Genomic DNA, 69,462 nt, shown 5'->3' with positions numbered 1-69,462 from the left:
AAATATTTACAAATAAATATCTAAATAATTAAAAATTTTAATTTTAACTTTTATTTTAGTTTTAAATAAATATCTCTACTGCACTAAAACCAAGTCTGAATTACAATGATACTGATATAATAATAGTTAGTAATATTTTTTTCATCACACTTTATAAATTAGTAAAGTTTATTGAAAATCATAACTTTTTGTGTGGTTTATTATTTAAGAAATATTTTTGAATTTAAAATTTGTAGTAATTTATAATAAATAAAAGAGTTTGAGTTGAAAATAGTATGGGAATGTGAGGTAATAGTATATAGGGTATGGTTTTGAATTAGTTGTTAGAACATGCATGAGGAAAAATTAGTAGAACCTGATGGATGGTATGAATTGGATGTTTGTTCAGAAATCGACATTCTTGGTATTGATGTGATATCTCTATCCCTTCGAATCAGTTATCAATCATGTCTCTGCCTTCAGCTACACTTGTAAACATTATATATTTATGTCTCTATTTTTAGGAATCAAATTAAATCTACAATCTTTTCATTCTTTATTGTATAAGAATTCATTTATATATATATATGAGAAAGTGCTCATATGTATTTGTTTATATCTTAAATTTTGATGTATTTTAATTTTTAAATTTTAAAAATAATAGATAATTTCTTTTTAACATGATAATGATAATTTTTTAAAATTTGTTAGATAATATTGTAGCTAACATTTGAATTAAATTTGTCAAAATAGACCGTTCAAATATTAAAATATCATCTTAAAACATATTTGATATGTAATTTTTTTTAACATAGTTGAATTAGAAAGACAATATATATTATTTTTAAAGTTTAGGATCAACTTTGTATCAAAATTTAGAATCAAAGTATATTTTAATTTGAAAAAATTCTTTTAACAATTAATTTTTGACAAAACTTATGTGGTAACTTGTGATTGGTTCGTTTTACATATTTTTTTTAAACATAAATCTAAACAGATCAATAAAGTGATGACATGTGTCTTGTTGTGAAAAAGTTATTAAAAATAGTTGTTTTTAATTTTATTTCAAAATTTACACCCCTAAGAAAATATTAAATTATGACAATTTTTAATGACTAAAAATAATTAAATAATAATTTATAAACTAAAATTTATTAATAATTGAAATATTTTTCATCATAAATAAAAATATATATAATTGGTCTTTATAATTAAAATATTTTATAATATGAATTGATCTCAAAATTGATCATTAATATTATTTAGCAAAATTTACTATCGAAGAAATTAATATCTAAATAAGTTTTTAATATATTTTCAGTACTAAAAATGATTATTATATAAAAGAATTCTTATAATATTAAAAATTAAAAATATATTTATTCCTTAAATCACTAGTAGAGAAAGGGGTTTTTATAACAGTCTATATTATGACGGACAAAACTTATCTGTTATAATAGAGATATATTATAACATAGTTTGATAAATCAGTTATAATATGAAAAGCGGTGGCAAATTTGTAAATAAATTTAAGAGATATTATAACGTATTTTAGTAAATGAGTTATAACTTGGCAACTGCAGAGATATATTATAACGGAGTTTTGGAAATCCGTTATAATATTTCTCTAATTTTTCACATTTCCCTCTCACATGTTTAGTTTCATCACGTTGGCTCTGAGTTTCGATCTTCTCTCCTCTACTCCAAACTCTTGCATATTTTTTTTCCATCTCAGTCGATCTTCTCTCCTCTACTCCAAACTCTTGCATATTTTTCGTTCCATCTCAGTCTCGCTTCTCTCGTCCGTGCTCCGAGGACAGTCCTCCCTCTGCTGCTTCTGAGACTGCCTACGCTGTCTCTGTCAAAATCTCCAAAGTGTGACCAAGTAGGTTTTATGATTCATAGTTCACATAGTACTCTTTGCTTTTTCCTAATTTGTTACATTTTTCTTCTATTAATTTCACTAATTTCTCCTAAATTCATGGGGATTGTGTTTGGATTGACGGGGAAACTGTTGTTCGTCGGGGCGAATTCGAGAAGTTGTTGTTCGTAAGAGGCGATCGTGGAAGAAGGTGGAAGAAGGCGAATCGAGAAGCTCTGTGCTCACAGTGTTAACAACAGAGGCTTGCTTGTGGATTCCTCCTCTCGTTGCTCTTTCTCAAAACGACTCTGTTCGAGCTAAGCACAAGGTATGTTTATTTGATATTAGGGTTGCTTTTTTTTTTTTAATTTTCCTTCATTTTTAATATTCTTTTTGTTAATGTTGATATTAACATTTAGGGTTTAGTTTATGCCGTGTTAGTTCTTCCACCTTGAATAAAATCGTCGAGTTCTGAATTGGACCTTGATCGGCCAAACATTGAGGATTACCTACCCTCTGGATCCAGTGTTCAACATGAACGGCATGGGAAGCTCCGCCTGTATGTGCCTCTGCTGTTTTCTTTTTCATTTTCATGTCTTGCTTTTACTGTTGTTTAGATGCTCAATGATGAGGGCACTGAAAATGGAGTAGTCTTCCGTTTGCATGATCTAATTGACGAATGGAGATTAAGTTCTCCTGATTTGAAGTTGTCACTTTAAGCAGCAGATGGAGCTGGAACGTAATTGAGTTCGCCACCCTCCAAAAGCGCTTCAGTGAGTGAATAGTTATAATCCAAAGTCTCATCCTCATATATATCCCACCACTTCTTCACTAACATCTTTATATCTTCTCTCTGCATATTCTCCTCTTTCCCACTGTACCTCCAAGGCTTTGATCCCTGTCACACCAATGCAACAAAATTAAATAAACATTATATCACTATTCTACATTCCACTTTCATTTCATTCAGAATTCAACCCTCACCGCAGCACAGTAGTGAACCACTTTAACTTTTTCAAGCTCAACATTCTCAAGGTGACGCCATAACATGGCCAGCACAAGATTGTACACGTTAGGAATTGGCCTATACTTGTCCTTGAAGTACATGTTCAGAAAATCCTGCAACACAATAAACAAAATCATAACTATATTATTTCTGTCATCTCTTAGTTTCATACTAACATGTTTGTTGTATCAGCAATTAGGAAGATCATCCCAAGGAAAACATGTTGTGGTTTAGAGAAATTAAAATACATTGAATTTTCTCAAACTCCAAAATGAACGAAGAGAATATCTTACATAAACGGTGTCTATTTATTGTTAGTTTTGGATGTGCCCAGAGTTTAACTATTTTTATAGTATACTAATTATCTTCAGCGCCAAGGTAAAGTTAACAACATGGATCTCCCAAGGTATATTCATCTGTGTTATGTTTGCCCTGAAGGTGATGAACCTGATTGGTGATGTTAAAGGAAAGGTTGCAGTAATGGTGGATGATATGATCGACACTGCTGGTATGTCAATTTCCATGCCGTATTTCAAATTTGCAAAGAAATATTGCTTTTTTCTGTGTTTCTTTATTGCATATGGTGGTTACTTCTGGGTTAAAAGAGTCTATTTAAACAAAATATTTAGCTAGATTTTTTAATTAAAATTTTATACACATTTAAGTACTAGATCGTTTATTGATATGTGTGTATTCTCTGTAATGCTACTTTATGGCTCTAACATCCTGCTTTTCTATTTTGCTTAGTGTGTTTTCATGGACTGGCTACATTTTAAGATTGAAGTCATATTATCTTAGTGAACATTTTATGAACAGATTCCAATGTTTTTTAGCATATTTTGGTGTTTCTAAGTATTTTCATTTGCTTAACTTTGAGGAAATGCTGAATCTAGTTATAGAGGCCAGAAATTGGTTAAACAATAACTTTAATACATGATTTTACTACTGTGATTGATGGGGAAGAATTCAGTCGTATTTAGTCCATCTTGCCTGGGAGGATGGCTGATTGCTGTTTAAAAAATTTCAGCTTGCATTTCCCTCAGGAGTATTTGTGTTTCTCCTTAAGGTCTTTCTAGGTTATAATATCATTAATTTGTTTCATCTCTTTCTTTTGGCCCTTTATTAATTTTAGCATGAGAAGTGCCATAGATACTTTGATACAGCAACAAAAGCTAATTTTGTTGATTAGCTTGTGTAATATGTTATACATTTTCTAAGATGTACCTTCCCCATCATAATCTGTCAAAAGGAAACTCAAGATTTGGTAATCTCTACATACATGTAAATTATAACTCAGGTTCTACACACCGACTTCTAAGATGCAATTATTTGCATATTAAATATACCAAGAATCTCGTTCCCATAGATTTTCTTTAAGTGCCCAATAAAATAACGTTCCAATAAATATTAAGCTAAATTAGTTACCCTAGTGTTACAACTCATAAATTATTATTATCTTTTACAGACTTAAATAATATTATATATTTATATCAGCAGCATCTATGTATGACTCATGATAGTTTACCATCCTAACATGCAACAATTATATATTATATCAGTATTTTACCAAGTACATAATGTAGTTAGAAAATATATGCTTTCTCGTTATGATTTTCTTTTCTTATTTCCAAGTGTTTGCAGGGGTATTAATTGTGAATTTCAGTCAGCTGGATAGTTAGCAATCTGATCCGTCCTTACCCTGCCCATTCTGCATATCCTCAGCATTCATTGCTTTTTCATTCTTCATGACTTTTGCTCAGTGTTCAATTTCCAACATGTTTCAACATAGAAACCATGATGATTTCGCAACTGTGGCAGGTGTTGTGGTACTTCTTGACAGTTTTTATTCACGATTTATGTTGAATTTTTATCTCATCAGCAAAGTTGATGCACACCATCATTCCTAAATTGTCTTCATGCCAGGAGTCTTCAAATGTTTAAATCAAGTATTTATGTGNTGTTTTGTGTTTAACATTCTTGTTTCTCAGGGTTTGCTTTCATTTACATGGAAGATGAACGAGATGCTGAGTATGCAATCAGAAGGCTTGATAGAACTGAATTTGGTAGAAAGGGACGCCGGATTCGTGTTGAGTGGACTAAGGTAGGTAGTAAATNGCACTGAGACCCAAATGATAGTTATTATACTATCTTGTGTACATGCTTTTTATCATACTATAAATCAATACTAACTTTGCCTAGTCTNGCTAGTTGACACATGCTTGTTTATTCAAAGGAACTTGTGCTTTTAGTTGCTGCTTATTTTGTAATTCTGGTTTATTGTCCAAAATTTAAGTTTTTAACGTTCACTATATTTTTATTTTGATTTGTAGCAAGAACGTGACAGTAGAAGGTCAGGTGGTGATTCCAGAAAACCTTCATCTAATTCAAGGCCATCCAAAACTTTGTTTGTTATTAATTNTGATCNAGTTCACGCCAGGACAAAGGATCTGGAGAGACATTTTGACCCTTATGGGAAAATNTTAAATATAAGGATCAGAAGGAATTTTGCTTTTATTCAGTATGAATCACAGGAGGATGCTACTAGAGCTTTGGAGGCGACCAACCTGAGGTTGTAATTGCCTTCTCAATTGTTGACTAGTTTTCGTGTTTCCCCATTCCCCGAACTTTTACCCCTTTGAAATACTCTGAATTCAGTAACATGAATAAAGAAGGTAAGGGGGAAGGGGATATATTTTTTAATTATTAGTTTAGACCTCTTTTTGATTGTTTATTGCTTGATTTGCAGCAAGTTTATGGACCGTGTTATCACGGTGGAGTATGCCATAAGAGATNATGATGACAGAGATAGAAGGAACGGATACAGTCCTGAAAGAAGAGCTCATGACTCGCCTGATGGGAGATATGGTCGTGGTAGATCGCCCAGTCCATATCGTAGAGGTAGGGGTAGCCCAGATTATGGTCATGGATCAAATCCATCTTCTCGACCAGAAACAAAAGGAAGCCCCAAGTATGAACGAGCTGAAAGTCCGATAAATNGGAGATATGATAGGTTTGATCTAATTTACTTGTTTTGTTTTCTTAAAATAGTTTTTGGAGCTATTTCGTTATGTTCTGACTTTTTTACTGTTCCTGCANCCGGTCTCCACCACCCNGAGAAAGGTCANGTTCTTGAGGAAAAGCTGTAGACTGTGAAATTNTTGTTAGAACCTTAAATTGGTAAAGACATTCTAGATGTTATTAAATGTGTTGCATGTCAAATTATGAATTAAGTAAAGACATTCTACTTAATTATGAATTTTTCTTCTGCTTAAATTGGTTAGAACCTTAATAATTTCAATAATTTATTAGCTACCAAACATTCAGTTTTTACTATTCAAATTCCCATTGCTGGACTTCTAGTTTGCGTATATCAAAGAAAGAAAAAGATAGTAAATTATAAGGGCAAGATGGGAATTGATAACGTAGTAAATCATGTACTGAAATTAGCATATTATAACGTACAAATTAATTTACGTCATAATATGTTTAATATATTATAACGTATTTTAGAAACTACGTTATAATATGTAACATATTATAACGTATTTTAGAAACTACGTTATAATATGTAACATATTATAACGTATTTCAGAAACTACGTTATAATATGTTCAATATATTATTATAATACACTGGACCTATTATGATAGGTAACAGGAAGTCCGTCATAATACACTGGACCTATTATGATGGACTTTTCTGTCCGTCATAAAATGCACAGACTTATTATAACACCCAGAACTATAACGCCAGGTTATCCGTTATAATAAGTCAATTTTACCCGTCATAAAAAGCTATTTTTCTACTAGTGAATTAATAACCAACTTTACATTTATGAAGAACAATAAAAGATATACTATATATTGACCAGCTAAAGGATGTGTATGCTCCACAATCTTCATTTTTTTATCTAAAAACAGAGACGTTTTTCTTAAAAAAATTAATGTTAACTATTATATGACTCGATTTTTATATTTAATAGATGATTATATATATATATATATATATATATATATATATATATATATATATATATATATATAGGTAGATATATCTCTATGTGTGTGTGATTAAGGTATATATGCGTGGATATCTGTTTATGCATGAAATTTATGAGTTGAATAGATTTCTTTGTTTAAAACTATATATAGTTGATGTTTTATTTATGATTTTCTTTTAAACAAGTTAGAAATTTTCTATTTCTGTCTGAGTTTTTTTTTTTTTTTAGAATAGGATTGGACTGAATTTCAAATTAAGAATTTGAAAATGTGATTTATTAAAAATGATGGTTATAATAATTGCTTTAAACTTTTGGAATTATTATGAGTAGACGGTGTCTTTGAAGTTATTATATGAATTTGAGTTTAGAATAACAATTATGAAATATTATAATACTATTGTAGTTTTGAAACTTTAATTTTAGGATTACTTGTCGATTTAATTTTTTTTTAAAATAAAATAGCTTAATTAATAGAGAAATGGTTTCGAAAAGTCTTTATGTTTTGCAATTTTGGGCAAAACAATTGTATGAAAATGTTTACCATTTTTTTCAAAAATATTAAATAAAAATTTGCAGTTTTTACCAAAACAATATTGCTAGTTAAGTAGTAATATTTTTGTTAAGTATTTGTAATTGACAGGTCTTGAAATATCATACTACATTACATTATATTATTGGGTGTGCTAAAGAAAATTATATTCTTATTATATTATTCATGACATTAAAAAGAAGATGAACAATTTAACTTATGTCTGCATAAATGTAAGCACAAATCCGTAACAACTTACTTCTGTAATAAACAACGATAGGCCTAGTAAAAATATATCTATTTTTACCTTTTTTATATTATAATAAATACTTTTTTTTTTCATTAAAACAAGTACATCTTTCGTTTTAGATTAGCATTTGACTTTTTATTAAAAAATACGATATTCCAATTTTCATGTTTAGTCTCTCAAGCTTATTTTCCTTTCTTCTTCTCATCACTTATCTGAAAGCTTAAAAGTAAATTATTACCCGACAATGTTTATATTCTAACTGTTAAATAGATTATAATAATTATATAATCTCACTAAATTTTTGTGAAATGTTTCACCCAACACTTTCAATAATTTCATCATGCATCTCCAAAATTTTTTAAAATATCTATAGTGTCCTCTATTAAGATGTGATTAATTTTTAAAAATATAAGAATCTTTTGACCAAATTCTTTAATTCAGATTCTCAATCTCCATTAAAATATGTTGTTTTTAGAAATTCAAGATATATAGTTATTTTTTAATGAAATATTAGGATTTTATAAATATATAAATATTTGAATTAATTAAATTAATTATGAATTATATAAATTTGTTTGTAAACATTTAATATTTATTTTAAATTATTTCAATGAATTAATAATACTTAACACTACCTAAAAGAATATTTTAAATTCTTCATATAATTTTAAAATAAATTAATTAATTTTAAATAAATTTAACTTTTTCGTAAATTAAATTAATTCATACAAATTACTTAATTAAATATTTAAAAATAATCTAATAAAACATTTTAAAATAATCTAATAAACATTTACAAATAATATAATTAAAAGAAAAAGGTATCAATGAGAATCCGAGGAAAACAAACATCAAATCTTGATATTCGATTAAAGAAGAATCGAATTTCGAAATCTGATGTTTTTTTTTTTTATTCCCATATTCGATAATGTTTTTTCATAATAATAACTTTTATATGCCTTTCATTTATGAACATTAAGCATACGTTTTATTAGTTTCATTTGTTATTAAATTTTTCAATTTTTCAGCACAAATCAAATTAACAATGCTAACTTTAATATATAATAATAAGGTCATGAGTGATAATAATAACAATCAATAATAGTTATTATAATAATGTTCACCAAACCTTATTAATCAAAAGGGTAAATCTGAAATTTGAAGGTACAAGGTGAAATCTTTGGAGGCATAGATGAAACACCCATTTTTCTTCGGGTTGTTTCTTCTTGTGGCCCAACATAAAATAAAAGAAAATATAACTTCTGGGCCCATAAAAATACTAAGAATATAAATTAGTTTGTCCAACTAGATATTAATAAAAAACAAAATATATGCTGACGAATAACTAGGCAAATAGTGATTAAAACTGGGTACATACTTGATCATATCAAGAAAGGGATTATTGTATATTTTCAACAACTGTTACTTGTTAATTTGATATTTCTCATATTGTAAATATTGATATTTAAAAATATTATTTTTTATTTAATACTCTGTGTACAAAGTAAAATTAAAAAGATTTGTAAAAGAAACCGTAGCAAAATATAGCAAAGTAAATTGTAAATATTGATCTTTAAAACAAATTAAATATATTATTTTTTATTTAATACTCTGTATATAAAGTAGAATTATAAATTTTAAATAATTTAAATAATATATTTATTATATCTCCTTCAATTATTTTCAAAACATAATAAAAAACTATAATTAGAAAAACATATATTATCCTAAAATTAAAAAAAAATAGATAAAAAAGAACCATTTTTTTTTGTTAAAAAACACATTATGCAGAGATAGGAGTATTTCATACATAAAGGGTTCTGACCAAAAGGGAAAAATCGTAAAGCATAGGTAAACACTAGTGCATCCATTAATTAATTGGAAGATTAGAACTTATGGCCTTAACGTATTTAAGTGCACTTCCCCACGCAACACTGTACCCATTAACTCATTGGGAGGGTGGTTCAATTAAACTAAAAATGAACATATTTTTATTTCACCAATTTATATATACTACATTTCCTTTAAAACTATTGATATTTAAAACCAACGTAAACATATCATAGAATAACATTTAATAAATGTAAAATATTTATAGTGATATAAGATGATAAAGTCTTAGTTTGTTTGTCTTTAAATGGTAAACCGATATATTAAATTGGGACGTGATGGGTAAAATTACCTTATGGTTCCACTTGGCAAGAGAAATTTCTCATATCTAATTTTAACTTATAACTTATTTTATGTTGTCATTGTTTTATATATATGTATATATATCTTAATACTAATAAGAATTAGAATTTTAAAACAATCAAATAGTACTAAAAGAAGAAAGAATAGGCAAGAGAAGCCAAATCCTTTTATAAAATACATAAGTTTTGATTTTGAACATTTGGATGCATCTTTTTGGCTCATTCACCTCAAATGAATATTCTTTGATACTAAGTTTTTTAAGCTTTAGGTTTCTTCCATAGTTATATTAATCCTCAATTTCACCACAATTCTATCTTCATTTTATTGTGGTGGAAATAGCCCTGTTATTTGGTCTGTACCAGTTTAGAAACATGGAAGATAGCATGTTGAAAACTATGGCATGGTGCTTTGCCTTGCTAATTTTCTATGTCTTGATTAGCTTTGTGAACACTATGTGGTGGAGACCCAGAAAAATTGAGAAATTGTTGAGGAAGCAAGGGATTAGAGGAACTTCATACAGGTTTTTTACTGGTGACACTTTAGACATGAAAGACTGTACCCAAAAGGCATTATCAAAAACTATCTCCCTTGACCATCAGATCATCCCTCGAGTCCTCCCTTTTATGCACCAAATCGTTCAGCAACATGGTAAATTAGTTTTACCATCATAATCACTTTTAAAAAAGCACTTGTAACAAGTTTCTTTTACTGGGATTAAGTTAGTTTTATTGCTTTTATAGGGAATGATTAATCAAAGTAATGTTATTTATGTGTAGGAAAAATTTCACTGTGTTGGTTTGGAAGAAGACCAAGACTCATAATAGCAGATGCAGAGCTCACACGATTGATTTTAACAAACACGAAAGGGCACTTTGTGAAGCCACCACGTAACCCTCTCATCAATCTTCTATCGCGAGGATTGTCTTCGTTAGAAGGCGAAAGTTGGAGCAAACGCAGAAGGTTGGTAGCATCAGCTTTCCACCTTGAGAAATTGAAGGTAACTTTTTATTTCCCAAACACTTTTCTTTTCTACTCCTTTCTGTCTTCAACACCATAAATGATAGCTTTTTTTGTCGATTATCCTATTCCAACAATGATCAAAATAGTTCAATCTTATACAGTAACAGTAAATGTTAAGCAGCAATCTTGCAAGTGCTGATATAGTTTTGAGTTATATTATAGGCAATGATGCCAGCATTTTCAATCAGCTGTAACAACATGATCGAGCGATGGGAGAAATTAGTAGAAGCTAGTGGATGGTATGAATTGAATGTTTGTTCAGAATTAGAAATTCTTACTGCTGATGTGATAGCTCGAACAGCCTTTGGAAGTAACTATCAAGAGGGAAAGAAAATTTTTGAACTGCAAAAGAAGCAAGCAGTCTTGGTCAATGAAGCCCTGAACAACATCTATATCCCAGGTTACAGGTACAACACATAAACCATTATGTTTATTTATGGAAACTTAAAGCCTGATCAACGATCAGAAGCTAACATTATTCATGGTGAGTCTTTCAAAGCTAATCTTATTCTAAAATCCATGAACTACAAATATAATGAACTGTTTTTCCTTTTTTTTTAATAGGTTCCATTGTGAAAGTGACCTTTTGGTTTTAAAATACAAATTTGAAATGTAAACTGGAATAAAATGAACTTGAAAGTCTGAAGACAAATACTAACATCATAAAGATTTTTGGTTGATTTATACTCACTTCACCTTTTATGATTGCACGAACCTAGATTTTTATCAACCACAAAGAACAAGCGCAGGTACAACCTAGATATCCAAATCAAAGCTATGTTAATAGATATGATACAGAAGAGAGAGCAGGCAATGAAAGAGAATAAAGTGAAAGAGCATGATTTGTTAAGTTCACTGCTACAGTATAAGGAAGAAAGTGATTCTTTCACAACAGATGATGTGATTGAAGAATGCAAGTTGTTTTACTTTGCCGGCCAAGTGACCACGGCCAACTTGCTTGTATGGACTATGATTGTTTTATCTATGCATCAAAATTGGCAAGAGAAGGCAAGAACAGAGGTGCTGAAGATTTTTGGCAAAAAAACACTTGACTATGAAGACATTAATCACCTCAAGATTGTAAGTTTATTGTCTGCTGTTGCTGTTGTAATAATTCGTTTGAAGAAAGAAAGAAAAAAAAATGACCCCCAAGTGTTTGACAATATGCAGGTGTCAATGATACTGTATGAAGTTTTGAGATTATACCCTCCTCTAGTAAACATTAACAAATACAGTTGGTGCGAAACAAGAGTGGGAGACATGTCGATTCCAGCAGGGGTTGAACTGTGTTTACCTTTGTTATTTCTTCATTATGACAGTAAGTATTGGGATAAGCCTGAAGAATTCAACCCAGGTAGATTCAGTGAAGGGATTTCAAAAGCTTCAAAGGATCATATCGCTTTCTATCCATTTGGTGGGGGCTCAAGAATCTGTCCTGGCCAAAACTTTGCCTTCTTAGAAGCAAAAATGGCTATGGCTTTCATTCTTCAACACTTCTCTTTCCAACTCTCACCCACTTATGCTCATGCTCCGGCAACTCCTACTATTACTCTCACGCCACAGCATGGTGCTCCCATTATTATTCGTCGCACTTAGTCCTCAATCAACTCAAATAACCATCATCAACTGCACTTCCATCATGTTATCTATTTTATGATATTAATTATTATTACTTTTAATGAATAATGTGTTGTGTAGAAACAACAATTTATGTTAAAATTACTCTGTGAAAAGAACCCTAAACCCTAAATATAAAATAAAGCTTTTCTATAATTATAATTTGATCTTCGTTTATCAATTTTTTACCCTAAAACAGTGTTCTTTTAAGTGGTGAACTTGGGGCCTGTAAACTGGGCCACAATGGTTGGGAAGTTGAGCCTGTGAGCACAAAATAAAATAGTATTGAAACCCTCTAGTTGAAGTTTAATATGTGTACTACACCTCATTTTTACATAATCATGCTTAGATTTTACTTAATTGGAAGAGAATTGCCCAAAATAATATTATTTTATCACGATTATCGTTTATTTTATTTCTTTTTCTGAATATAAATGACGTAAAACGATTTGAATAATCTCAAATTTCAACATAACACTTATTTTAACATGAATGAAAAGTAAGTAGCAGGTGAAGTCAACTTCAGTTTGAAGTATCGTTTTACTCTCTTTTTTTCTATAAATTTTATTTCTATTAAACTTGTACTCCCACTAAAAATTTAAATATAAATTGCGTAACTTGATAAAATAAATAAAAGGAGACATCTCTAAAATTAGTTTCTTTTCTCTTTTTTTAAACATAAATTATATTAAAATGTTTTACTTTAATTACTTCTCCTCATTGGAGCACATTACGATTTAAATATATTGTACAACGAAAATTTAAAATTGCTTCACTTGTATAGTGTTTGTAAATGGACAGTAAAAAAAATAAATAGTGGATTATTTGCCATTAATTTGTATAATAAAAACAATGAATGATGAGAAATGACTGTACACTTAAAACTTTTGAAAGGTAAATTATACAAAAACATATATCCAAAGGAACAAAGACAAAGAAATCGTAATTTGTAGAAAGTAAATGTTAGATAACTTAAAAAGAAAAAAAAAATAGAAGTGAGTTTTGTGGTGGATGTGAAGAAGTGTTTTGGACTGATATGGGTAAGTGGTAGAAAAGAAGAAAGAGGAAATATTAAAATAGGTGGCTATGATTCTATAAAGACTAAGCAATGATAGCATGAAGTAATAGAGTGTGCATAAATGTATTTTGATGAGACGAGTAGGACAAATTACAAAGCAAAAGGCACTTGTTTAATACGACATATATAATAAGGTGAGAGTTGAGTTTAAACTTTGTGTGGAAACATGTATCTATAAACCGAACCTCATGACGTGACTGAGATCTTTTAAGAATCTCAAACATGCCTCCTATTACATCACAAGTCAATCTTTGTAATTCACCATCACCTAGTTCCCATGTTAAGCTCATATCACAACAAAACTAAGCAAAATGCTAAATGCCATAAACATAGCCACTATGCTTTAATAATCTCAATGCATTTAAAGAAAACCACACACTATGCAACATAAATTGTTTCAGTAGTAAAGCATTTAAAATTGTCTGTTTCATTCTTTAAATTATGTTGTTTTCTCTATTTTCTTTGTCTTTGTCTTTATCTTTATTGTGAATAGATGTATACAAAATTCGACGTTCGAGTTAATAACTTTACCTAATAATTTAGTAATAAAAGTTAATATTTAGAGTTAAGTTACTCGGTTTTTTCTGTCAGACATAATCATTGATAAATGACATTATTCCTATTAATTATCAATAAAAAAATAATTATTTTCATTAACTTTTCACTAATCATTCGAATTAATTTTTAGACAAATCGATCATTTTCTTACTAAAAGATTAATTGGTCCTTTGATTGACGGGTAGTCCTACAAATATAAACTAAAATTGGTGTGATTTTAATTTTGTTTTATGACCCACACTTTTTCAACTATGGGAGTTGTTACGATTTTTTTTTTCTTGAAGAAATGGCATAGTGAGTTGAGTTCAGGTAATGATAAGTGTTTTTGATTTGTGGAACTTGGCTTAAATGAGAGATAAAATATTGAAGGAATTCCACACTACAAAAGTGCTGTGTGCGCAGGCGCATAACCTTTCATTTCAAACTCAATTGGTTTTGTCACTATCTTTTCTCTCCTATTTATTAAGATCCAGATATGATGAGACTAGTAAACTTAATTTTGTACCACTAACAATGCAATGTTTTAAAAATTAAATATATATTTAGTCTTTTGAATGTACAATAATAATTTATTTATATCCTAAATTATGATATATTTTATTTCTATTGAATAGATAAAATCTTTATAAATTAATTCGTTAACTTTTTTCATGTATTAAATAATATTCCATATGCCTAGTTAACGTGGAATCCAAGCGATCATTAATACAGAATTAATTGTATTTGGGTTAACTTCAATTAGTCAGTTGGCTGGTTGATTATAAAAAAAAAAAAATCAATTTTATCTAACATGGTATGATACGAACTTTTACTTTGGTTCAAGATTTGTCATCAATCATAAAATTGATTTATATTATGTAGATGAAGAAAAACTTGTACCTTTTAAATTAATTATGCTATAATTGTTATATCAAATTTGGTTTACCACTTTTCCATCATAAATATAGTTTACGAATTCCTAAGTCAATATAAAAAATTGTATTGCAGATTAGTGAGGTGATTTATATTAAGAGTGAAATTTTATTCTTAATATAGTATTAGAAACAGTAAAAATTTATTCTAGATTAATTTTAATGATACAAATATTAATATTAATATTTATAATAATACTAATAATAATAATAATAATACTTATACTAATGTTACTAATGCTAATAATAATAGGTAATGCTAATAATAATAATAATAATAATAATATAACAATGTTAATATCATGACTAATACTAATATTAGTTCAAAAATATTATTTCAAAAAATAATCTAATAATATTTAATACTAATTTTAATAGTAAGAATAATACTAATAACAATACTAACACTAATAATTGTAATAATACAAATAATAATAATAATAAAATAATATTTATATTAATACTAACAACAATAATAATACCAACGATAATAATATTTGTACTATAATATTACTAATGCTAATACTAATAATACTACTATTAATGATAATAATGCTACTCTAATACTAATAACACTACTCATGCTAATGCTTGTAATAGTACTACTAATACTAATAATATTAGTATTAATAATAAAAATATAAAGTTTGGAATTCTAAAATGGAAAGTTGTAGTTTTAGAATGATTTCATTTGAGAATCATTTTAATAATACAATAATATGTATTAAAGTTTGAAATTAAAAAAAAAATCTGATTAAAATATTAATATTCTCACTGCTACAGTGTTATTTCATCTTTGACAGTGTTCGTGTATTACGCCTCCTGTTACATATCAACAATCTATAAATAAAATTCCAAACAACAAAAAAATATTAATAATGTAAGAAATAAAGTCCATAAAAATGAGATCCTTTATGAGTAAAAAAAATAAATAAACTTAAAGAAATAAGAATATTGGGCATTGAAGGCAAAAGGAAAAAGAAAAACTGAAAAGTGATGGTCTCTAAAAAGAAATAGCAATGGAGGGACAAAATTAACTATTTTTAATAATTTTTTGACAATTAAACACATATCATAATATTATTGATACGTTTAAATCTATGTTTAAAAAACATTTAAAATGGATCAATCACAAACTATTACGTAAATATTGTCAAAAAATTATCAAAAAAATAATTATTAAACAATTTTTTTCTCAAAATTAAATAAAGAAAAAGACTAAAAACCAATAAAATTTACAAGTGTCAAAAGAGTAATTAATTTAAGAATTTTTAATTGTACAATTACATTCTATTCTCTTATGTATACATACAGAAACACACACATATATATATATATATATATATATATATATATATATATATATAAAAGTAAAAGTTGATATGGTTTGAAAAAGAAAATTTAATTCATACGACCACGGTAAAAAAAAATTTAAATAATTATTTTCATTAATATGTTTGTTATTGTTATTAAAAGGAAATTGCAAATAAACATAAGATAAATTCTCCCTAATTTTACGTGGAGTACGCGTGATTTCTTTTTCACTCTCTCCCCTAATTAAATAATTACTATTTGAAAATACGTTATTGGAACATTACAATAAGACAATAAAAAGGAATAAATAGTAAAAATATTTTAAAAATATGCATCCGGCCAGACAACATGGCCTTGATTGATAATTGATTACAAACATTGTAACAGGATATCAATAATTGATATGGTAATTGATTACAGCTTGATACTATTAGTAATTGGAGTGTGACCTAATTTCTTATATCTATATCATATTAGTTACATCTACAACACAATACCATATGATAAATTTTTTATGTACTTCAGAGATATTATGGTCAAACGTTAGCATTTTAAAAAGTTTTAGATAAATCAATTTAGGCGAAAGTTTTCGAAAATGTTATAATTTAATTTCATTGAAAAAGTAGTAATAATACAAAATAAAACCGCTTTATTATTTTATGAGAAAGTAAAATAAAATTTAATTTCCTCCTTCAATGTTTCTCCTCATCACTTGCCACGTCACACATCTTCATGGTCTTCCTGCTCATTCCACCATTAAGCATATGCCTTGCTGCCATTGATGCAGTTCCCTTTTACATTATTTCAAAAACATATCATTATAGTTTGTCTTTATTACTTATTTTATGCCATGCTTTATTAAGTTGGTCAATAATATTATCTCTAAATAAATTAACGAATTTAAGTCTCGGTGTTAAGAGAAAACTAAACTTTTAAACATATTAATTCGCATATAATTTTACGGTTTATGCTAAAAAATAAATCAATAATATCACATTATATGATATCTGTTTAAATAAGCTACATTACTAAATTTAAAAAAAAAATGTTAAATGATATCCATAGCTTTAATATTTTAAAAGTAAATAGTTTTTTCTTTTATATTCTTATAACACACGCTAGTTGTTTAATCTGGGATAAATTTACCTGACTGGTTTCTATTTTGAGTGAGTATCTTTTCACCATTGCAATGATTGTAGATAATGACGATTTATCAACGATAGTGGAGTTAAGTAAGATGCATTTAGGCATTGAATAATGTTTATGTTAGACTCTTAACTCTTTTTAATTATTTTATCTGTCATGGAAAGAGATGTAGTAATTGTTCATGAACAGTTAACAGAAGAACCTGATACTAATTTCGGAATTATGACTTTGAAAAAAAATCTTTCTCTTTCTCTTTTTATTAAGAAAACTGTAAAAACACAAATTTTGTACTTCTGTAATAAAAAAAAAAAAGATGAAAAGAATTTTTTTGTAGGTGGGACGATAGAAGCTCACTGGAAGTGCATGGGACTGCATTCACAGTATAAGATGTCAGGGAATAATATAATAATAATTCAGGAATTCAAAAACTTGCACAAGTGGCAGACAATTGATGTGGAAGGGATCATAGCGTCAACGGAATATTGAAAGGGGCCAATGACGTCATAATTCTAATGAATCCAAAAAATACCACTACTGATTTTTTTTAATTATTAAAAATTCCAAATAAATCCAAATCAGCCACTATTTAATGCCAAACTTCACCTGGGAGAAGAAACAGAAGAACTACACTCTTGAGAGTTTATGCAAATTTTGTTCAGTCACAACAAATAACTTCCTCGCTGCACAAGATGCTAGCTTATTTGGAGCACTTCGTTCACGAAAAAGATGCGGAATCGAGGCAAGACGACGAAGTTGCCAGCCTCTCCAGAGCGCTTGAACTTCAAGCCAGTATCGACGAATTGGGTCCCACCGGAATCGCCAGTAAGGATTTCGGCGGCATCAAGTCCGTGAAACCCTTGGCCATGATCAGGCCTTCCTCGGCCGTGGACGTGGCCAGAGTGGTGAAAGCCGCAGCGGCGTCTCCGAGTCTGACGGTGGCGGCGCGGGGGAACGGGCACTCGGTGAACGGGCAGGCCATGGCGGAGAAGGGACTGGTCCTCGACATGCGTGCCTTGGAGGAGCCTTTTGAGATTGTCTGGATAGAAGGCACGGCCTACTTGGACGTCTCGGGAGGGGCATTATGGGAAGACGTCCTTAAACGGTGCGTTTCGGAGGTTGGACTCGCTCCGAGGTCGTGGACGGACTATCTCGGTTTAACAGTGGGTGGAACGCTGTCCTACGCCGGCGTCAGTGGGCAAACCTTCCGTTACGGTCCTCAGACATCCAACGTAACGGAATTGGAAGTTGTAACTGGGAAAGGCGAAACCCTGTGCTGCTCCCTGACACAAAACTCTGAACTTTTCTTTGGTGCGCTCGGTGGCTTAGGACAGTTGGGTATTATTACGAGGGCTAGGGTCGTTCTTCAACAAGCTCCAGATATGGTGGAAAAAGAATTTATTATTATTCATTTGAACCATTTTATGTTTTTTCTTTTTTTTTTTAAATGTTTTGCTTGGTTTGATTTGATGAATTAGGTGAGGTGGATAAGAGTGGTTTACTCTGAATTTGAGGAGTATGCTGGGGACGCAGAGTTGCTGGTGGGGGAAGTAGAGGAATGTTTTGATTACGTGGAAGGGTTCGTTCTGGTGAACAGTGACGACCCGGGCAATGGATGGCCCACGGTGCGATTGGACCCGGAACAAGTGTTCGACCCGATTCATATTCCTTCCACTGCTGGTCCAGTTTTATATTGCTTGGAGCTGGGTCTTCATTATGGTAACGCGGATTATCCTTCCCGTGGGCGTGTGGATATGGCAAGTAACTGATATCCTCTGTTAGTTATTTTGTGATGATGCAATAGATTTGGTAGAAGTAGTAGCCATTTGTGATGGGTTGAGAGGGGGGGCCCCAATTAATTAATGACCGAGTTTTGACCTAGGTGGTTGCTAAGGGGTTAAAAGCATGCATAAGAAGCATAGAGTAGTGTAATATGTGGGCCATTGTAAAAAGTCAATATAAGCAGAGTTAAACATGACTCACATGAAATTTAGCAATGGAGGGTTCGGGCTCACTGGGTTGGTTCTAATCCCTTTTGTTTAGGAATGTTATGATTAAAAACTTGTCTCACAAGCTGAAAATGGTTGCTGAAAACTGACGATACCGCAATGATGTATCTTCAATTCCATTGGATTTTCTGACGACGAATATAAAAAAGCCATACCATAGTTTAAATTACCGTAGAAACTGAGTGTACTTCACCTGTTGCTGCTGCGGCTTCTTCTGCCTGTGCCTCTTTATCATTATTGTCACTAGGTGTCACTTTCGTAATAGGGAGCATCCCATTGTGGCTAAAATGGTAATGTAACATCACTAGCTGCTCCATAGCGCTGATCATTGAGATCTCGCTGACGTTAGGGTCCCCACACTTCCACAAATAGCCAAAAACCCATCATTTTCTGGAATCTCAAAATGTCAATTACTATATCATCCCTTAAATACAGTACAATACAATAAATCCAACTCAATATTCCATCTTCCGTATGTGTTATGCTGTTGCGTTGCTCCTCTAACTAAAACTAACTCCGGTGTAGGATGTGGATCGATTGCTCGGACGGCTACGATTCATTCCGGGTCTCAAGTTCCAGACGGATGTGAGCTACACGGAGTTTTTGCTACGTGTAAAGCGCGTGGAGGAGCACGCAAAAGCCAGCGGCACCTGGGATGCGCCTCATCCTTGGCTGAATTTGTTTGTGTCCAAGTCCGACATTGTTGATTTCGATCGTGAGGTGTTCAAGAAGATTCTCAAGGACGGGGTGGATGGCCCCATTTTAGTCTACCCTCTCTTGCGAACCAAGTACGTGCCTCCTTCTCTTCTTCCTCCTTCATCCACTATATATTAACAAACAATTTTATATTTAGTTAAAAAAAAAAAGAAAAAACCTTTACTCTGTTTTTTTTAATATCCAAAAAGGCTTGTGATGCAAATATTAAAAAAAGACGGAAATATTAATTCAAGAGTCGTCTAAGCAGAACACGTGTGAGGGACGTGGGCCGGGTCCCACCGTGTGACATGTTGGCCTCGAAAATGAATAACCTGAGCTCCTTCTTTCTTTCGCACGATGTGTGATGGGTGTGAGCTGAGCTTGCTGAACCCTGATTCAAACAGGGTCGTTAAGATTTTGAGTGTGAGCATGAAATATCTGAGGTCAGCCACAATGGGGCCCCTATCAACTGTACCATATCTTGGTCGTCAATCGAAAATCATAAGCTCTTCATTGTGATGGTTGTACCGTCTTACTCTCCCTGCTCCTCCGTACCCTATCACACCCCCTACCTCTTACCTCCACGATGCATACGCCCACCCTTGGGTTGTTGTTGTTGCAGGTCTGTTAGGTTAGCGAATGAGCAATGTATGCACCTGTACGGATGTACCTCTGCATGGTGCAAAGATACAGTGGGGCCCGCTTGACAACAATCCTGTTACAGACTTTGTATTAATTTGTTGCATCGAGAGTGTATGCTTGTGGGTGATCTGAGAGGGTAAAATGGGAAGTGTGAGATGTGAGAAATTCTCTCTGGAACTGTGAATTGAAATAAATATCAATTGATTCCAAGCAATGTAGCTGTCATGGTGAGTGTTACTGATCGAGAATCGACAAGGATATTTGTTCGGCATAGCGGATAACTGTGATTCCGGAATTGTATGGGTTCTATATATATACGAGATTTAAAGTTTGATGGTGCTTTTCGTGGGTGAGGAATTTGGTTCTTCGAGGGTCCCCATGAACACTCTGGGTTCGGATGTATAATCTCAATCACATGCTGAACTCAATTGACCTAATGCATTAATTGAACATAAATATTTATTTATATTACCACACATGTATATATATACTTGTTATGCATGTTGTCTAAATAGTGATTGTTTTTGAAATAAAACAGGTGGGATAATCGTCAGTCGGTGGTGGTGCCTGACAGTGACATCTTCTACATAGTAGCCTTGCTCCGATTCAGCCCACCACCTCCAAAGGGTCCACCACCTGAATTCTTGGTGGCGCAAAACAATGAGATTATTCAGTTCTGCACAACCAGAGGCCTTGATTTCAAGCTATACTTTCCTCACTACCACTCTCGGGAGGATTGGATGAAACACTTCGGGAAACAGTGGACCAGATTTGTGGAACGAAAGGCCAATTTTGATCCCATGGCTATCCTTGCGCCAGGGCAGAGAATTTTCTCCAGAACCTCCCAACCTCGTCCTATCACATAACTAGATCATTTAAGAATACCTGTCATCATTGTAATTTGTAACTTTCTTTCTCTTTATTATATTTTTCTTTCCCTACTTTAATTTGGTAGCAGTGTATTGTAAGGAAAATATCTAGGGCAAATTATTTTGGCGTTTGGTATTTGACGCAGCTATTAATGATTTGACGGACGATCAGATCACATCTAAATATACAAGTAAACGGCATCGAAACCTAGGTACATGAGTTGATGAAGAAAAGTGATATTAGAGACGTAAATGCAAAGCTTAATTGGTTAGCGTCATTTTCATCTTAGCCATTATGTGAAGCAAATTAGCAAAGTAGCAAAGTGCAATTGTGAACCAGTCCTTTTTCCTTTGGTCCAGTTGGAATTTCATCTTGGAGAACCTATAACAATCATCAATATGGACCGTCCACGAATAATACACTATATATATATATGTATACCTCTTATTCGGGACAGTTTTAACTGATGTTGATGTTTCAGTTCCAAGCTTTTGTCTGTCCTTAATTTGTTCTTTCCATCAGAAGCTTTCAGATATATACCATCATTACGTTTTCTCTTCCGCAAAAGGTTAAACACATTCAAACTTTAACTCTAACCTATAATTATATAATATAATTTTAAATCATGTTTGCATATTAAAACTATAGAATTTCATAAAACTTTCAAACGCACCATCAACAATAAATATTTATCATTTCTATATGACTCAATACTGAATAAAATATGAAACGGGTTATCATCTTTTAATTCACTTGTCGTCGTTCAAAGAACTTACCCATTGTTGTTTTTACAGTTTCTCCTTTAAATTGCGTTTAGACAGTATATGTTATTGTTGTCTGTGTTCATTTATTTGCATTTGTGAAGTAAATAGGTATTATTTGGAAATCTTACTGTTAGAAATGAAACAAGAGAACCATCCATGTGTCTTGACAATGTGATTAAAATTTGTACTAATTGAGTTGGCCTCCACAACATGTAAAATAGAGAAGTGTTCTTTGGCATGAATATTTGGTGTTTGGGTCATTTGCATGAATTAATGATTTTTTATCCTTTTATAATGAATATTATGCAATGAGTTGTAGTATGTAATTTTATATAATAATATTTTGGTTTACATTTCACATCTAATTTTGGTTTCATATTATTTTATTTTAGTTTATTATTAAATCATTTGATTAATAAAAAAAGCTAAATTATTTACAATATCAGTGATTTGGAAACTTTAACTATATGTAAACCCACTAATTACACTGACACTTTTGGAAGAACCCTTGCAAGTATGAGGGGTTTTACTGAAAATCAATAAGTACTTTTCATAAACCCTTGCAAGTAGACAGTTTCTAAAAACCCTGCTAGTTTTCAAGAACTTTTATATCAAGATCATTTTTTTCTCTATTTTATTCATTATTAATTAATTCTCAATTAATTAAGGCAAGATTGTAATATAAATACGCACTCTGTGAAAGAAAAAGGGGACGAAAAAAAAAGAGGAAGACTTGCAAAAATAATAGAAAGAAAGAAAAATAGTATAGAGAAAAATAGGTTCTCACACGCAAGAGTTTTGTCAACCGCAATCACTGAAGAAGAAACTAGGAAATACCGAAAGCTAAAATATATGTCATCTATGTGCCATTCTTTTTCTTTTTTATTGTGTTCTAAAAATGTTTTTTCTGAAAGAGTTTTTACTATACACAAATAATGTTTTTTTTAATAATAAAATAAAAGGTACGCGTCGGTCTATGACCGATTTCTTTCTTTTTTCATCATTCTTAAAATATAAAAAATACAAAATATTTAAAACCAAAAAGGTTATTTTTTTGTTAAACTAAACCTTTTTTTTTTACCAGAACGATTTTCCATCATATAGGAACAAGGTCAATCCTTGTCGGGTTCACTTTTCAAAAATCTCAAACAATCTATAATTTTTGTTAAACAAACTCGTAAACCTTTTTACGCGATTCCTGATTGTCCATTATAAATTGATATATGTAGGCATAAAGTGAATCCTTGTCGGGGTCATAAAACAAAAAAACATTTTTGTTTCATAATAATTTAATTTATTTTATTTTTAGAGAAAATTAAATATTTTGGAAAACCACATTAATTTTATACATTTAATTAGAGGTTAAGGCACGCTAGGATGCTAATATCTTCCTTACGTGTAACCGATTCCCAAATTGAAAATATCTTTTTTGTAGACCATACTTTTATTTTAGGGTTTTTTCATAGTTTTTTCGTAATAAATTTTGGTGACAACTCCCAAAATCTTTTCTTAAACCCGTTTTTTTTTTTTGTGTTCGTCCGGTTGCAACACTACACTCCACTTTTAGCAATGCGCTCCGGCTATCATTTGAATTCTTTCTACCAATTTTCTATATTTTTCTTGAAATGTATAAAATTCACCTTGTTCTTTTTCAATATAATTATATTAACACGATTGTTGTTATAAAATATTTTATCAATTTATTTATTTATTTTGTGGACACAAAACTGAGGTGTTTTTTCAATAAAGAGAAAATGTAGATTTATAATGCGAGCTGATTAGGTAGTAAAAAATCGATGCTAATAAGGTTGCGACCATGATTGTTCATTTCCAATAATGAAAACAAAAAACAGTGAGAGGGAAAATGGGAAATGAGGGGATCTGTAAACAGGAATATTTGAAAAACTGGGAAAATTTAGGCTAATAGGGTAATTTTACAAGAGAATAGGAAATTGAGAGTGAACTTGGAAAGTCTAGGGAATGTAAATAGAAAAAGCATTATTTTATTTGTAATTTATTGGGGTTGGGCTTGTTGCTAGTAATTGCGTATTAACCGCATACTTTAATGGGCTGATCTTTGAGAGGAATAAAGGCATGGGGTTGCTCCTCCACCACCACCCCTTCTCCCTCCATTTCTTCAATTCTTTATAAAAAAAATTTAATTATAGAAGTAGCTTCTTCCTTTTTACTTTTAATTTTTTTTATTTGTTTTATTATAAAACTCTAAACTCCTATCCATTTTTATTCATCTATTTTATTCATCTATTTTCACTCAAGCGCCCTCACCCCCTATTTTTATTAAAATTAATAAAAAATTCTAAATGACATCAATGGAAACATATATCATTAATGTTGATAAAAAAAAAATGATTGTAAAATAAATCTGGATATTATCCAAAATCGATTGTTAAGATGACAAAAAGAAATGAAAAATGTATACGTGAATTAGTTAAAAAAATTTCAAAAGTTCAAAATTCTTACTATTTAATTATAATTTAAAATTTTATAAATTTAAATGATCAAATTTCTCTCCTTGATATTTTTATTTAAATGATTATATAAAATGTTTCAACTTTTTTATAAAATTAACTATCCTCACTAGTAGAAAAAGTGTTTTCTGGCATGCGATATACGCTTCGGTTATGCATAAACCGAAGCGTACAAAGCTATATACATCGGTTACACATGGACCTATTGCGGAATGAAGGTATTGACTCGGTTAACATAAGACCCGAGTCCTATACCTCTTCACAGGGCAGTGCTGCTCAGACAAAAAGATCTAACAACTTTTTGAAAAGACCTAATGCCTCGGTTTACTGCACAACCGGTGCCATATTAGGATATTTACCTCAGGTTAGTATGTAACCGATGTACTAGCTCAACTTTATTTTCTCAACTTAACCTACACACATCTCATTTGCGTTGCCAACAATTTCTTCTTCCTCGTGCTATTCTTCCGTGCACAGCCTCTTCTTCAGTGGGTTTACCATTGTCATTCCTTGGCTCGCTGCGTCGCCCCCTCTGATGTGCTGCCAATGGTCTCGTCTTCCTCTTTCATGCCAGTGTTCGCGAAAATAAAATTATAACTCAAACTTTTATAATTATAACTATTGAAAATAAAATTACTCTTTTTATATTCTTTATTTAATTTAAAAATTAATTAAATTAAAAGATAGGTGGGATTATAGTGTAAATGTCGACTTTTTTACTTTATTGATAATTAATTTCTATTAGAAAATTTAATTGACTAGTTTTTAGTAGAATTACCCTCCATCTAATGACAAAGAAATGTTAGGCTTTGTTGGTTTAGAGATGAATTTCGTTTGAAAGATAAAACTTAAACATAGGCTAATTTATTTTCACCCCACTCTTTGGTACATGTTTGTTTGTTCACAATTCTAAAACACGAATTATTAATTAAAGGATTCAAACTTAAATTCCAGCATATACGCATAATGTTGATATTTTTACGCTTGATAAAATTGACTAAAATTGCAATGTTTAAAAAATATGTATAAATTAGTTTTTTCTTAACTAGTTAACGATATAATATTTTTATAATAATTATAGATTAAATGTAACTTTCATGTAAGACGTGAGACTGTAATTGTGCTTAAAATATAAACTTTTTTAAAAATGGTAAATGTAGTAAATAAACTTATAAAACTAATTAGAGTATTTACTAAAATTAGAATAAAAACCTATATAGAACTTCTTTCTATAGAAATCCTATTATCAATGATTCCATTGATAAATGAATCTACGTAAGAAATCTTCGTGTTACTGTTGATTGTTTTGGTGGAACCTACCTGTCATTGTATAAGGAATCCTCATGTCATGTCTTAATTTCAGTGGATTTTTATATATAAAAGCGCACATTAAATCAGCAGAAGAATTATTATTGTTTTTACAAAATAATGGGCAAACCAAGGTATCAATCTATGGAGTGATATTTTGCAAAAAAAAAAAAAAAATCCATAAAAATTTAATTCTTTTTTCATAAATTTTCAATTGTCACTATATCGTAGGTATTTGACCGGTCTAATATGAACGAGTTGAGTTAATTATAATCTTCAAAGTCTAGTCTAATTTATTTGAATACTTTGAAAAATAAAAAAAAGTTCATGACATCTTTGGATAAATTTCTACAAAGGTCGGTCAATTGTAGTTAACGAGTGATTTAGTTGTAATTATATCACTAGTAAGTAAAAGTCTATTATGGTTTATAAAAATAGAGAATCCAAGTAAGATAGTTTGACACATTGATTATCACATTCAATCTCTGAGCATTCAGATCCTTTTTGACTTAAACATTATAGTAATTTTTGTAGGTGTCAACTTTACAATTTTGGGCGAAGTAGTAAACTCAAATTACTAAACAGATTGAAGATGATTGTGTACCAATAAAAGTGAAGGAAATCCATCACTAAATTATTCTAGAGTTGTGGATATTCGACCAATCAAACAAAAATATTTTACCGCCCACTGTGGGACTAAACAAGCATTTTTAAACCACATACTGACCATAAGGAACATGACAAATAACATTGTTTTGGAGGAGGCTTCAAACGACCACTTGGATCCTAAGGATCCTAAGGAGTTCATAAAGAGTTTGTAGAAGCGGATGAATGAAATGTATAAGAGATACGAGGAGTTGAGAACCCTGCGTGTTGAGAATGTAGCCATTCAACAAGGACGGGGCACAAAGGGTCTTGTGCCTTCTAGTTTGACCCTGCTAGGATTGATTAAACAACCACGCGATAATTAGAGAGCATTTATGGAATAAGCAACGATCATAACTCGTCCATAACGATGGTAGACACCATTGAGGAATGTGTTGCTCTAAAAGATAAAATAAAAAAAAAAACTTATTCCAGCAGGACACTTGAGAAGTTCTTGAAAGTCGAATGCTTTAAAAGAAGCCTCCTCGTAGATCTAGTTCGCTAAGGATTTGCTCATCGTCAAAGGATTTATCGACATAGAGAGATGATTTATCGATGGAATCATATCCAAAATAAGAATTTGAGCTCAACTTTAACAAATGAAGCCTAAAGCTTGAAAGATTTATTATTGAAACTTTTAAAAAATTAAGTATAGGTCGTGAACAATGAACTATTGGATACCGTTCATAAACATCCAATCAATCTTAACCTCATGTTTCATTTGATAAAAAAACATAAATACATGAGAAGTGAAAGTCAAGCCGAGTTGATAAAAAACTATCTAAAAAGCTTCACGAAGTCTCAATTATTTACTATATGTTATGTTTCATTATTTTTTTAAGTTTTTCAGAATAGCAATCGGATGAAAATTGAACTAATGTTTTTAAATGAAATTTATGAATTTAGCGTTATTATAAAACTAAGACGAACTCTTTTTTTTTTTTTTTTTTTAAACCAGTAGTTGGATATTTGAATCCTATATCAATATGAAATGTTTTTCAAAATTAATCTGATATACTTTTTATTAATATTAATACAAAACTCTAGACTTTAGTATCTATGTAATCACTTCTTAAAAAAAAGAAATGAGAAAAAAATACACCCGAACTGTCTTAAATATAAGTTATTATAGTTGATATGATAGAATTATCATATTATTTTGGTGTAAGAAATATAACATTACGAAGCCATTATCATATCTTATCGTATTAAAACATGTCTTTAATGCATTAAATTTGTGTAATAAAATTATGTAAAAATATATTTGCATATTAAATTCATAAAATAAGATTTATAATAAAATTAAAAAAAAAACAGAATAAAGTGATATAAATGAATGCATGAGAATAGACATAATAGAAGTTGGAAAATAGTAAAGAATTTGGTTGGTGAGAAAAAATGGTAGGTTGTTTGTGTGAAAAGGAGTAAGATGTTAAGAAGAATAAATGTATTTTTTGTAGATTTTTATGGAAGAAATGGAAGCAGGAAAGTGGCATTAAATGATGAATGTTAATGGAGTATTTCTTTATTGTCTTAAAAATTGAAATCAGAAATAAAAATGCTCATCTCATCTCATGAAGACAAGAAAGACATCATCCTTTGGTTGGTTCCCATTACCACCACTTTTGTAGACGCAAAAAGAGACAGCAACCACTAAGCACCCTTTTTCAAACTCAACACGCCGAACCAGAATTTTAAATTCAAAACAATAAAATAAATAAATAATAAATTAAATAATAAAATACACAAATAAATAAATATCAGGTTAAACGCCGTCGTCTGCATCGTGCAATCTCTGATTAGTAAACTAGCTTTCCGCAAACAAGAGAAAGAAACACAAGACTTCTGAGGAACCAAAATCGCAACAACGTATCCGATCGGATCCATTCCTTCATATCGCTCTTGAGTGTGTCCAATTTCCACATTTTGCGGAATAGAGAAATAAACTGTCTGTCAAAACCGCTTTCGCCCTAGGGTTTCTCGCGAAATGTGCGCGATCGAGACCTAGGGTTTATCAGGCGTTAACTGTTGCTGCTGCATAAGCTTCAAGCGTCGTCGTTTCCATTCTCTTTCCGCGGGACCCATTTTACCAAACCACGCTTTCATTTTCTTGATTCAGTGCATGGAGAGGTTTTCGTCTTACAGGCGTCGTTCTGTCGGAGAGGGCAGTTCCGCTTCAGCCGAGGACAATCGCCGGAAGCGCGCCAGAGTGTATTTTGATTTCGAGTGAGTTTGAGTGCGAGTCGTTGGCATTGGGCATTCGTTATCTTTAAGACATGGTGTTTTTTTCTAGGGTTATGTTACGATTAATGTCCATTTCTGAATTGGGATAATTGGAAAATGCTTCTGGGACAAGAATTTTATCGCATTATTGAGAAATGTGGTGTATTGATGTTCGTTTTTTTTTTTTGCAGTGGCGCTCATTCTGCGATTGCGGGTTCTTCGAATGTTGGGAAATCCAGTGCATCTGCCGAACATGGGGATTGTAATGATATTCAGGAATCGTCTGTTCGATCCAATGATGATGCTTTGCGGTTGATGTCTTCTGGTGAGGGGAGTAACTTTGATGAAGGAGATGACAGTGACATCGCAAATGTAGATGATCAAGTAACCAAGATGGATCTTACGGATGATTTGTTGCACATGGTATTTTCTGTTTGTTGCTAATGGTTTGAAAATTGGAATTCTATGCTTATCCGTTCTCCTTGTAATCTAGGTTTTCTCCTTTTTGGATCACCCCAATCTCTGCAAAGCTGCCAGGGTTTGTAATCAGTGGAGAACTGCCAGTGCTCACGAAGACTTCTGGAAGAGTTTGAATTTTGAAGATCGTAACATTTCTGTTGAGCAATGTGAGCCTGAGAATATATTTCGTAATAAATTGTTATCTGTAAATATTTGGTGCCTTGTAGCGTTCAAATATGGTTAGTGGAAATAATGCTCTGTGTCCCTCGTAATCCTGTAAATGTGCTGATACAATGCTTGTGTCTGTGTAGTCGAGGATATCTGTAGGCGTTATCCTAAAATCGCAACAATCCGCTTGTCCGGTCCTCCCTCGTACCAGCTTGTCATGAAGGCCGTCTCTTCGTTAAGGTTGGTAGCTTCTTCGGTATTTGGGTTGTCAGTTATGTTACCAGTGATTCATTTTCATTCTTTATAACTGTTTTCAGAAATCTTGAGGCTTTAACGTTGGGAAGAGGAAATATAATGGATAGTTTTTTCCATGCTCTGGCTGATTGTTCTATGCTGAGGAGACTGAGCATCAATGATGCTGTACTTGGCAGTGGTATTCAGGAAATATCAGTTAATCACGACAGACTGTGTCATCTTCAGTTGACTAAGTGCCGCGTGATGCGTATAGCTGTCAGGTGAATATGTTTTAGTGGTTAGCGCACATTTAGCTGTATTTTTACCAGTGAACTCAAATGCGATTGCTTATTCTTTTCCAGGTGCCCACAACTCGAAACCATGTCCTTGAAGCGCAGTAATATGGCTCAGACTGTACTCAACTGCCCCCTTTTGCAAGAGCTTGATATAGGGTCTTGCCACAAACTTCCTGATTCTGCTATTCGATCAGCTGTGACGTCATGCCCGCAATTAGTTTCTTTGGACATGTCTAATTGTTCATGTGTTAGTGATGAAACATTAAGGGAGATAGCCCAGAATTGTGCCCACCTCAGTTTTCTTGATGCATCATACTGTCCAAATGTATCCCTAGAGGTATATTTTAAGTCTATAACCACTTTTTGCCTATATAGATCGAATCTGCCTTATTTTGACATGCTTTTTCCCTCCTATTTGAAAGACTGTTCGACTGCCAATGTTAACAACTCTGAAGCTACACAGTTGTGAGGGCATCACTTCAGCTTCAATGGCCGCAATAGCTTATAGTTCCATGTTGGAGGTGTGTGATTTGTCCATGATGCTGATGTTAATTTCTGACTTCTCGGGCAAGACTTGCAAATGAGAAATGATATTACTGCTTTTGTAGGTTTTGGAGCTTGATAATTGTAGCCTATTGACATCAGTGTCTTTAGATCTTCCTCGCTTGCAGAACATTAGATTGGTTCATTGTCGCAAGTATGGCCACCTTTGCTTCTTGTCACATTTTTTAATGCTTCTATTAACCGTATTACTGAGTACTTCCTTTTCTAATTTATTTCTTAAAACTATTTTTCTTCTCAGATTTGCCGATTTGAATTTGATGACCCTGACGCTGTCTTCTATTTTGGTGTCCAATTGTCCTGTGCTCCATCGTATAAACATCACATCAAATTCACTTCAAGTATGTCATAATTGTCATGTCCTTCATTTTATGTTCCCATACTTGTCTATACTGTAATGGATTAAAAGGCAGAATTTTGGCAATGCAGAAATTAACTATACCAAAGCAGGACAGCTTAACCACATTGGCTTTGCAATGCCAATCTTTGCAAGAAGTGGATCTCTCTGAATGTGAATCTTTGAATAACTCTGTATGCAATGTTTTTAATGATGGTGGAGGCTGTCCAGTGTTGAAATCATTAATTCTCGATAATTGTGAGGTATATTTTAATCATTTGGTGTTCATTTTCCCTAATTCTTCTTGTGCATGATCTACACCATGAGTATCATCAACTAATAAGGGTCTCATATTTGATATAATTTTTTCCACGTCTTTTCTAGTATATCTCCATAATGCCATGTTGTGAATTTTGCCAATGGAGTTTTTGCCTGTAATTTTGTTGATTATTTTTTTCTTTTAAATTCTAATGTATGGTGTTTTGATGAATTCAGAGTTTGACATCGGTTCAATTCATCAGTACCTCTTTAATCTGTCTTTCACTTGGTGGTTGCCGGGCAATAACTAATCTTGATCTCACATGCCCTAATCTAGAGAAACTTGTATTGGATGGCTGTGATCATTTGGAAAGAGCGTCATTTTGTCCTGTAAGTGGTATTGGTTTTATATACTGTTTGCATAGGATCAAACCTGTTAGTTCTTTATGTGTTTTTATTTGAATATTTGACATACTGCTAAATCAATAATCACGACTACTGAAGATTGATATGAACTACAAAATATGAAGTCTTCTGTTTGTTTGTTTTCCTGACTGCGTTCTTCAAGCTATAAAGCTCATACTTCGTAATGTAAGATATCTAGGTTTTGCTCTGCCGTAGAAAACATTTCTGTTTTGCATGAGATGAACTTCTGTTAATCTTGTTTACATAAGCTGTAGGCTAAGTATTTTCTTTTCATGCCTCACTTGTCAGGTTGGTCTTTCATCTCTCAATTTAGGAATATGTCCAAAATTGAGTACACTCAGCATTGAAGCACCTTATATGGTTTCACTTGAGTTGAAAGGATGTGGTGTACTATCTGAAGCATTCATTAATTGTCCACTCTTAACATCTCTCGATGCTTCCTTTTGCAGGTCATCTATACATTATTTTCCTATTTATTCTTTAGAAAACATTTGTTGATGGTTTTCTCTGAACATCTCTAGACTCTTCCTTCTGCAATGCTGATTGACTTTTTACTGTTTGGAATTACAGCCAACTACCTGATGACTGCTTGTCTGCTACAACTGTCTCATGCCCACTGATTGAGTCATTGATATTGATGTCATGCCCATCAATTGGTTCAGACGGTCTTCGATCTTTATTTTGTCTACCAAATTTGACTGTTCTTGACTTATCATACACTTTCTTGGTGAACTTGCAACCTGTTTTTGATTCTTGTTTACAGTTAAAGGTTAGAGTTACCATAGCATGGTTTCTTATTCTTGTACATTCTTTTAATCACGAGTATTGCTAATGAGATGGGTTTAGAATAATCATACCTTTTTTTAATAATCAGTAATGTGTACTGTTATCATGGTATCATTTTCCCATAATTCCAATCTTTCTTTTCACTTTCGCCTCATTATTGATAATTTGGCATTTTATATTAGTGTTTTTTTTCTATTATTATCTTCATTTGCTGATAGTGCTACTTTTTTTTTTGTCTCCTGTTTCATGAAGGTGTTAAAGCTGCAAGCATGNAAATATCTCACTGAAACATCACTTGAACCACTTTACAAAGGAGGGGCTTTACCAGCACTTCAGGAGTTAGACTTGTCTTATGGAACTTTCTCTCAGTCAGCCATAGATGAGCTTCTTGCTTGCTGCACAAACCTCACTCATGTGAGCTTGAATGGCTGTTTGAATATGCATGATTTGAATTGGGGATGCAGTTGTGGGCAGAGTAAGAATTTGCCCGCTGCAAACACCCTATCCAGGGCAAGTTCTAATGAGAATATTCCTGAATCAAGTGAGCAATCCCCTCGCTTGTTGCAAAACCTTAATTGTGTTGGATGTCCAAATATTAGGAAGGTTGTCATTCCATTGAGGGCAAATTGTTGTCATTTGTCAAATTTAAACCTTTCGCTCTCTGCAAATTTGAAAGAGGTTGATGTTACTTGTCTCAACCTATGCTTTCTTAATTTAAGGTATGCTTGGGTCTGCAATAAATGTGTGTTGGTTTCTATCCGTCTCATATCAGATATATGGTAACGTTTTTATATTTCTCTGTTCAGCAATTGTTCCTCTCTGGAAATTTTGAAGCTAGAGTGTCCAAGATTGACTAGTCTATTCCTTCAGGTATTAAGTCTTCCCTGCTAATTTTAATCTGTTACAAGTTTTGAATATTGACGCTTCAGTGCTGTCTTATCCTTTTATTTTAGATATGCTTTACTATATATATTTAATATATATTAAGTAACAAGTAAATATACTTTATTATATATATTATTTAATATATCTTACGTAATATGTAGGTTATCTTTTCTGCACTACAGCTTTCATCAGCCATCATATTTACCTTGTGAAATTTATTGAAATGTTTGAAAGATTTCCCTGCTCTGTATCACTGATTTTATCTGTTACATATTTACTTAATTCTTTTGTCTTGGATTGTCTTTCTCCTTGCAAACCTTATATAATCTAGTGTTTCCCTGTTTAAAGGTTTCTTACGAACTCTAGAGGGTTGGATAAATCTTTTATGGAATCATGTTCGGATTTGAGATTGGCTTTTTGTGCTCCGCCGGAAATTTAGCTTGTTAGAAATGTATTTAGTATATTGTGTTAGGATCCAATTTCAAGGTATTGACACGAGTCCTTCCTTGGAAGTATAAGATTCTAGTGTAGGATTTTAAAGTTTTGAATAGGTAACTTTTGTAGTGTGGTTTTTATCATATTTTCATCAATTTAATTTGCTATCAAAATTTTGAAGGCCCCCTTTCAATTTGTGTCATTAAACTTTTCTATCTTTTTGATATTTTGTGGTTTTCAGTCTTGCAATGTTGACGAGGAAGCTGTTGAAGCTGCTATATCGAAATGCAATATACTGGAGACTCTTGATGTTCGCTTTTGTCCAAAGGTGATAGAGAACTCGGTTTTCTGTTATAATTTCTGATGCTTTTAGTCATTTAACCTTTTCGTACGTAATGATGGAATAATGCTTAACTAATACTTTTGGTCATGGGGGCATCGTAGATAAGCTCAATGAGCATGGGAAGATTACGCACAATTTGTTCGAGTTTGAAGCGTATATTCAGCAGTTCGTCAACTTTGTTACCTTGATCAAGGATCAGTTTTTCCTACTGCATTTCTTTCACTTGGATTGAAGGAGCGCTTGGTAATAAATCTGTTATTTCATCGTGTTTTGTAAATGGCTAAAATTTAAATTTGCTTGTTTGTTTTGCAAATGGAAATCAGTTCTATTTTTGTTGCAATAATTTATATTTATTGTACTTACTATTCTTGTAAATCAATATTTCAAATTTCAAATTTCTAACGAATCCGCGTTGAAGAATACTTTTGTATTTTACTTTAAATATTGTTTTCTAAATAAATTACTTACAGTATTTGTCAATCAATTTATCACCGGTATTTATGTCTGAATTATTTTCAAAATTAGTATTTAAAAAAAGAAACTGAAAATGTTATTGTTTTTAACGAGTGGTAAGGGGACAGTTCTTTTAGAAAATATATTGAAAGGTACAAATACTAGCAAATCGAATATTGAATATTTTCGAACAGTTATATTTGAAAGTAAGAAAAGGCAAGGTCTTAGTTTCCTATTCTTGGTTTGTCCTGCCATAACAATGCTGCGAAGTATAATATTATTGGATAATGATATTTAGACAATATTTTTTTGACAGCATTTGAACATTGATTACGTGTCAATCTGTGATTGGTCAAAAATTATTCCAAAATCAATAATAATTATAAACATTATTGTGGAAAAACATTTGATCAATCACAAATTAACACGTAATTAATGTTCAAATGTTGTCAAAAGAATGTTGTCTGATTATCCAATATTATTATGGTTTTCAAATACTATTATAAAGCAGATTCCGTAAAATTCATGTAACTTGTTTTTTATAGCGAGGTGTGGTTATTATGACTAGGATGTCTTGATTCAGCTTAAATAGTTTAATTATTTAGTTTTTAGTAAGTTTTTTTACGTTGAATGTCCTCATTGTTATCTACACATACCGGTAGTTTTAAAATTGAAGCAAATTTTGTATTTTAAACTATTATTACTACAAATTTCAGAAGTTTAAAATCATAGAAAATACTTTAAACGATTTTTAGAAAATAAATAAAATAACAATTTAGAATATTCTAGCTTTCAATACAGATTAAAACAAGCTATATAAAAAATAAGGGTATTAAAAAAAATAAATATAAGTATCTAGAAATGTTTTTAAATTCAGATTATAGAAAAGATTAATTTTATTTTAAAACTAGAAGGAATAAAAGAATTTTTAATGGATTTTTTTTGGTGGAAAAAATATTTAATGAGTTGATGAATTATACTTAAATTTACATGATAGTTGAAGTATCACATATTAGTTCGCGGCAACTGTTCATTGACACATCTAGAAGGTAGAGATTGAAAATCATATTTTTATATATAACTAATCGTTCTAACTTTTAGAATAAGACTTTAATCTTTTAAAACATGATTTTTACCTAATGCTTAAATTAAAAATATTCTAGAGAAATTAACAAAATAATTATAAATTGATTTTGCATAGATTTTTTTTTCATTTTAAATTTTTTTATATAAAAATAATAAAAATAGAATTCTAATCTCATTTCCTTAATCTTTCAATTTCGACTTGAGAGAAACATATAAATTGATATTGGAAGCTTTTGGATATCATGAGTTGTAATTTGGTCGAACCTAACTCTTGTATCTAGAAAAAAGGAAAAATGATTTACAACGTTTATAAGGGAGTAAAACAACATAGGATAGGAAATAAAGAAAATAATGTGTTCTTTTTAAAGGAAAATAAAGTCAATTGATATTATTCAGCAGAGCAACATATCTTTTAGTTCGTATTCTCATTCTAGGGGTAGGACTAAATGTTCCTTTGCACCATTTTTCTATAAAATTTAACCACCCCTGTAATTCAAAACATAAATTTTCGTAGATCAACACACTTTTAACAATTAAGACTAGGCATTTTCGTTTGTCTAGAGATAAACAATTAGTTAATACACACAGACAAGGGAGTTATACCTCATTACTAATGATCATCTACCAGTACAAAAATCATATTTTATGACGTACAAAAACGAGATATGACGTATATAGTTTTGTACATTCTTTTCTTATACCTCATGACTAATTGATATTAAGTTATTTCTTTTTTTATAGACTTCTTGACATTCTTTCTTGTTGACATTCTTTCTGCATAAATTTTAAGTTGACATCCATAAAAAAACGGTAGCAAAATCTAACAAATTATGATAAAAAAAGAAATAATTCTAAAGAATGTGAACATAGATAATTTTACTTAATATCAATTCGAAACAATTTTCTCCAATATTCATATAAAAAAAATGGACTGATTTTAGAAACTATGTCATATTATATTTAGATGACGTAAATTTTTGTTACGTCATAAAATATGTAGACCTATTATAACGTACAAAACTATGTACGTCATAACTCATTTTTGTACGTCATAAAATATGACTTTTGTACTAGTGATCGCTATAAATCACATAGAAGATAAAAAAAACCTTGGTCAAGTTTAAAGAAACAAATCAATACTTTAAAACCTTTTTCATATTTTGATACATTTGAGGTATGCAATTAGTAAGGATTGGAATAGCTAACAAAATATCTCAAGGATTCAACATTACTTTTTTATGTAACTCTGATTTCTGTAGTTAAAAGTTAATTTACAAATTGAACATTCATAACATGGCAATTAAAATGAGCAGGCAGCAAGCTCATGACAAATACATAAGCTCATGACAAACACATATAGAGTGGTTGCTTACTTATATTTTAGTAATTAATTTACATATGGTAACCTTGGTCATTTCTTTGCAATCCTACAAAATTAAAAATTCTTGCGGATTTATACAAGTAAAATTAAGCAAAAAGATTTCAAGTTAATAGTGAGCGCGTGGAAGGGAATCGTAATGTACAAAACGTGTATTTCTGAACGTTCAACCCTCCAATAAACCACTGCCCGCCCTCTCCCTCTGTAAACGCATACCTTGAAAAAGTTGTCGGGAAAGGAATAATGGGTTAGAAAAAAGCCAAATTCCAAAGATTTAATAGGATACCAAGAATCAGAAAGATAGTTGTCTTACCCTAGAAAGATGAAAATCAGGTATGGAATTTTCTGGATTTCTCTCTTGTTGCTCTGCGAATTTTTCTGGAATTATATGCGAAACTCCTTTTTATTATTCCGCGAATCATTATCGCCATATATTACAGATGTAAAAGCAATGGCAGCCACCCCTGCTGATGTAAGAGAGAATCCGAACTCTTACGTGTTCGTGATGAACATGCNTGNNATGAAATTGTGGAAAATTAAGGTGCAGGTGGAGGACCATGTCTTAACAGTTAACGGCGAGAGGAAGAGGGAGGAGAAAGAAGGAATTGAGTATTTGAAGATGGAGAGAAGAATGGGAAAGTTCATGCGCAAGTTTCCCCTCCCGCACAATGCCAATACTGTTGCTGATGCCATGTTTGCCCTATACCAGGATGGTGTGCTCACCGTCACAGTCAACAAATTGCCTCCTCCTGGCCCAAAGCGGACAATATCTTACCATGTGTGGAGTTCTATGTGTGTGCCGAACCTACCCAACAGTGGTATCAGAGCCCGTGGTTCAGGTCTGTTGACCGGGCTCAGACAAGTACACCCCCTCATGATCAGGTGAGCCAGGAAGGAGGCCGGTGGCGGATCACCGGATGAATCACGAGAGGGGGGGAGAGCAAGAGAAATGCTCAGTGTTGTGACTGGGCTCAGACGAGTACGCCTCCTCATGATCAGGTGAACCATGACCATGGTGTACTCGGGATGACAAGACCGACTTCCGCAACGAGGGAGGAAGGAGACCATAGTCCTTTGTTTGAGGGAGGATGTTGGAGTGCGAACAAAGTTCCACATTGGGTAGAAAAAGGGTCGGTCAAGGGTTTATATACACATAGATACCTCTAATGATAAGAGGCCTTTTGGAGTGGTACCAAAAGCAAACTCGTGAGGGCTTGGCCCAAAGCGGACAATATCTTACTATGTGTGGAGTTCTATGTGTGTGCTGAACCTCCCCCAACAAAAATGAGCAGGAACGTTCAACCCTCCAACAAACCACTACCCGCCCTCTCCCTCTGTAAACGCATACCTTGAAAAAGTTGTCGGGAAAGGAATAACGGGTCAGAAAAAAGCCCAATTCCAAAGATTTAATAGGATACGAAGAATCCGAAAGATGGTTGTCTTACCCTAGAAAAATGAAAATCAGGTATGGAATTTTCTGAATTTCTCTCTTGTTGCTCTGCGAATTTTTCTGGAATTATATGCGAAACTCCTTTTTATTATTCCGCAAATCATTATCGACATATATTAGAGATGTAAAAGCAATGACAGCCACCCCTGTTGATGTAAGAGAGAATCTGAACTCTTACGTGTTCGTGATGAACATGCNTGNNATGAAATTGTGGAAAATTAAGGTGCAGGTGGAGGACCATGTCTTAACAGTTAACGGCGAGAGGAAGAGGGAGGAGAAAGAAGGAATTGAGTATTTGAAGATGGAGAGAAGAATGGGAAAGTTCATGCGCAAGTTNCCCCTCCCGCACAATGCCAATACTGTTGCTCATGCCATGTCTGCCCTATACCAGGATGGTGTGCTCACCGTCACAGTCAACAAATTGCCTCCTCCTGAGCCCAAGAAGCCCGACAAATTGCCTCCTCCTGGCCCAAAACGGACAATATCTTACCATGTGTGGAGTTCTATGTGTGTGTCGAACCTCCCCCAACGGTGGTATCAGAGCCCATGGTTCGGGTTTGGTGACCGGGCTGAGACGAGTACACCCCCTCATGATCAGGTGAGCCAGGCAAGAGGCCAGTGGCGGATCGCCGGGTGAATAATGAGAGGCGGGGAGAGCAAGAGAAATGCTCAGTGTTGTTACTGGGCTCAGACGAGTACGCCCCCTCATGATCAGGTGAGCCATGACCATGGTGTACTCGAGATGACAAGACCGACTTCCGCAACGAGGAAGGAAGGAGACCATAGTCCTTTGTTTGAGGGAGAATGTTGGAGTGCAAACAAAGTCCCACATTGGGTAGAAAAAGGGCTGGTCAAGGGTTTATATACACATAGATACCTCTAATGGTAAAAGGCCTTTTGGAGTGGTACCAAAAGCAAACCCGTGAGGGCTTGGCCCAAAGCGGACAATATCTTACCATGTGTGGAGTTCTATGTGTGTGCCGAACCTCCCCCAAGAAAAATGAGCAGGTAGCAAGCTCATGGCAAATACATACAGAAAGATGGTTGTCTTACCCTAGAAAGATGAAAATCAGGTGTGGAATTTTCTGGATTTCTCTCTTGTTGCTCTGCGAATTTTTCTGGAATTATATGCGAAACTCCTTTTTATTATTCCACGAATCATTATCGACATATATTAGAGATGTAAAAGCAATGACAGCCACCCTTGCTGATGTAAGAGAGAATCCGAACTCTTACGTGTTCGTGATGAACATGCCTGGTATGAAATTGTGGAAAATTAAGGTGCAGGTGGAGGACCATGTCTTAACAGTTAACGACGAGAGGAAGAGGGAGGAGAAAGAAGGAATTGAATATTTGAAGATGGAGAGAAGAATGGGAAATTCATGCGCAAGTTTCCCCTCCCGCACAATGCCAATATTGTTGCTGATGTCATGTCTACCCTATACTAGGATGGTGTGCTCACCGTCACAGTCAACAAATTGCTTCCTCCTGAGCCCAAGAAGCCCAGACTTGTTGAGATTGAGGTCAAGATTGATTAAATTTCTTGATTTCCAACCCATGCCTTCACTTTTTTTGTTCATCTGACTATTTTATTTTTGTTGTTGTTGATCTGCCTATGAATGTCATCTAAATGCTGCATGCTTTGAAAACAAACTTTAATTTGTTTTATCTTTTAAACTCTCAGTATTACTATTTCATTTAACTTTGTATTTTCTAATTTACAGTTTAAAGACGTATATTTTGTTTAGATTATTTAGTTCTTTAATCATTTGAAGTTAATATATCTTCAGTAACAATCTCCAAATTCTTTGCTCCGGCAGCTTAAAACTTAAATATATTTTGAAGTTTCTAAATTTATTAAAATATATTTTTACTTTAAAAAATAACTAATAAATATTAGCTATTCACAAAATAAAAATCTACGAAGACTCCTAAAAAAAACATAATATAAACGTTACGTAGAGTATAATTTTTGAAAAGTTGAAAACTTGGTAGATATTCCTTGAACATTCCCGAAAAAATTCCTAAAAAAGTGGTTATCATCTTTGAATCACACCTAAGATTTAACACAAGATATTATTTCATCAGCTTCTATAATCAGTTAGCCAATAATATCAAATAACATTTTATTACTTGAACTTATCATAGTTAATCACTGAAAGAAAAGTCACATAAATGACTTAAATATCAATTTTGGAACCACCAAATTTAATTAAATTGAAATATATCTTATTGGGTATAAAGTTAGTTATGATGATATGGATATTTAAAAAAATAACAAAAAATAAAGTTAGGTAATTTATGGACTTTAAAAATGTGTACATTTTTTACAATAGTCCACCTGTGTTGATTTATTATGCATTATTTTTAACAATGGCGAATGCCGCCAAAATGGCGAATGCAGGTAAGTAAGAAAATGGCGAATGCCGTCAAAATAATTTCACAATGTACTGTTTTAAATGAAAATAAGTAAATTTAAAACATTTTACATCTCTAATTTTATCTTGGTCACCTCCTTATATCCTCCCATTTCGGAAGCTACATCAGTTGATCATATAACCACATTTTGAATGGGTTCGTGCTAATAAACGGTATACGTCTCTTCTTTCTTTGCGCGTTTTTAATTCCGGGAGTGCTACGGGAAATTCTAGTTTCGTTTTTATTTGAACAGTCCCAAGATGCACCTTTCCTAACAAACAAAGCAATGAAGAAACCCTCGCCATGCTTAGCAGGATCTGTCCGAATCAGGCATTCAGCTGAAATGTACAAAGCAATAAACAGTTTTGTTTCCCGGTGCTGCACACGCATCAATAACCTTCACTCCACATGTTATTTGTGTTTTAAGATTCTGTCTTTGGAACATTGTTCTATAATCAGTTCTCAAGTAAGCTGACTAATACTAAAAGGCGAATAAGCATGCTAGATATTCATAGTATTGATTGTAGTTGCTTTAATTCAGGGTCCAAACTAGCTGTTTCCTCGCCTTCCGGTTCCCTGTATGAATCAGCTATAACCTTTCCCTTACTTAGCACATCTGAAGGCACAGTTTTTAAGAGGCTGAAAAATAAAGCTTAGTAAGAATCACATCTTCTCAATCATTCAAGGCTATGTTTGGATAAAAGTTGGAAAAATATATTTAGAAATTTCAGTGCCCATCTCTGACTTTCAAGACGAATGAAAAAAATACTTGTTACTTTAACTTTTGGTTTTCCCAATTGACGTCCAAACATAAACCAGTTAGGGGAAATAAATGTGCAAGAGGAAGAAGAGACGCTGTGGAAAGAAAAACGACAAAAACTACAGAATTCACCTGTCTAGAGCGTTAAGGGCTGAATTGATTTTTGTTTTCATTGATTTGACCGAGGCTTCAGGATCCTTTCTTGTTGCATTAAGAAGCAAGGAATCAAGTTCTTCTAGTGACCTTCACAAGCAGAAATCTTACATTGGGTTTGAACTTTTCACATTGAAAGAATTTAATTATGTACCGTGTATAAAAGATCAGTGGTTACTCGTGACAGTTCATTCATGCAATTTTTATAGGAAATTGATTACAATACCTCAGACATTCATCAACATCATTGAAAGCAGTTTTACCATTGCCACTGTCAGATGCATACTGTGCCACCTACAAAAAGATCGTGACTTTCTAATTAACTTTCATATCCATAAAGATAACATAATGAGAATGGCTTCAGAGAGCAGAAGGAGAAATAGTTTATCCAAAGATATATATCAGCAATGGAATGAGCTATGAACAATACTCATTGAAGCTGTTGGTTTTTCTATGTTGTTTAGGTGTCTTCTGAAATTTGCATGATAACAATGGAGACAGTAACGACCAAATAGAGTAGTTTTCGTAGCAAATAGAAGCTTGGTATCAGATTTTAAAGTTGAGGAACTGTGTATAAAAAGGACTCGGAGTAAATATACGAATACTTCATACTCAATCACAAAATTGCAGCTTCATAAACCTTTCAACCGACTCAAAAGGGAGGGAGGGGCTGGGGACTCAACGGAGAATTCTAAATTTTCTTTATAAAGAGAAACGATTGGTGTCATCTAAAAGAACACCTAATAAGTTAAAGGAAGTCTTTACTTACTGCTCTTATATTTACACGAAGTGATGCTGCGGGCCCAGAACGAAGTAGAGACCGACAGAAGTCATATTGGGGTTCATCACCCTCTAATGTTTTTTCTGCAGTAGTAAAAAAAAGCCTAAATAAATTTTATATTACCTTCAAATGATGATTGTCGCAAACCTTGTCATATGAACACCGACAGCAATACTAATGGCGAGGATACAAAATGGACAGGAACGACAAGACCAGACATGTATTGAGAGGAATGTATGCGCACGCATCAGAATTATGTCAAATTTTAAAGTCCGAAACAAATGAACTGTATTTCATTAAATTTCCTTTTGTGAGGCGCTTATGGTTTTTAATGGCTAGATTAGAAAAGGTTCAAAAGAGATAATCAGGAAACGTTGGAAACCTGGAAAATAGAACAAAATACTAACTACAAGTATGGAATAAAGAAATAACTTCAAATAATTGAAATCACGGATTTTCTAATATATGGATTCTAGCACGACAAAGGTATTACCTAAGTCCTTGATCTGAAACTCCGTAAGTATGACAGCCGGTACATAAGCCTCCAGAGGATCAAGCTTTTTTCTACAGCATTACGAACAAAATAGTTTTAAAATCATAGTTCTTTTGATGAAAAAAACAGTTGTTTTAACCATAAATTATAAAAAAGCAAATGTAACACAGAAATAAATCAAACATCCCCTCCTCCTTATACGAGTAAAAATAAATAAAATGAATGAACAATGTGCATTAACAATGTAAAGAATTTTTACAAGATCGACCAATCACAAATCGTTATATTTGTCCTCTTTTCCAATCATTTTTCATGATTTCTGACTGGTTAATATTACAAAAACCACTATAATATATAAAAATGAAACTCAAGTCAAATAACAATTAGTCTAGCATAATGCAAAAACATGTATAATTGAACCATCGCAAAGCTAGCCAATACTGGAGATGTAAAACCGTGAATACTTATCTATCTAAACAGAATAAAACCTTGAGAAACATACGCTAAGCCAATACAAGGAACTAATCGACTAACTAACTTATAATTATAGGAAAAAGTAACTGATATGCACAGAGTGTAAGCGAAAAAATGATGACAAGATGACCGATACTAATTCATACCTCTTAACATAATTATCGAAAGGACTTGCCAGAACAGCAGCACCTGCAACGTGAAAATGGCAATATCGTGAAACGGATCCAAAGTGTGAGAAGAGTATGAGTGAAACGGTGAAATAAGTACGCACGGTGAGGAATGAGAAGGAGGTGGGAGAGAAGCAGAGAGAACGAAACCGTGCGCCGCCCCTCACGCCGCCTTGGGGACGACACTGCGCACCTCACTCGCTTCGCCTTCCAAGTGGAACACTGCAATGGCCTGTTGCTGCTAACATGCGCAGGGGTGCCAAGTGACGCCATGCCCACACAACATAGGAGCATGGCTGGCTTGATGGTTGGCGATATCGTAACCGATTCGGTGGGTCCCACTCTTATCTTCTTAGTTGTCACCTCTCTTTCACTAACCACTGCTCCTCGTCCCTTTCCACATTTTTGTAATTTGCAGATATATCCTTTCCGGTTTCCATAATTATTCTATCCACTCGTTTTTAAAATTCCTCCTTCTTAATCACTTCTTCCTCGTTCTAATGTTAATATTTTAATTCATCAATATTGATAAAAATTAAGAATATTAGTAATTTAAATTTCACAACTATGAATATACCGATAGAGTTAAATAGTTTAAATAATAATTACATAAAAAGAAGGTTATTTATAGTTGATTAAGTAACATTTTAATCAATTAATATGATTTAGACATAATTATACTTTGATTTTAATTTTTATTTATTAGTTTCAGTTTGATCCTTTATTGTGTGTGCAAAGAGTTTTTTTGGAGGTGTTAAATATGGGCTTATAAAAATAAAGAAAAGTTGCTTCACTTGCAATGATTAAATTGTAGTTATTAACATTTAAACTTGTTCTTTAGATTATAAGTAGCAAATGCGTATTAAGAGGTAGGTATATTATCAGTCTTTTAATCCACGTGTCGTATTCGTCAATACAATAATATTTGACATAAAACTATTCATAGTTGTTTATATTGAATGTTTTGAAGACGTAATATAATCTAAACAGTGTTAATAACAAGACCTAAATAAGGGACTATTAGCCATTTAAAAAAGGCAAAGGACTTATTTAATTAAGTATGTGATTATATGGTTAATAACTCAATAAATGAAATTTAATAGTGTATGAATTTAATTAAGTCTATGATTATATGAATTTATAGGCGATATGACATAACTCATTTATGACTGACTTGTATATTATTTTTATTCTTGATAATTTACCTTTCTAGTGTGATTTTGTATTATGGTTGTACTTGGTATATAAAAAAATAATGTTGCAAATCAGGAAGGTATAGCTATAAAATGTTTTAAATATATATATATATATATATATATATATATATATATATATATNCACGAGTTAACTAAATGCATAAAGTTTAAAATTTTTATCCATCTACGTAAAATGTTTTATATATATATATATATATATATATATATATATATATAAAACTTCTTTATTTAAAGTCAGTTGACCCCTCACGAGTTAACTAAATGCATAAAGTTTAAAATTTTTATCCATCTACATAAAATGTTTTATATATATATATATATATATATATATATATATATATATATATATATTTAAACTTGTTTTCATGCATGTAAATAAGTTAATGGTAGATTTTATAAAAAAATTAAAATCTCATAATAGATATATTGTAAATGATTTCTTTTCGTATTGTTGAAAAGTAAATTATATTTAAAAACTTTGTTTTCTACAACTAAATCAAATTCAAGATCTGAAATCTATACACTATAAAATCGTAGAATATCTCAATCTCTCAACAATATCCCAACAACCACAAAATGAATTTACTTTAATTGTGTATATTACAGTTACAATTAAAATGATGGACTCATCATAACTTGAAAGAAAAAAAAAAGAAAGAAGAAACGGAATAAAATGGACAGCTATGATCCTCTGCATTACTTAACATCTTTCATTAATAATTTCTTTAGTCTCTTGTCCTTTTCAACAACATAATGGGTTTTATTTGCCAATTTGAACGACTAAATATAACTCACCGACAGAAAAATGATGTAATTTGATTGGCAATAACAACTTCAATTTATTTTTTTAATGGAAATTTACTTGCTGTAATGTTATATGGCAGAATCTTTGAGAACAACGAAGGTGAAAAAAAAAAAGGGAAAATATAAAGTTGCGAAGGACCATTCGGTTGGTGGATTTTGTTGCAGTTTATTGAGGTTTGAACCAGAAGGCATCAGTTCGAGACAGACACAAAACAGATCTGTCTTGAACTTCCGTGTTCTAAAACAGCAACAATGGCAAAAACCATGACTGTGTGGTATCTTTTGCTCACCCTTTCCTTCGTTTATGTTGCCACTGCTGATACTCAAAGTAAGTCCAAATCAAGTCTCTGTTTTTTCTCTATCTACTGATTTTTGTTTCAGATTTGGAATGCTGTTGTTAGTGTCTGGGGTACTCTAAGTTTGATCTGCATTACAATCCCTTTAAGATGTATTTTTTATTTTATTTTAAATATTTTGACTTAAGTTTTCTTTATGCGTCCCATGGTAGCTTCTTCTCATTCTGAATTGTGTTTTTCACTTTTTAAATTTATCGAGTGTCTGTCTACAATGCCAGTGATTCTGTTGATCTCAATTGATTAGAACTTTCGTGTATATGTTCGGTCTCTCATGGGAGATTGTTTCATTTTGGCATAGAGATTGATGACATTTTGGATCTTGGACTATAATAATAGAAAATGGTGAATAGAACAAGGAAAATATGTTAAGAATGTCTTCTGATTCTTGATTTCGACGACCGACCATGTTTATGTTCCTTCCTCTTTAACTAAAATTCGTTGAAAATCTTGTTTAGGTTTCCTAGTCTTGGAGTATTCCATTCAGGGATGTGCATCTTCTGTGTGTAATAGTAATAACCCATTTGAGGCTTACTGTTTTGGAGCTAATCCCCGAGATTGGTTTCATTAGAATATAACTTTTGCACTATCTTTGGCGTTTCTAGTTTTAGGAAAGAAATAGAAGTTGTTGATATGATTATGAAATGATGCAGTTGTAAAGTACATGACAATCAGGTGGCTTTGTTTGAAACTGTAACTTTTTATGTCTGGTGAGGAGCAAATAAGGTTTTGAAAAATGATCTGCAACCATACTTTAGTTTCAACATTAAGGTTTTATGAAGTGTTTGCTACCACAGTAGTTGCATTTGTCCTTGATTTCCCGCAATGTCAAAGATTGTAACAACTGTAACCATTACTGCAACCACTGTATAAAATCTTAGGAGCAACATGAACTCACCTCTGTAAAAGGTTATGCCTTTATTATTTGAGGCTCAAACTTTTCTTACCTTCCACTTCCATCTGTTACAGGGATTTTGAGAAGTGATGACTGTCATTAGGATTTAATTTATAGAATAGAGTCCTCAAATGGTGAGCTTTGGAATTAAGAATTTGGAATAAGATTTGATAGTGGTTCATAGTTGAGCATGTTTAAGTAGACAAATCTCTAGCATTTATAATAGCTACTGTAAATCTGTATTTCTGAGGGATAAATTGATTGTTTAAGCCGTGCCTTAGTCATCTTGAAAGATATCAAAAAAGGGTAGGGAATGAAGTGCCAGAAGAAAGAAAAACAAAATTGTTGCTTTAAAAAAATTCCTGACCGATATTGCTCTCAGCTTAGTGGCAATTACTGACAATCTGGATAACATATGTCTGAATTAAGCTTGTGTTTGTCAGATGGTATGTTCTTCAGCGAGGGAATATATTAATATTAAGAAGTGCATAATTTATTAATTGAAGTTTTCTGGTTCCTTTTTCTTTGGATTTGTCATGTATTATAAGTGTTTGAGATCTCAGTTTATGTTTCACTACTTGTTTTTATTTGTTACTGTGTCAAACATGGATCAGAAAACCTTGCTTCCTTGCTTTCTTACCCTTAGCTTGAGACTACATCTTCTGACATTTTCATTAATTATAACTTCTTCTGACCTAACGAGAGTTCCCTAGAACTCGTATGACTTCTTTCCTCAATACAAAGCCTTCTTACTCATAGTTATATTTATTTCCATAAGATATGATTTCATTACTCTAAATTCATTTGGCATTTAGTAGTATCTTCCCAAAAATAAATGTGTTGAAGGTAAGATAATGATGTATTAATATGATGGTAATAGTGTACATATATAGTAAATGCTAGCAATACATGATTCTATGACTATGGCTAGCATTAAAGTGCTACAGCTAAATAAGATAACAGGTGATGTTTACAATAATTGATTGGAAATTTCATTAATTACAATAATTGAGAATATCAAAAGGTAATATTGGATGCACAAATATACACAAATCAAGGGATCTTGTTTCTAATTTTCCCCCACTTAGGTGCTCTTTAAATTCTATCTTTTGTGACTTAATGAACAAAATTTTGTTGCAGTCAAAGTAACTAATAATCCTGCTGACAAGTTGGTAGCTGCAATAAACGAAAACAGAACCGCTCACAAGGTATCAACCTTAACAGACAACCCAGGTCTTGCATGTATTGCTCTACAATACATTAAGGCATACCAAGGTAATTGTAATGCTGTGGGTGGACGTGATGGGAAGAAACCTCCAGACTCTCAATTTGCGGAAGTTTTTGCTCCAAACTGTGGTGTTGAGGCATCAACTCTTGCTCCTATAACTGGTCGTTTCCTGGGGTGCCAGACTAATTATGTACATGCACCTGAGGCATTTTCTGAGATCCTCATAAGGGACCAAAAGAGCTTAGACATACTCTACAATAGGAACCACACTCAGCTTGGTGCTGCTGTGACAGGTACTGATGGAGGGTCTCCTTATTTCTGGTGTGTGCTGTTTAGCAGTGGCAAACCTAACCAGACCTTTACTTTGGAGGGTGGTGTGGCTAAAATTACAAAGCCTGGTTGCTTTAGTGGAGCCAATGATGAGTGCAGTGGAGCCAGTGATCATTGGTCACCGTTCAGTGGGATGTGGGTTTTGGCCACTTCAGTTCTTATTGCAATGGGGTTTGGTTTAGCATTATGAGCATAAATTGAGATAAATTGTATGATTTCTACATGATTTGGAGGTAAGGTAGTCTTTGTTGTATATGAAAGGCTTGGCCTCAGCTATTCTTTTTCCCCCTTGTTTGAATTGTAATTTGAGAAGAGCTTCATTTTCCCCACTCTTTTGTTTACATATATATAAATTTTCTGGTATTGGCTCTTGCAAATTATTGACGAAGAAATTAGGAAAAATTCATAAATTTTATAGATCTTATTTAGTATGTAGATTTTGGTTATTCTTTAATACCTGAGAAAAATGCATTCTGGTTGTCCTTAATAATATGATGTTCTCCCTACTACTATGATAGGCAAGTTACCAGTTGATCTTCTATTAAGAAAGTTACGCCACAGAAAAAAATGAAAAACGTAATATTAGCTAATTACATTCTTTAAAAAAAAATTAATACATTTTTTCAAAATTTATATTTTATTACATAAAATTTATCTAGTGTTACATCTTATTTAATAAGCATCTTTGGTATAATTTTACTATAACCAATAATTAAAACAACGTGTTAAGCAAAATTGAAGAGTTTCTTGTCAGCATAAGCAAACCTAAGCAATGTCCTCTACATTAAAGGTAATTATATCAGAAATGGTGCAAAATAAGAAGGAAAAGAAAAGAAAATTTTAGAGAATAATTTCTTGTTGTTACAAAATTTGCAGAGAGTCAGAGGGAGGATTTAAGATTCAAAATAAGGAAAAGAAGAGAAAGAATGGCAAGAATACCGCCAGAAGAACCGATAACTCTGTAAATCCAGTAACGATCAAAGGCGGCAAGGGTTCGGTCGAGAAAAGCCGATAAAGCTATGCCGAAAATGAGAAGAAGTAAGAGAAACGGCAAGAAGGCATCAAAATTGATGGGTTGGTCTTCCTCTTCCAACTCACACTCCGTTTTTCGGTCTATGTAGAGAGGAGAAGCCACAGCCAGAAGCACCAACCCTATGGCAGCCAATCTCTCATATGAAGAAAATCTGCTACCCCTTCTCCAACCTCCAACTTCCATTCACTATTCTCTCTCTCTCTCTCTCTCTCTCTGCCTAAGTTTGTTTCTGCTGGAGAGGTGCAGTGCAACTGTTCTGAATAAACCATCCAAATCTAAATTTCAACGTTCATGGTGAAAAGCTTCAGCTACACTCTCCTTTTCTTTTTTTCATTCAACTAGTATATTAGTATTCAATCCCACACCCATTACTCCACGCAACAAAAATATTTGTTATTAATATATATATATATATATATATATATATATATATATAATAATTATTTGTTTTGGATTTTATTTACTAATATTCCTAAACATGGATATTTTTGTTATTTTTATCTATATTTTTAAAGATTATATGGGATATTAATATTATTATCATTATCAACAATGAGAGTTCACTAATTGAACTCTATATTAATTGACTGATATAATATTGAAATTCTGATTTAGTGATATTTTATAAAGACGACTTGGATTTCTAGATTCATCATAATAATGTATATCTTGTTCTACGAATTTGTACTCGAAAAGAAAAAAAAAAACATAAAGAAGATAGATGAAAGTTATTGTCTTGGTTAATGATAAAAGTATAGGTAAGTTGAATATTAATATTTTTAAAATAGATTAGAATTTGTGAGTTAACTTGGTCCACTAAAGATTTAAGTTAGATTGAATTAAATTATTTTTTAAATTTCGATACGATTAATATTAAATTCAGTTTACTAAGAATTTGGCTCATGTGAATATACTGAGTTGAGTTACCTCGTCAACTTATATAACTTTTTTAATAAGTACTTTTTATTGGTTAATTATTTTATAAAATATTCAAAATGAAGTTCGCATAAAATTATTGTTATATGAAATAACTAGGTGATATAAAAAATCTATAAATCTATACTTAGTCAATTTCTATGTAAAAATACATTTTGAATTGTTATAAAACTACTAAAGATTTTGCAAAAAATTTATAATATCTCTATGAATGAAATCTTATATTTGATTATCATAAATATAATTTAAGACTTTTTTCCTTTATTTAGATTTTAATTAAAAAAGATGTTTTTTTAATTAAAAAAATTTATAATTACGTGTATCATTGAATCCATCTGTCTAACCCATAAATTTTGATAGATTGGATTAGATTAAATTTATTTTGACTAACTAATAAAAGAGTTAGATTGAATTGATTTACTAAATAGTTAACCCGTGGTGGATCAAACCGAATTGGATTGGATCGTCTATTTTAACAGTACTATAAAATGAAATGATAGTATGATAGATTATTTAATCCACAAATTTAAAGTTATTGTCTTGGATAGTGTTAGGAAAAACACTACAACTTTTTTGTGTGCTGAAAGATGATCGAGGTATAAAGTGCAGCCGTACCAAAAATGGTTTGTTAGCTATAAATCTCCGGTTATTACATTGTAATATTGTATAGATGTGAATAGGATTCTTCCATTAATAAAGCATAATATTCGCTGCTATGCTAAAATTTCATGTGGAATCTGATGCTTTTCTGCAGTGGATGAATGTCCGTGCAACATCAATTGTAAACTAACGCAGAAGCTTCTTGAATGTGTGCAATAAAATACCGCATCACAAATAGGACCAATTCATGTTAAACTTATAGATCATGGAAATATTTCTTTTGAATCAAAGTCTCAGTTTAAGTTTTATATTTAGTGAAAATGAGAAATTTAATTTTGTAAAGCAAAAGAATTATAAATTTATTGTCTTAATATTTAAGAATATGATTTTATTTCTCATGTTAGATTAATGTAATGTATTATTTAATTGATGTCGTGACTCTTAAATATATTTTTTGAAAAGATTAATTAGTGATTTGGATTTTAGATATGTTTCGGATCAAATATATCATGCTAGTGATATTAGTATTGGATTTATTTCATTGTCATATAAGTCATATGTAGAGATACTAAGAAAATATACGGGTACGGATATCTCCAGATAAAATTTGTTGCGGATAGTTTTTATCTGGAATATTTACTATTTGCGGATAACGGGTAATGGGTATTTTAATATCTGCTTTTAAACGGGTCGGGTACATATAATATACTACCCGACCCGTGGGTATCCGTTACTAGAAAAAAAATAAAAAATAATTTATATATTTTTTTAATTAAATTTAATTAAAAAATTAAATTAAATTATATTTTCTTAGGTTAAATTTAATTAAAATTAAATTTTAATTTATATTATATTTTATATATATATATATATATATATTTGTAATTTCATTTAAATTTTATTTTAAAATGTATAAAATATTTTTTATTTTTATTTTTTGCGGGTATTTGCGGGTTTTAAAATACCAGCAGATATTTTTTAAATGGGTATTCGGCAGGTAGCAAATAGAATTTTATCCAACGGATCGGGTTGCGAGTAGGGACTATTTGTGCCTGACCCGATCCGTTGTCATCCCTAGTCATATAATAAGATTTTAGATTAAAAATTAAAAGACTTTTATTATAATAGAGATTATAAATAAAAATAAGTTTTATATAATTTTAATTTAAATTATTATTAATCATATGATTATTTAGACATCATCTTTATTAATCTGGATGGATTAATACGTGTACTGATCTTTATCGAGTAAAGATTAAATATTTCATATTTTTTAAATTACACAAATAAATAATCATGATGAGATATGATCATTCAACTTACTCTCCTAATAATTAATACATTTGAATTGTCAATCCAAAATTTTACGAAGAAAAGTATAATTTTCTTAGACTTGAAATTAACATATAAATAACAACTTATTTATTATATTTTGATATTAGACATCTATCACTTCTTGATGTTAGTTGAATAATTACTAGTGTTAGTTGAATAATTATTAAATATGGTTAAATTATTATATTATTAATCAAGATAGAATCTATCAACTTTTGTTAATGAGTTTAAACTCTATAAACTTGAACATAGTAGTATGAATGAAGAAGGGTCAAGGAATCGTGAAAGAAAAAAATATATAAAAATTCTTAAGTCATTCATAATAATTAACTCATTAGAATTTATTAGCTTATTAGAATTTCACAACTACATCATAGTTTAGAGTTAACATATAAATATAAAGATGGAATGCAATATTAAAATAAATTCATGCATTAATTTATTTTTGGTTTAATAATGAATTGAGTCTCAAAAAATACCATTAAGAAAGTGTAGTCACCAATGAAAGATTTGATGTGAAGGATAAAGGATAAAAATAGATTTTGGATTCTATATTCTTAATCTATCCAAGTAAGCTTTGTAGATTTCCAATGCCATCAGTAATAGATCTCACATTCAATAAGACACGAACATTGTATAGAGGATGGATTCTTAATGTGAAAAAAGAAATTACCTAAGTTAATTTCAGTGAATTGTGTGCACTTTTTTAACAAGGTATCAGATCCTCCACTTTTAAACATTTGACAACCATTCAGACACACACTACAAGATCTTGTGGTAGGCAAATTATTTACTTTTACTTTTCGGTAAAAGAAAAAAGCATTTTCCATGAAAAAGTGCTATCACGATGCTTCATAAAGTCAGTGGAGACTGCTACGCTTTTGAGAAGAAAGAGGTGAGTATAAGTTACAACTTTTTTTAGTTTAGATATAAGAGTCCTATAAAAAGAAATACCTTGGGATTAATGTGTGTACTGAAAAAATAAAGCAAAATATATTGTGACTGTGGTAGCTTGATCTTTCCACAGCAAACTTGATAACTCTAATATCTTTGGAGCCATAAGCTGGAAAATTGAGTTGCCTAGAGCTACCATAATTGGATGGAATTATCAGCAGCAACTTATATGAATTGATAAACAGTTATAGGCACAGATAAACTCTACCATGTTCTATTTATCACCACCAAGTGTCCTTGACTTGTTCCCTAGAAGCCGTCTCATCCATTTGTTCTGTGAAGTAGTAACATTAGAAGCTTGTAATGGTGGTGCAAGACCTTGTTGGGATCGCTCTGTGGTTGGGAGCTCAGCAGGGAGTGCAGCAGCAGTGCTAGTAAATGCATTTAGTACCAAAAATGCTAGAATGGGGGAGAGATCCAGTGTTCCTCCCAGAGGGGGAATAAGCCCACGGAATATGTTCAGGTATGGGTCACATATGGTGCTGAATCAAATAATAATCACTTTATTTAACCCTCAAAAATGGTTATACACCATTATTATATGTTAGAATACTTTTTCACTAACTATCATGAAGCATGTAACAGTGAAATGTCAAAGGATCCTGATCTATCCCCATCCAAAAAACAAAATGCTAAATCATATTATGTTTTATGTTTGGTGCATGAGTAGCCCTTGGTTTCTATACACTAAAATAACCAAGCAGTCTCTGCATAAATTTTTTTGAGGTTTAGACTCTTAAATTTTTTCAGTTCAGTACAAGGACAAAATTTCAGTTGCTATAAATACTGTAGAGACCAATACAATCAATGGTTTTAAGGTGATAATAATAAGAATTAACAAATTGAACATTTGTGACAATCAAAACCAGCACGTTACAAAACTCTGTGATACTGTCTGTCTGTACATATTCATTTACTTTTGAAAATGGAAAATTTTACACAAACACTAAACTTTTACTAAAGTATAACACACCTAATAAAACCTAACACTTTTACTTTTTTATTTAATTCTTTTTTAAATCATTTTATATTTTAAGATAAAAATATAATTTTATTGGTGTTGCATAGGTGTAGAGTAAAAATGAGAGTGTCCACGTATCATCACTGTTTGAAAATAACCACCTTGAAAAATTCAAAATTGAACCAAGTCTTATACTCTTGAGTTTATTTTCTATGCAATGTTAACCTAAGAAGTTTTATAGTATTGATTACATAAAGAGAAATCGAGATAAATCTTATTTTGAGATACTTAATTATACATGTCAATCTGTGAAATGAAAGTGGATTGACTATTGCTTCTGTAGTATCTATGATAACATGATAAGATAAACCAATTGAAAAAAAAAAAAACATGTAATTATGCAACCCCCACAATAACAATACAAAGGAGGGCATCTCACCTGAGGGGACTAACAATGGAAGGAGGAGTGTTGGGAAACCATGTCAAAACAAGCCTAACAATGAGCAAGGTGTTGTAAATGTTCAAGAAATTCAGAACCCCATTAGCCACAACCAATCCTGCCACCGAATCCCCAGGTAAAACAGCAGCAAAATTATGATTACCCACCAATCTCACGCTATCCTGCTTCCGAATCTGAACCCAAACACGACAAGGTTTGGCATAATTTTTGGCACATAAATAGCACTAAAAAGAGGAAAGTTTAGAAGTACCTGGACGCATAGGGTGTGAAATTGGGAGGGGAGAGAGATGATTTTGTTGAGGAAGGGGTTCTGAGAAGCGAGGGAGTGGAGAAGGGTGAAAAAATGGTCAGCGACAGCGGTGAATGATGAGTGGAGTTGCGGCGGAGAGAGGAAAGTGGCGAGGTTGGAATTGGGGAGCGTGAGAAAGGGAAGTGCAAAGGGTATTTGAGCATTTCCCCAACAATGGGAAACCTTCTTCTGTGTCTTCTCTATCTCCGTGGTGGAGTCATTAGTGTTGTTGGCACCCATTTTAGTTGGAAAGGAAACTCAAACATCCATCTATTTTATCTTACAACAACCTCTGGAGCACAGATAGGATAACCTTATCGCCTTTCTCCATTTCCTTCTTAAAATTTCTTAACTATTTCTTGTAAATTTGTTACTCTTTTTTTTTTTTACCTTCAAATTTGTTTTCAGTAAATATCCATTGATGTTTAATTTCAGTCAACGCAAGTTTAGGATAATTGACTAATAATTAAATTCTTCATTGAGTGATTATTATTATTATTATTGAATTGCTTTTTAAAAGCATTATAAACGCGGCATTTTTCATAAAATTCAAATAACAGTTTTATGATATATATTTATATTTATATATATATATATATATATATATATATATATATATATATATATATATATATATATATATAATTTGAAAATTTTCTATACATTAAGGGAAAAAAGTATTGCATAAAATTCAATAACATGTGTTGAATTGGTAAATTAGCTAATTGAACATTAGAATGAAGTGAAAGGGGAGAAAGAGAAAGAAAAAATGGTTTAATTAGTTATAAAACAAGAAGTAATAAAATAAGAAATATTTTTTTTAATGTTTTATAAAATAAACAATAATAATTAACAAATAAAAAACATTGAAGTAAAACAAAACTATAATAAAATTACATTTTATTACTTATTTGTTTCTCATCTACTTCTCATTCTTTTTCTTCTTACATCTGACATTAAGTTTAGTGTTAGATTCCAATATTTTTGAAAACAAATTTTTAACAACATTTTGAAAAAGCTAAGTGTCACAAGAGGAATGGTCTGTTTTTAATTTAATTTTATTATTAAATTGTAACGTGGAAAAGTACTTGCGTTTTAAAAATTTTGAATTTCAAATATATCACTTACTTGTTTCATCTCAAATAAACATTTTCTCGTATTCTCCTTGTTCTCTTTCTTAATTTCTTATTTTTGTTCTTCCTCCAATTTTGTCTTTTAGATAGAAGTTTGTGATCTGCGTAAAGATTCTAATTTGGGTGGGATGAATCCAAGTCTGTTCTCCTTATTTTGGTCTTTCATTTTGTTCACTTTTATATTTTTTATTGTGTATAATGACATTCTTCGATGACCATGGGTTAAATGAGTTTATTTATTTTCTTCATTGCATTTTGGATTTGACATTAGGTTTTTGCTATTGTGTTTAATTTTTTTGTTTCGTTTTTGGGATTTGACCTTTTCTTATTTTGGTCTCTTTGATGCAGGTGTGTCTTTGTCATTCTTCTTCAACAAAATATATTTGTGCTTTGAGGAGAAGAATAAAAGGAGAAATGTACAAAGTACGCCCTGGCATGAACGTTGCCTTTGTAAGTCCGAGAGGCGTGTACATCAACCAACCCAGTGTGCAGAGGTTTATGAGGGTCGGATCGCGAAAGCCTTACAATAGCAATGAGCTTAGAACCCCATACACAAAAAATAGAGCGAAACACGAGTGATTTTTGTATTGAATTATTATAGAAAGGAATACATAATTGTACATAGATGAACCGATAAGTTTATTGTACCCAATTTTTTTAATGAAATAAAAGATGAAACTTTACTTCACTTGATTGTTAATGTTAATTGAAGTTTTAATCTCTTTGTTATTGTCATTGTCAAATGTGTTGTTGCTTAGAATGTGAATAAACAAAGTGGCTAATGCGATTGAGTACCATCCATGAATAATGATATCTCCAATTTTCATTGCATCTATGGCATGCATTGCCTATTTTGTTTCTTGTAATTGATTACAATGAATTTATAAACCATTACACGAAAAAAATTGTGGTTTTGTACAAAAACTTGTGTTGCAGGAGCCAATTGTGGCCATACACGTAGCCAAAGATATTTTACGTCATTTTTTCATATTTCTTGAATGGACGATACTTCTTTTTAGTGTTTAAGTGTGAGTATAGCCTGAAAACTAAGGTTTGGGCAACCTATGGTGGACGAAAGATCCAATGTTGGTGTGATGATCATGTTAGCTAAGTCCTGAACCCAGTTGTGAACGTCACTCCCCAAAGGCAATTTCAATGAGATAACGTGCTGTCAACTTCGACCTTTGATTATCTTAATCATAATTTTTCCCATAGACCTCCAAATGATGTGATTCTTTTTTATTATAAAATAAACTCAAAAATATTTTCAATGACTACTAATTTGTGATTTTTGGACATCTGAGTAGGTACAGTTAATTCCTTAAAGTTAACATTTTATACATTCTTGCCACCTCTTACTTTTGCTAATTGTTTTGGTCATAACTTTCTTCACTGAACTCCAAATGAGTTGATTCTTGTTTTGTTGTAATATAGACTTAAAGTTCTTTCAAATGACTATCAACCCATAATTTTTAGACCACTATACTAGATACAGTTAATTTCCCAAAAACAACGTTTTTCTAAGCTTCCTAAATGTGTTTAGTTTCAAGTTATTGTTTCATGTTTCTTATTTTAGATGAGAAAATTAAAAATTAGTAGTAATTAGAAATATTTTTGAGTCTATTTTGTAATGAAAAAAATAATCAACTCATTTGGAGTTCCGTTGAGAAAGATAAAAGCAAAACAACCAGCACAAGTAAGAGGTCATAGGAATATATAAAAAGTTAACTTTTGAGTGTACCAACTTAGATGTCTAAAAATTACAAATTAGTAGTCATTGGAAAACTTTTTGAGTCTATTTTCTAATAATAAAAAGAATCACATCACTTGGAGGTTTGTGAGAAAAATTATGATTAAAATAGTTAGCAAAGGTCAAATATATGTTTTTTGAACCAAGGTAGGTGAAGTCTATGACAATTTTTGCCCAAGTTATGCCTTGGTAATCAAGTGTAGGCCATTGTAATCGATTACAAGGACCCTGAAAATGTTTACACGAAAAAAATCTGGTTTTGTACAAAAACTTGTGCTTTAGGAGCCCGTTGTGGGCGCATAAGTAGCCAAAACCATTTTACATAATTTTTTCATATTTCTTGAATGGATAAGACTTCTTTTTAGTGTTTAAGTGTGAGTATAGCCTGAAAATTGAGGTTTTGGCAACCCATGGTGGAGGAAAGACCCAATGTTGGTGTTATGATCATGTTAGTTAAGTCTTGAGAACATCACTTCCCAAAGGCAATTTGAGTGAGATAACATGATGTCAACTCTGACTTTTTGCAGGTTGTTTTGTTCTTAACTTTCTCCACCCAATTCCAAATGAGTTAATTCTTATTTTGTTGGAATCTAAACTCAAAGAGTTTTCAAATGACTATCAATCCATAATTTTTAGATCATTGTACTAGATGTAGTTAATTTTCCAAAAACAACGTTTTTCTAAATTTCTTAGATGAGTTTATTTCATGTTTTATATTTTATTTTATTTCTTTTTAAGTTGTCTATAATTCAAGGTAAAATAGTAGTATAATTAAGGTGTGATGTGATTTTTTTTTGACACCAACACCCAAGCTTATCAAAGTAGCTTAGATTATTAATTTCTGTACTAAACACCCATAACCAAATAAAGGTACTATATCAAAATTGAAATTTTATTCATACAATATATTATCACACAACATTTATAATTATAATCTTTTGTATAAAAAAAAATGTACAGGTTTCAACTTAAGTGAAAAATTTCTTTCAATGGAGAGTAAAAGCTACTCCAGACAAAGTGAAAATGGTGGAAAGAGACGAAGAAGAGAAAAATGCCGCCAACCCGAAAACAATAACACACGAAAGTGAAATTTCTTTCGATGGACAGGAAAACGGCGAGAATGAAAGCAATGTTCAACAAAAAGTGAAAATGGTGGAGGCCCAGATGAAAACGGTGGAGAGGGAGAAAGTCTCAAATGAAACCGTGAAATGAAAGAAGAAAATCTCAAAAATCTTTCCAAAAGTACCCTCCATGACAAAATACACCTTCTTAATAAAATATTATAAACCAACTAATACAAAAACCCACGTGTTATTGTTGGGTTGTGAAAGAAACGTTTTTCTACCGTGATTATTTGTCCGTGGCCGCCAGCTGCGTAGGAAATGGACGTGTCAAGTTTTGATTGGTGATGTTTCAAAATATTCAACGAAGGCCTCTGCCATGAGAAATTAGCAAGTAACATGAAAAATTGGTGGTTCAGAACTTCTCTCTCGGATTATGGCTACTCGTCTCTTCACATTTCCTCTCACCTCGCAACCCAAGCTCTGCTTCAATTACACGCCCAACCATGCTGTCCAATTCATATCTCCGACCAAACGACGTCGCAACCGCCACCGCCATGAAATTTTCCGTCCATCATTCGCTGTATCCAGCTCCTTCCGGACCGAGATTGGATCACCGGAATCAGTTCTTATCGGAGGCCAGAGAGAGAAAAAAGACTCGCCGGTTCTGCTTGACGTCACCGGCATGATGTGCGGTGCGTGCGTCTCCCGAGTCAAAAACATCCTGTCCGCTGACGATCGAGTTGACTCGGTCGTTGTCAACATGCTGACCGAGACCGCCGCCGTTAATCTGCGCCGGATCGAGGAGGAACCGGCGAGCGTCGCGGAGAGCCTCGCACGGAGACTGAGCGACTGCGGATTTCCGACGAAGCGGAGAGCGTCGAGTTCTGGAGTGACGGAAAACGTGAGGAAGTGGAAGGAATTGGTGAAGAAGAAGGAGGAATTGGTCGCCAAGAGTCGAAGCCGCGTCGCGTTAGCTTGGACATTGGTCGCATTGTGCTGCGGGTCGCACGCTTCGCATATCTTTCACTCTTTGGGGATTCACATTGCTCATGGTAGTACTCCAGAACATGCAAAGTTCTATCCGCTACAAATTCGCTTAAACGCAAATAAGTCGAGTGGGGAGCGCAACTTGTAAACGCCGTCTAATAGTCTTTGAACTTACTTTCTATTTGCAGGATCGCTTTGGGAGATTCTTCATAGTTCATACGTGAAGGGTGGTTTAGCTTTGGGGGCTCTATTGGGACCAGGACGAGGTTAGTTCTTCTTTCTTTTCCCTTGTTGATACATAGCGGCACCTTCTCTTGAAGTATGTAGGAGAGTCGTGTATTCGTAGTTCTACCATTTTCTTACTGTGTATGATTCATGAAAATGTTTCAGAGTTACTCTTTGATGGCCTAAATGCGTTTAAGAAGGGGTCGCCTAACATGAACTCTCTTGTGGGATTTGGTTCTATAGCCGCATTCATCATTAGTTCCGTGAGATTCTATCTGGAATTTGAGCGTTCGGTTAAGTTACTAGACAATAGAATTTCTGATTTTGTTTAATGTGTCATTAATTCGAACTTGTCTTTGCTCTAGATCCCGCTACTTAACCCCGGCCTAGCATGGGATGCATCCTTCTTTGATGAACCGGTGACTTTCTCTACTTTTATCTGTCCTGAAAATCTGCCACCTTGTTCTATCTTGACTTTAGGGTCTTGTTTAATTTAATAACCTCTCACCTTTGTAAAATATGTTATTTATTGTCTTGTTCATACTTCTTACATTAATGTGTGTATAAGCTCCTCATGTGAGTATTGAATCTTTTAGCGTGCAGGTCATGCTTCTTGGATTCGTGCTTCTGGGACGTTCTCTGGAGGAAAAGGCAAGGATACAGGCATCTAGCGATATGAATGAACTACTTGTAAGTTACAGTGTGATTCACCTCTTTCATCTGATAACATTCAGTAAAATAATATTTATATAACCTGGTTATTTGCTATGTGGAATCAATAATGTGTTTTCCAAGAACAAATTATTAGACAATTTGTAGAGTTCTGTTAGTAATACATTATCAACGTGAGACTTCAGAATTTGGAAGCCAACTACTTCAATGTCATTGGAACTGAATTCGTTAATATTCCGTTGGAACAGAATTTTGATTTATGAATATGTTCCTTATAGTGATTAAATGGCCTCCGTAGGTTACAGCAAAGAGGAGGCACTTTGTTGGTTCTCCGTTTAAAATCCAATCCTGTTTCAACTTCCACTCCCAGTTCTGATCAATTATTATTCCTGAGAAAATTGAAAAATCCAAGAACTGGAACTTTAGTCATAAGATAAAGTAGCTTATATGAAAATTAAGCATCAAATTATAGTTTTGCTGTTATGAATGGCATTTCTTTAGAGTAATATTTTCCTTTCAGTTTAATTTCTTTATCTCTTACATGATTACGCTGTGGTGAATGTTTTTCCAGTCACTTATATCTACTCAGTCAAGACTTGTGATTACTTCAACTGAAGGTTCACCTTCTACTGACACTGTGCTTTGCTCTGATGCAATTTGTGTTGAAGTCCCAACTGATGATATTCGAGTAGGTGATTCTGTGTTGGTGTTGCCTGGAGAAACTATTCCTATAGATGTAAGCCTTTCTGATTTCTATTGGTATTCTGTTTATCTTAAATGAAACAAAGCATGAAGTTAATTTTGTGGTACCTGAATTGGTGAGAGTGCACACATATCATTGCATTAAATTTGTAGTCTCTAGGACCAAATGCTCAATTAAGAGGATGTGCCTAATATACCAACAATGTCCTATAATAATAACATTGTTATGAAAACATTCATTCAAATATTTACACTTAAAATTTGGTTCATGTGGTATTGCTTGCTAACTAAACAAATGCACGGTCAGGGAAAGGTTATTTCAGGGAGAAGTGTTGTAGATGAATCCATGCTTACAGGGGAATCACTTCCTGTATTTAAGGAGAAAGGCCTCACAGTTTCAGCAGGAACTATAAATTGGGTCAGTTTTTAACTTTTTGTTGTCTCGCTGAATTCACATGTGAGTCACACGAGTGATTTCAGTTCATCTACCTTTGCTTACGAACAAACTTGTTGATCTATTTCTTAGACCAAACAAATTTCTGTTTCAGGATGGTCCTTTAAGGATTGAAGCTTCTTCAACTGGTTCCAACACTGTGATATCGAAGATTGTACGCATGGTTAGTATCTCATCTTCTATAATGGCTTGGTGATAAGATGTTGTATCATTTAAATGATATGATCATGTTTGTCAGTTTTTTGCTGAATTAAAAATTCAATTTCATGCATTCCTAATTGTTATAATTTTATAGGACAATGTGGTGCTGAACACATTGTATAATTGCTTTGCTTCATTTAATGTTTTTTGGAATATTCTGAGCTAGCATTGTTGATAAGTCCATTGATTTGAGATATGTGGAAATCAAACAATTGTAGAGTTTCTGCAATATTACATCTTTATCTTGGGAAATTTAGGTTGAGGAGGCTCAATCACGTGAAGCACCTGTACAAAGGCTCGCAGATTCAATAGCAGGGCCATTTGTATACAGTGTAATGACTCTGTCAGCAGCAACATTTGCTTTTTGGTAAGTACTTATGTTTCCATGCAAGTTTTTTAGTTGATAATTTTTGGATTTTCCTCACTGGTCCCAAATGGTAGTGGGGTTTGCCATAGCTATTATTAATTTACTATGGCATATTGATGTTATTTGTTATCCAGTCTATGTGGCTCTCCCTGACATTTAGACAAGATATAGTTGTGTCCTTTTGTGTCCCATGCCAACATCAGTGTCTGTTCTTAGAATCTTGCAAGATTTATGATTGTCATGCACATTTAACATTCCCGAGTAAAAGACTTAATGTATGCAATTCATCTTGAACCTTATCTTTGACAAAGTTCTTGCATTTATCTCCAGGTATTTTGTTGGATCACAGATATTTCCTGATGTGTTGCTCAATGATATGGCAGGCCCAGAAGGAGATCCTTTGCTTTTGAGTTTAAAACTATCTGTAGATGTTTTGGTGAGTCATTCTAAACTCTAGGTTCCCTTGTAGTTGATGCTTCAAGTTTGCAACTAAAATTTATGGCGTGTCCTTACTTTTCTTTCTGTCTCCTATGAAGCACCCCCTTTTTACTGGCTTTCTGCATGCATCTGTTATTGGTTAGGACGTACTTGACAAAATCTTGCGTGTTGTTTATGAGTCTTCAGAGTTGCCAACAGCCTTTGATTTGGACTCTTCACATTAATCAAATCTAAAACTTGGGGCCGTAAGCTAGTAGTTGTGTATCAGGAATTCATTGCAACATTGTGGATAAAGAGGAAGAAAAAAGTAGGGTCATGAAAACCAGTATACGGAATTGCTCCTGATAAAACAAAATTTTCAGGAAGGACGAAAGATTGGTGTTTGTAATTGCTTATGAGTTTATTTAAAAATAATCTGTGTCCCCATTTTGTAGGTTGTTTCTTGTCCTTGTGCTTTGGGTCTTGCTACGCCCACAGCAATCCTGGTTGGCACCTCACTTGGTAAGATGCTTTTGCTTTCTGCATTTAGTAAACTTAGACAACTGCTTGATGAAGCTACTTGAACAGTACAGTGCACTTATAGTTGCAACTTAACTCCGTTTACTATTGGTTGAGATTCACTTTAGACCCATGATGCGATGGTTCCCATTTCTTGTTTATTGGATCCCATATAGATTTCTTGTAATAGTATCGGCTGCGTGGACAAGAGTATAATAAGGAGCGTATGATAGCATTCGTCATAGCTCAAATATTAGTGATTCATTTTATCTGATACCAAGGTTTTCAACTTTCTCTTCCTTGAAAATTGATTGGCACCGAGTAATAAAAATATTAATCACTTTGTTTTTCATTTATACTCTCCTATTAATACTAATGATGGACAACAAAAAACTATTAATGAATTAACGTTGGTTTATGTAAATAAACCTACCACGACACTTATTATGATACAGAAGAAATATTTCTTTCATATATTTTCTGTTCTTTCATGTAATTATTTACCACTCTTGTTCAACGGTGGTTCTATAAATATCTATTAACGATCAAGACACAACTATTGCGTTACAAAGTAACCATGTCTTAATCAGGATTGGGATAAGGTGTCTTACCTAGTTTTTCTTATGCACCCGACTTTGTTGACTTTTACTGTGTAAAACTCGCTGCGTAGCAAACTAGTAAGGTAGTTTTAGTATCTTCGGTCTTTTTGTAACTAACTCTCATTAGGCATGTGTTGACAATGACCAGGAGCAAGAAAAGGACTTCTTATTAGGGGAGGGGATGTGCTGGAACGCTTGGCTAGAATAAACTATATTGCTCTAGACAAGGTAATTCCATATTCATAGGCAGTATTATTCGTCTTTCCTCAATCCTCCCCATTCACCATATACATTTATATGGTAAGGTAACATGCATATATTTATGTATTAATGACTTTAGCAGGATGAATGTCTAAAAGAAAACATTATCAAGCTTGTTTTGTTCATACCAAATTTCACATCGAGACAGAAAACTCACAAAAATGAGTTATGATTCCTTATGTTCTGCTTTATTGATACTGCATAATGGGAGCTTATAATATATGTACTGTGTTGTAGAACAGATATTTGGTATAAATAAATAATGAACAAAAATGAATTATTTTGAAAGAAAAAAAATTAATCCATGCACTACTCCAACTTTTTCGACCGGCTATAATTTCTTGAAAATAAATAGAAGGAAGAAGATTAACTAGCACTGTGCTTTCAGACAGGAACCCTGACGAAAGGAAAACCAGTTGTGTCGGCCATAGGCTCTATCCATTATGGAGAGTCTGAAATTCTTCGGATTGCTGCTGCAGTGGAGAAGACTGCATCTCACCCAATAGCGAAGGCTATTATCAATAAAGCTGAGTCATTGGAGTTGATCCTTCCTGTTACAAAGAGACAGTTAGTAGAACCAGGTTTTGGTACATTAGCAGAAGTAGACGGGCATTTGATTGCAGTTGGATCTTTGGAATGGGTTCATGAACGCTTCCAAACAAAAGTAAATCCGTCCGATTTGACAAATCTGGAACATAGTTTGATGAATCATTCATCAAATACAGCTTCTTCTAAGTACTCGAAAACTGTTGTCTACGTTGGACGTGAAGGAGAAGGCATCATTGGTGCTATTGCCATAGCTGACACTGTGCGTGAAGATGCTGAATCTACTGTGATGAGGTAAGTTTATTTTGCCGTATGTATCCTCAGAATATTCTACCCAACACAACTCATTATAGGAAAATAATACTAGTGCTGCTTCTGACCAAATGCGAAGTTGATTCACTTCACCTTCTTCAGAAAAAAATGGCAGTTTTCTTTTTGTTCTACAAGCTTAGCCTTCATTTCAAGCTCAATACTAGCATAGCGCTGCACTGTTTTCTAACCCACTGTAACGTATGCCGTATACTGAATTTAATATATTTCCTGCATTCATTGGAAGAAGTATTTGCCAATTCAAATCTTTATCTAGTTTTATTAATTCCATGTGTGCATTTTCGGCTGACTTTGTTGCATTTATTGGAAGGCTGAAGCAGAAGGGGATTAAAACGGTACTCTTGTCAGGAGACAGGGAAGAGGCAGTTGCAACAGTAGCAGATACAGTTGGAATTGAAAATGATTTTGTCAAAGCATCTTTGTCTCCACAACAGAAATCTGGGTTTATTTCCTCTCTAACAGCTGCCGGACATCATGTTGCGATGGTATGTTTAGTGATGACAGCTGTACTTAACCAAGTTCTCTCCCCCTTACACCTGCTCTTTCTTTGTAATTTTCTTCATCTTGGGTTTTGACCTTAAGTTCAATAGCGAGCTAGGGTCAAAATCCAAGGTAATATGCACTGAGCTTATAATATGATACTGAGGTTGGTCTTAAATTTAGCACGTATTAGTATTATACGTGGCTATAAAGAAATTGGATTTTGATTTTGTTTTTTGTTTTCAAAGTTAAGATATTTATGGTTGCTATTAATTGAAGAACATGCTATGGAACAGCTCCATACCAAAATGCTTTTTAAAGCATCAGGCTGTGGAATTCCTCTCAACTATTGCATCCATCTACCAACGATCAGAAAAATGACATTTTTACTAACACAGTTTTTCTCTCCCCTTCTCTAAGGTAGGTGATGGGATAAATGATGCACCCTCTTTAGCTGTGGCTGATGTTGGGATTGCTCTGCAGAATGAAGCTCAAGAGAATGCTGCCTCGGATGCAGCATCTATTATACTTCTAGGGAACAAAATTTCACAAGTATGTTATTTTTATGTCCCAAATTTTTTGTTTCACCTATATGCAATCCCCAAGCTATTGATCTTTTTTATTTTCCTCCCAAATGGATGGCAGATGGTAAAATTTTGAAATATTTGAAATTTTCATTGCTTGTGGCAATTCTTAATATTTTTATCAATGCTTTCAATTTACACGATAATACAAGTAATCTGCTTAAAGCATTCTTTTGTTTGATACAACAATGATGATGCATAATGCATCCCAAGATGTTGCTCTCTTTTTGGGAGGGAGAGGGGGAGCGGGTATCCAAGCAGATGGTGAAATTTTCATCAGTTGTGGCAAGTCTAATAAATGTTTTTTCATTGCTTTGAACTTTTGCACCACAGTGATGTAACGTTATAGTTTTTTTTTTTTTTTTTTTTTTTTTTTTTTTTTTTTTTTTTTTTTTTTTTTATTTTTATTTTTATTTTTATTTTTATGAATGGAGTAATTTCTTGTGTTTTAGCCTGCTAACTTTTGTTACGGGAGAGAAAAGAACAAAATAGAACGGGTTGTGGTGAAACTCAAATTTCAAAATTTTATATCACCTTTCATTTTCTAACAATGGCAGGTTGTCGATGCGCTCGACCTAGCACAGGCAACAATGGCAAAAGTGTACCAAAATTTGTCTTGGGCAGTCGCCTATAATGTTGTTGCCATTCCCATTGCTGCCGGTGTATTACTTCCCCAATTTGACTTCGCTATGACACCGTCACTTTCAGGTGAGCAGCATTCTAGCACTCCATTCTTCTCATACATTTCCTCCGGCTATTCAAGAAGTTATAATTAATCCACACTTATTAAGGAGGATAATTAATTTAATTAGTAGCATTGAAGTTGTTTATAATTCTAAAATTTAAAAATTATCTTTAAATAATATTAATGTATGAAAAAAGGAATAATAGCAGTAGAATTTTAACTTTTCAAACTTAAACTCTTCAGTTCTCTAGTCTTCTTTAAATAATTGGTGATATTTTCTTATTTATAAGAAAATTATTAATGTATTTTGATCAATAAATAATCAAGGAACCATTAAAATGTAGTTTTATTAGAAGAGATGGAAGAGTTTCAAAAGAATATTCATAGTTAGGAAGAAAGACAGTATGAAACTCGTAAAACCCTTTTTTTTTCATGGATAAAAGAAATAGGTTCTTTCTTTCTGCATATGGTGTTCGTCACCCTTAATATTTATTCACAGGAGGACTGATGGCCCTGAGCTCCATCTTCGTGGTTGGCAACTCACTGCTTCTGCAGCTTCATGGGTCTCCGATCCCTAGAAAGGGTAGTAACTCTTGACACCAGTTATTCCAATTCCGGCACATATGCTTAAATAAGCCAGCATAGAGTATTTTAGCCCAAACCTGTAAAATATTTGTATCTATTAAAAGATTAGAGTGTATATTTTAATAAATTGGAGAAAAAAGATTGTAATAAATACTTATATTCTCAGTGAATGACAACGTAAAAAATATCTTTGTTATTATTCTCTTAACAATAATGAATGAGGCATTAACGAAAATTTAAACAGAGTCTAATGTCATATACTCGTTCACTAAGAAAGAAAATTGTATATTTTAATACGAGAGGAGAAAGCTTCTGCATATTTCAATGTGTGGGTTTTTTTCTTTCTCAGATTCTATATCTGTATATGACAAGAAGAAATAAACAAGAGATATTTTGATATTCGTTATCCGAATATTTTCTTTGATTGATAAATTTTACTATAAAATATAATTTAAAATTAACTTAGTTTTATAAAGTTTACTTACAAGACTTAAGCATACTTACATAATAAATTCGCTTTTAGATTATTCTGATATTATATTAAAAAATATATTTCAAATTTAACTTAATTCTATAAGACTGTTTTTTAAAATTTATATAGTTGTGAAATTCTCAACAACGTGTAGATGAACTAAACTATTGAATTAGATAATTATACTTAGATATACTTGAATATTTGTAAAATGAATGTATTTTTTGATATGTTTTCTAGTATCTATCTTTAAAAGATTTTTATTTTAATTATTGTAAAATATTTTTACTTAATTTCTTTAAATTCTGAAACTAATATTCATTATCTTTACATTTCGTTATAAAATAGTAAATAATATTTAGTTCAGTAATTTAAATTTTATATAAGAGTATATATGATGTATAGACATTATATTATGGAGGACAAAAAATAATTCTAACTTTTGAAAAATGAAAATCCAAACATGTTTGGTTATAGCGAGATCGTGTGGATGAGAGACATAAATACTACTAATGTGGAGAAAAAGATATTGATGAAGAGGTACGTGAAGAAAGAATTCCAAACCAAAGGTAGATTTTGATTATAAAAGTAATTTAAAATTAAATATAATAAGTTAAATTATATTAAAATGAAATATAAGTTAGTATTATTATTATTATTATTATAATTATCAGTATTACTATCATAATTATTATTAGTATTATTATTATGATATTATAATTATTATTAGAGTATTAATATTATAATAATAATTTTTATTATTATAACTATTATTTTTATTTTAATTATTATTATTAAATTTAAAACTTAAATATATATTATTTTTTAATTTTTTAGTTTGGTCTTTTTTTTAATTAAAACTCAATTTTTATTAATTTAGTTAATTTTGAAAAGCAGTTAACAACATAGTAAACTGACACGGAATATGGTCTATTATAAAAAATTACATTTATTTTGATATTATTTTTATTTATTTACTTATTTATTTTATTTTTTAAGAAATACAAAATATATTTTTTTATGATTATTTTATTTTTATATTATTATATGTGAAATAAATATAAAATTTTAACACCATTTTTTGACACTATTTTGATACTGCACACGTGTTGGACGATTTTAAATTAA

General features: G+C 32.1%; 12 protein-coding genes across 18 annotated transcripts; 8 read left to right on the top strand and 4 right to left on the bottom strand.

Annotated features, from left to right (window-relative positions):
- The first annotated feature begins 1,639 nt into the window (after window positions 1-1,639).
- Window positions 1,640-6,102, top strand: LOC106759884 (serine/arginine-rich splicing factor RS41-like). Of its 6 annotated transcripts, XM_014643262.2 has the most exons (8): window positions 1,640-1,864; window positions 2,020-2,168; window positions 2,260-2,399; window positions 3,285-3,354; window positions 4,479-4,664; window positions 4,835-4,947; window positions 5,177-5,415; window positions 5,593-6,102. In XM_014643262.2, the coding sequence occupies exons 5-8, from the start codon at window positions 4,592-4,594 to the stop codon at window positions 5,990-5,992; spliced, it is 825 nt and encodes a 274-aa protein (XP_014498748.1). In that variant the 5' UTR covers window positions 1,640-1,864; window positions 2,020-2,168; window positions 2,260-2,399; window positions 3,285-3,354; window positions 4,479-4,591; the 3' UTR covers window positions 5,993-6,102. The 6 variants fall into 6 exon arrangements, with proteins under 6 accessions (XP_014498748.1, XP_022636646.1, XP_022636645.1 ...); XM_022780925.1 differs by lacking the exons at window positions 1,640-1,864; window positions 4,479-4,664 and adding an exon at window positions 2,492-2,613 and having other exon boundaries at window positions 1,910-2,168; XM_022780922.1 differs by lacking the exon at window positions 1,640-1,864 and having other exon boundaries at window positions 1,911-2,168; window positions 2,267-2,399.
- Window positions 2,556-3,275, bottom strand: LOC106759886 (galactinol synthase 2-like). Its single transcript, XM_014643266.2, has 2 exons — window positions 2,825-3,275; window positions 2,556-2,738 (listed from the first exon to the last, which is right to left on the bottom strand). The coding sequence occupies exons 1-2, from the start codon at window positions 3,014-3,016 to the stop codon at window positions 2,556-2,558; spliced, it is 375 nt and encodes a 124-aa protein (XP_014498752.1). The 5' UTR covers window positions 3,017-3,275.
- Window positions 6,103-10,115: 4,013 nt separating the features above from the next.
- Window positions 10,116-12,811, top strand: LOC106760437 (cytochrome P450 CYP72A219). The gene is made up of 5 exons (XM_014643867.2): window positions 10,116-10,466; window positions 10,595-10,815; window positions 11,001-11,245; window positions 11,558-11,918; window positions 12,009-12,811. Exons 1-5 carry the CDS (start codon window positions 10,190-10,192, stop codon window positions 12,432-12,434), a joined length of 1,530 nt encoding a protein of 509 aa, XP_014499353.2. The 5' UTR covers window positions 10,116-10,189; the 3' UTR covers window positions 12,435-12,811.
- Window positions 12,812-18,051: 5,240 nt separating this feature from the next.
- On the top strand, window positions 18,052-22,156 carry LOC106762749 (cytokinin dehydrogenase 7). Its single transcript, XM_014646801.2, has 4 exons — window positions 18,052-18,844; window positions 18,938-19,216; window positions 19,994-20,256; window positions 21,345-22,156. The coding sequence occupies exons 1-4, from the start codon at window positions 18,152-18,154 to the stop codon at window positions 21,670-21,672; spliced, it is 1,563 nt and encodes a 520-aa protein (XP_014502287.1). The 5' UTR covers window positions 18,052-18,151; the 3' UTR covers window positions 21,673-22,156.
- Window positions 22,157-28,674: 6,518 nt separating this feature from the next.
- On the top strand, window positions 28,675-34,710 carry LOC106762682 (F-box/LRR-repeat protein 15). Of its 2 annotated transcripts, none has more exons than XR_002667904.1 (17): window positions 28,675-29,108; window positions 29,297-29,528; window positions 29,599-29,731; window positions 29,876-29,972; window positions 30,050-30,247; window positions 30,329-30,599; window positions 30,685-30,783; window positions 30,871-30,959; window positions 31,065-31,164; window positions 31,253-31,423; window positions 31,656-31,808; window positions 32,133-32,293; window positions 32,415-32,613; window positions 32,883-33,171; window positions 33,437-33,500; window positions 34,192-34,278; window positions 34,395-34,441. XR_002667904.1 is itself a non-coding variant. In XM_014646713.2 (17 exons), the coding sequence occupies exons 1-17, from the start codon at window positions 29,005-29,007 to the stop codon at window positions 34,479-34,481; spliced, it is 2,712 nt and encodes a 903-aa protein (XP_014502199.1). In that variant the 5' UTR covers window positions 28,675-29,004; the 3' UTR covers window positions 34,482-34,710. The 2 variants fall into 2 exon arrangements, 1 of the variants encoding a protein (XP_014502199.1); XM_014646713.2 differs by having other exon boundaries at window positions 32,883-33,349; window positions 34,395-34,710.
- A 2,601-nt stretch (window positions 34,711-37,311) lies between these two features.
- LOC111241618 (17.1 kDa class II heat shock protein-like) lies at window positions 37,312-38,274 on the top strand. The gene has a single exon (XM_022780305.1). It carries the CDS (start codon window positions 37,533-37,535, stop codon window positions 38,094-38,096), a length of 564 nt encoding a protein of 187 aa, XP_022636026.1. The 5' UTR covers window positions 37,312-37,532; the 3' UTR covers window positions 38,097-38,274.
- Window positions 38,275-38,793: 519 nt separating this feature from the next.
- On the top strand, window positions 38,794-40,198 carry LOC106760435 (17.1 kDa class II heat shock protein-like). The gene is made up of 2 exons (XM_022780244.1): window positions 38,794-39,153; window positions 40,109-40,198. The coding sequence occupies exons 1-2, from the start codon at window positions 38,794-38,796 to the stop codon at window positions 40,196-40,198; spliced, it is 450 nt and encodes a 149-aa protein (XP_022635965.1).
- Window positions 40,199-41,095: 897 nt separating this feature from the next.
- LOC106759921 lies at window positions 41,096-44,299 on the bottom strand. The gene is made up of 7 exons (XM_014643306.2): window positions 44,011-44,299; window positions 43,886-43,928; window positions 43,266-43,336; window positions 42,761-42,855; window positions 42,218-42,285; window positions 41,971-42,081; window positions 41,096-41,717 (listed from the first exon to the last, which is right to left on the bottom strand). The coding sequence occupies exons 1-7, from the start codon at window positions 44,198-44,200 to the stop codon at window positions 41,588-41,590; spliced, it is 708 nt and encodes a 235-aa protein (XP_014498792.1). The 5' UTR covers window positions 44,201-44,299; the 3' UTR covers window positions 41,096-41,587.
- A 1,721-nt stretch (window positions 44,300-46,020) lies between these two features.
- Window positions 46,021-49,143, top strand: LOC106759876. The gene is made up of 2 exons (XM_014643247.2): window positions 46,021-46,255; window positions 48,316-49,143. Exons 1-2 carry the CDS (start codon window positions 46,180-46,182, stop codon window positions 48,921-48,923), a joined length of 684 nt encoding a protein of 227 aa, XP_014498733.1. The 5' UTR covers window positions 46,021-46,179; the 3' UTR covers window positions 48,924-49,143.
- A 413-nt stretch (window positions 49,144-49,556) lies between these two features.
- On the bottom strand, window positions 49,557-50,139 carry LOC106761777. The gene has a single exon (XM_014645345.2). It carries the CDS (start codon window positions 49,947-49,949, stop codon window positions 49,614-49,616), a length of 336 nt encoding a protein of 111 aa, XP_014500831.1. The 5' UTR covers window positions 49,950-50,139; the 3' UTR covers window positions 49,557-49,613.
- A 3,320-nt stretch (window positions 50,140-53,459) lies between these two features.
- On the bottom strand, window positions 53,460-55,608 carry LOC106760941 (ylmG homolog protein 2, chloroplastic). Its single transcript, XM_014644389.2, has 3 exons — window positions 55,263-55,608; window positions 54,992-55,185; window positions 53,460-54,073 (listed from the first exon to the last, which is right to left on the bottom strand). Exons 1-3 carry the CDS (start codon window positions 55,539-55,541, stop codon window positions 53,806-53,808), a joined length of 741 nt encoding a protein of 246 aa, XP_014499875.1. The 5' UTR covers window positions 55,542-55,608; the 3' UTR covers window positions 53,460-53,805.
- Window positions 55,609-59,616: 4,008 nt separating this feature from the next.
- On the top strand, window positions 59,617-68,061 carry LOC106762206 (copper-transporting ATPase PAA2, chloroplastic). The gene is made up of 17 exons (XM_014645978.2): window positions 59,617-60,300; window positions 60,424-60,501; window positions 60,626-60,723; window positions 60,826-60,879; window positions 61,064-61,150; window positions 61,704-61,868; window positions 62,142-62,252; window positions 62,383-62,451; window positions 62,747-62,856; window positions 63,187-63,292; window positions 63,729-63,795; window positions 64,540-64,619; window positions 65,041-65,492; window positions 65,839-66,013; window positions 66,429-66,560; window positions 67,150-67,300; window positions 67,777-68,061. Exons 1-17 carry the CDS (start codon window positions 59,682-59,684, stop codon window positions 67,872-67,874), a joined length of 2,652 nt encoding a protein of 883 aa, XP_014501464.1. The 5' UTR covers window positions 59,617-59,681; the 3' UTR covers window positions 67,875-68,061.
- The last annotated feature ends 1,401 nt before the right edge of the window (window positions 68,062-69,462 follow it).

Source organism: Vigna radiata, chromosome 5 (assembly GCF_000741045.1).
Source record: "Vigna radiata var. radiata cultivar VC1973A chromosome 5, Vradiata_ver6, whole genome shotgun sequence".
NCBI classification, from domain to species: Eukaryota; Viridiplantae; Streptophyta; class Magnoliopsida; order Fabales; family Fabaceae; genus Vigna; species Vigna radiata.
This window is presented reverse-complemented; position numbering and strand designations above follow the sequence as displayed.

Bases quoted from the DNA above. Each gene is read 5' to 3' on its own strand.
- LOC106759886 (XM_014643266.2), bottom strand. From the start codon at position 3,016: ATGAAACTAAGAGATGACAGAAATAATATAGTTATGATTTTGTTTATT. The intron at 2,739-2,824 runs GTGAGGGTTGAA...TTGGTGTGACAG, and splicing joins TGGTTCACTACTGTGCTGCG to GGATCAAAGCCTTGGAGGTA.
- LOC106760437 (XM_014643867.2), top strand. From the start codon at position 10,190: ATGGAAGATAGCATGTTGAAAACTATGGCATGGTGCTTTGCCTTGCTA. The intron at 10,467-10,594 runs GTAAATTAGTTT...ATTTATGTGTAG, and splicing joins CCAAATCGTTCAGCAACATG to GAAAAATTTCACTGTGTTGG. The intron at 11,246-11,557 runs GTACAACACATA...GCACGAACCTAG, and splicing joins ATCTATATCCCAGGTTACAG to ATTTTTATCAACCACAAAGA.
- LOC106762749 (XM_014646801.2), top strand. From the start codon at position 18,152: ATGCTAGCTTATTTGGAGCACTTCGTTCACGAAAAAGATGCGGAATCG. The intron at 18,845-18,937 runs GTGGAAAAAGAA...TTGATGAATTAG, and splicing joins TTCAACAAGCTCCAGATATG to GTGAGGTGGATAAGAGTGGT. The intron at 19,217-19,993 runs GCAAGTAACTGA...ACTCCGGTGTAG, and splicing joins CCCGTGGGCGTGTGGATATG to GATGTGGATCGATTGCTCGG.
- LOC106759921 (XM_014643306.2), bottom strand. From the start codon at position 44,200: ATGCTCCTATGTTGTGTGGGCATGGCGTCACTTGGCACCCCTGCGCAT. The intron at 42,286-42,760 runs GTAAGTAAAGAC...ATCTTTTTGTAG, and splicing joins TTCGTGTAAATATAAGAGCA to GTGGCACAGTATGCATCTGA. The intron at 42,082-42,217 runs GTATTGTAATCA...CTGCTTGTGAAG, and splicing joins GATGTTGATGAATGTCTGAG to GTCACTAGAAGAACTTGATT.
- LOC106759876 (XM_014643247.2), top strand. From the start codon at position 46,180: ATGGCAAAAACCATGACTGTGTGGTATCTTTTGCTCACCCTTTCCTTC. The intron at 46,256-48,315 runs GTAAGTCCAAAT...ATTTTGTTGCAG, and splicing joins TGCCACTGCTGATACTCAAA to TCAAAGTAACTAATAATCCT.
- LOC106761777 (XM_014645345.2), bottom strand. From the start codon at position 49,949: ATGGAAGTTGGAGGTTGGAGAAGGGGTAGCAGATTTTCTTCATATGAG.
- LOC106760941 (XM_014644389.2), bottom strand. From the start codon at position 55,541: ATGGGTGCCAACAACACTAATGACTCCACCACGGAGATAGAGAAGACA. The intron at 55,186-55,262 runs GTACTTCTAAAC...GTTTGGGTTCAG, and splicing joins TTCACACCCTATGCGTCCAG to ATTCGGAAGCAGGATAGCGT. The intron at 54,074-54,991 runs GTGAGATGCCCT...TATTTGATTCAG, and splicing joins TCCATTGTTAGTCCCCTCAG to CACCATATGTGACCCATACC.
- LOC106762206 (XM_014645978.2), top strand. From the start codon at position 59,682: ATGGCTACTCGTCTCTTCACATTTCCTCTCACCTCGCAACCCAAGCTC. The intron at 60,502-60,625 runs GTTAGTTCTTCT...AAAATGTTTCAG, and splicing joins TCTATTGGGACCAGGACGAG to AGTTACTCTTTGATGGCCTA. The intron at 61,151-61,703 runs GTAAGTTACAGT...ATGTTTTTCCAG, and splicing joins GCGATATGAATGAACTACTT to TCACTTATATCTACTCAGTC.